Raw genomic sequence first — 72,089 nt, forward strand, 5'->3', positions numbered from 1 at the left:
TACAACATGTACAGGCGTGTACATGCAGGGCGGTTTCATCATTAGGAGAAGGGAGGCGACTGCCGGAGGGAACAGAAGACAAGACTGTTAGGTGTTTGGGAGGAGCTTCTCTAGAAGAGCCGGACTCTGTGTGTGCGTTTGTTTGTGTGTAACGCATTTTGCCATGCGCATTGCTTAGGTGAATTACGGTCTGCACTGTTCAGGCTGCAGAGCCCCAGAGCCATGTATAAGGGATATACTGTGCGCTCGTACACCAGGCAGTACGGTAGAAGTCAAACAAGCATCAACCAGCTGGAGGCTGCTGGCTGAACATCCACACACCAGGAAGCAGCTGCTGATGCTCTAGCATGATATTGCCACTTGACTTTAACCTTATTTTCTTGCCACTGCACCAGTTGCTACAGGATAAGTACAAAATAAATAAAGCAAAAGCTCCCCAAGTGGGGCAAACAAACAAAAAAAGAGAGAGGAAAATAAAAGTTTTGTTGACTACTTGTTTCATAAAAGAATCAACTGCTGCTAGTGTTAGCAGTTTTACCGCTGCTTCCAAACTCTAGTGAAGCTAACGTTCGCTCCACTGCCGGAACCAACAGCAACAATGATGCTGAGTGAGCTGCTGAGCCAACTGATGCTCAGAGCCAAGAGCAAGTATATTAGAAATAGTGATAATAATGATGAAGATGAGGAGGATGATGACCAGCATCAAGTCATGTCATCGAGATCACTGCACTTCCTGTCCAAGGAATGACTGTGTTTCTCACAGTAATTCTCTGCCAAGCTTTCTGCACAGCGCTGATGGAAAAATTAGACGATTCTATCCATCAATCAATCACATTGAGCCACAGACAGCAGGGAATGAGAAATGTCTTCTAAAAGTTATAATCATGAAAAATTTGTAGGTCGAACAGTTAGTAATGGACAAACTTATTCTAATAGATTCTGCAGTTTCTTTTAAATTGAAATGACATTAGCTAAGGTATCTTGATCGATCTATGATCTCAATGATACTGCATGTAACTCACAACACTGGAATAGATTTATTCAACAATACAGGGCGGCATAATAATACATCTACAAAGTCTCTCCTGATACTGAATCATTCTATTTAATCCTTGCTTCTGGAAACAAACTGTTTAGAGAAGTTGCAAATAACAGTGACTCAATATACTCAATTTATCATGGAGCTACAATGGCTTTAAGTTTTTTTTAACACTACAAGAGAGCGTGTAATATCTGACCCAGCTTAGTGCGTATGGTGTTGGGCAGCCATGTTAAACATGCTTACAAGACCTCTTTGAGAGGATGAATGCACGTGTGCCATGCCACACCACCCATGCAGCTATGCGAGTAATGCAGCAGTTAATGACCGGGTCTGGCTGGGTCGGACATGGCTCTTTATCAGCTGTTTTCCAGCTCCGCTCAGAGAGAAGAGAGTCTGTTCTGTGCTCCATAAGGAAACAGTGTTCTGTCAGCAACACCCTGAACTTCATTCAGTTCATTTCCACGTACAAAAGTAAACATGCACAGACACACAGACATGCATTCAAGCATATCATTGTCAAGTGATTTTCATGTTTTAACTTAAATTGCATACATGCTTCTCTATGGGTTGAGACAATTCTATGACCGTTGGCTTATAGGAAACCTTTCAAAACTCACTGGATAAGCTGAAAACTGCATGGTGGTCAAGATAAAAACAAGGCCCCTAGTTCCTGAAAAGTTCACATTTTGGAGATACAAGATTTTCACCCAACAACAGTATGCATGTTGTTGTGGTAGTGCTACTTAACTGCATACATTGCCCATACATAGATCACATACTTTCCTGTTATAACACCTATGTTACCTTGCCTCTTACAGTTTTCCCTAAACTGATTTGCAACTTGTGGTTGCCTATTCTAAATGAGAAATTCTGTAGCTTGATTATTGCATAAAGTGTGCTTCATGTTCCTGTAAAACATGCCTTTCCACTTTCCAGCATGTTCCTATAAATACAGGTGAGACAAGACCAACTCTATGCAACTATTTATTTTTCCTCTTAACCCTTATCCTGTTAAATCCAAGACTCCTCCATGCTAACAACACTCTCCTCTCCAAAATAAACACCATGCAGTAAGTTAACAGCCATTTCGACCCGTTTTATTTTTAGACTCGACATGTTGCAGACAGGTCTAAAGACTTGGTGCACAACAGGAATCAGGAGCTCATTCTTGATCTCCAGTACAAGTTGAAGCAGCAGAGTGCAGTCTGCTGGCTCTGCAGGTACAGAGAGCTGCACACACAGCCGCCATTCATCTGCACCAGGCAAGAAAAAATAAATAGTCTCTGCTCTACACAAAAGTTCTCCTGAATGCTTTCTGACAAAATGCTTTCAGCGCTGGAGAGCCGGCTTCCTGACTTCAGGGCCGATCACAGTTCTCAGAGCTAGAAGGCCGTCAACCTGCAGAGCGGAAACCCTGCAGAGCAGAATGAACACTGACAACACTTTCTGTGTCCAGTAAAAGGGAGATTTCTTTTGAGTTTTGTCATTGAATGAGTGCATGAGTATGAGAGTGTCTCTGACTCTTACTCCCTTAATCTCATTATTAAGTTAAGTTAATACAGATAAAACACAGATAAAGAAAGAAGAGAGAGAGAGAGAGAGAGAGAGACTGAGAAGTTGCATACACATAGTCTAATGGAGCTGAATACGCAGCAACCCTGCTCCACTGAAGGATACTGATACACGCACGCACGCACGCACACATGCACGCACGCACACACACACACACACACACACACATCTCTCATATCTCACAATCTATTTTTACTTAAATTCCATCATATTCAACATGGTAATGGCAATACTGTTTGTGTAACATTCATGCCAGTAAAGCACAATGAATTGAATTGAATTGAATTGAATTGAATTGAATTGAATTGAATTGAACTGAATTGGATTGGATTGGATTGGATAGAGACAAACAACCATGACAAACATGTTTACCACAAGGTTACCATGTTTATATTAGCTTTACATCATTCAAGACTGACTGGTAATATACAACACTGTAAATGACATATGATATATTTTATTGTTTTGTTGTTAATCTTTTTGCATTTTAATCATATATCATATGTAGGCCTACATACTGGTACAATGTATGAAATGACATATTATATGATTAATCCATACTGCTTTGGCAACATTGCATCCTAACAGTCATACCAATAAAGCAGATTCGAATTTGAATTTTGAGAGAGAAAGAAAAAAAAAAGACAGAGTGAAGGAGAGAGAGAGAGGGAGAGAAAGGGAGAGAGTTAGATAAAGAGAGAGAGAGGGAGAGTGTGTGTGTGTTTGAGAGAGAGAGAGAGAGAAAGAGAGAAAGAAAAAGAGAGAAAAAGAGAAAGAGAGACCAGTCTTCGCTCCTGCTCTCCATGTCTTGCAGCTCTCAGACAGCAGCCTGTTCAGAAAGTGGCCTTTGTTGTGAAAGGAGCTTATGAATAAAGTTAAATGTCTGCTGATCCCCGGAGGATTCATCTGAAACTGTGTCATCTACACCAGCATGTCAATCACTCCGCTCCACCCTGCTGCACCACCCAGGCCCACTGTGAGCAGAGCCGGACAGCAACTAACTTGAGTAACTACACTTACTCAAGCACTGTACTTAAGTACAGTTTTGAAGTACTGGCACTTTACTTGAATATTTCCATTTTGTGAGACTTTCTACTTTTTATTTCAATGGGAAATATTGTACATTTTCCTCCACTACATTTACCGGAATAAGGTTTTACATGCAAAACATACTATAAGCTCATAAAATATGTTGAATTGTTAGAGTTTTTGATCCTTAAGTACATTTTACTGCTAATACTTCTACATCTTTACTTAAGTAAACTTTTGAATGTGAGTATTTTTCCATTTTCCATCATGGTATTGCTATTTTTTACTTAAGTAAAGGATTTGAATGCTTTTTCCACCACTGCCTGTGTGGATCAACACTGTCACACCTTCAGATAGCAAGCTGGCTGTTTTGACTGTCAGTATAATCTGCCTCTAACAGTCAGAGGCATGAATTATATAGTTTAACATTATGCTCCATACTTACATTATGTCATACATTGCAGTGCAAAACAGTTTGTTTTGTTGACAGGTTATAAATACAGTCCTGAGGAGAGAATTTGCTTCCCTCAGTTCAGTTAGTCTAACAATCTTGTCACTTTGTCCCACCCTGCACCCAGTATAAATAGTCTCTGTACACCCTGTCCCAAATATTCTAAAAGTGGAATAAAATAAACAGCCTGCAGGAAATATGGGACAATTGGTGACACGATTTTTGCCATACAGGAATACTGTGCACAGCCAGTGTTCCCTTTGTAGTTTGGTCCAGGTAGTTGAGTTACACTATTCAGATTTAAATTCAATGAGGCCGACTGAGCGAAACAGTCCAACCCCAAACCTCTCAAATTTATCATTCTCCCCATTCCTGAATCCCTTCCCCCCTCATTAGAGCGGATCATATGGAGATGGAGAGGAGAACAGGAGCGCAGCATTCACACACAAGTCATGAACATAATAATAGAATAAATAAATACTTTTATATCATGTTTTAGACATGGCATGCAGCTCAAAGTGCTGTACAAAACATAAAATAGGCATTAAAAGGATATCAAAATGCAAGATATTTAAAAAAATGTTACATAAACTGAAAAATAATAAAAACAAAAACAACTTAAAAACAAGGAAATAAAACAGCAAAAATAAACTGCAATGAACGATGAAGATAAACATAATAAAAATAATTTTAAAAAAATAGAGAAGTAAAGCCTTCACTCTGTGGACCATTAGAGTCAGTTAAAATATGAAAAATCATATGAAAGCTCTCTGAATGGTTATTCATATTTCGCCAAAAAGGTATGAACAAAGAAACAGAAAGTGACTGAATTTTGTAACATCATACTACAAATACCTGCAATATCTACTGCTTTTGGAAATGGGGTCTACTGAGTGTTATGAATCTATTATGCATCTATTGTGTCCCACTTAAACTCAATCTAGACATCCATTATCAGTGAAGTGGGGCTCTTTTCACCTACAACTTTTTTATGTGTGTAAATTTAGTGTAATTGCTCATGTTGCTGTTTCCTGCTTGGTGGCTCCTGGCTGAAAGAGCAGCTTTGTCTCTGCTCCCTCCTGTTTGGGGTTTTCTTCTCCTCTTTAATCACTGGAGGGCAAGCTGCCGGGGGGGGGGGGGGGGGGTTAAAGGGGCGAGGCATGATACTCTCACATGGTTTTATCATCATGGAGCCCAAAAGTGACAGCAGGACAGGAGTGCAGAGAATCACATGTTGATTGAAATCAATTGATTGATTACTTCATGGAAACAAATCATTTATTCAACGTAAATCTTGTCAAGTGAAAGACTCAGTTACGTCCTTGTAGAAAAAGGCACAGGTGACAGGTGATAAAGGATAATAAAACTCATAAAAACAATAAGGTCTTTATATAGGAATACTTTTTGAAAATACAGCATGTTTTATTTATACTACAAAACACGATATGAGACCAAAAAAAAATCACAAAAACAACACAAAACCGTACCATATAGCAACAGTAAAATAAGGTTGTTATAAGATCACTACTGAGTGCCACACACACTTACAGGAATACTGTAGTCATTTTTTGTCAGGGAACCTGGAAGCTGGAATTGACCAGCCTGACTTACTGTATTACAAATACTGTGTTGATGGAGTCCCCCGCCTCTTAGGGGCATTACCTCATTATTGGCATATTCCAGAGGGTGGGATGAACAACACCCCCTCCTCCCCTCTCTCTCCCCAAACATACCCAGTCCCTCCCTCCTTTATTTCCCTAAGGTGAGTCAAGCCTGCCAGGTACAGCCAGAATAATACTGGAAGGGCACTCGGAGAGCGCAGACCTCCGCCAAGGTTCGTGCTATTATTGCTTGTTCGTGAGTCGGATCCGCTCCAAAATTTAATGGGTTCTTCCTTGGCCCATGCTACACCTTTCCACGAAGTTTCATGAAAATCGGGCCAGTAGTTTTTCCGTAATCCTGCTAACAGACAAACAGACAAACAAACAAACACACAAATGTAACGGGTTGTGTCTTTCTGTGGACTTATGGTGGATGTGTCCCCTTATGTTTATGGTGCAGGAAGGACGGCTCTCACTCTGGTTCTCTCTTTATTCTGGTACAAAAATCAGCAACACACACAATCGTCATCAACAGTGTGTTATGCAACTGCAAGCATTCAGATCTCCAGCTTGGAAGTATTTTTCTTTGCTACAAAAGACTAATATAAAATAAATTTTTCTATACATTCTAGTATAAAACAAACATGTGATCGTATAGTGGTAATATTATGTATGATTTTCTATAGAGCACCTAAACAATAAGAGCTATTTTCTTTTACATTCACAATAAAAATCCTAAAACATTCTAAATAAACATTTTGTCCATAGACAATAAATGGAACACCATTTTGAGTCCTATATAGTGCAACATGTTATTGCTGTTGTACAAAAACCTCGTATCAACATTTTAGGAATCAAGAAAAATAAGTTTACTTTTATACTGTTGACCATATACTTCTAAAATTCTACAATGGGCTATAAATGGGATATGAAACACTATTAGCCCATGAAAGACAACAAAAGCCTTCATTTCACACAAAACACGGTAAATCACAAAGCTGGAATTAGAGGTTTTCATGCAAGGACAACATGTGAAACCCACATTTAACAAAGCCTACCTGGTACAAAAATCAGCAACACACAATCGTCATCAACAGTGTGTTATGCAACTGCAAGCATTCAGATCTGTGTAACAAAGAGTAGAAAAATTACTATCTAAAATAATTACTAAACATTATGCTGGGAGCTGGCCAGCACGTGCATGGCTAGCTAACTAGCATTAGCTCAACATGCAACCAAAAGTGCTACTCGTGGATAAAGTTACCATTCTTGCACATAAATGTCTGTAACTTTCCGATTACATGCTAGTAGTGCTTACAGTCAAAATACATGCTACTGAAGGTTGCAAAAACAATTTTAAAGCATTAAACATAGAAATATTGGTTGCAACATTGCTCACATGTACCCACCTCCAGCTTGGCAGTATTTTTCTTTGCTGAGGCAGGTACGGTGCGCGAGAAGGAACCCTATCTATGCAGTTGCGCTTTTAACCCACCAGGTGGCTCTAAAACTATACATACGGTATGTAAGACAAGCATATCAATTTTGTAGAACTTCATAATAGAGGTTATTTCTAACTCTGTTACACAAACAAACAAACAAACGGCACCGAAAACATAACCTCCTTGGCGGAGGTAATTACACAATATTTCCTTCAAAATAAAAGCACAAAGTTTGTCACTTGAAATACAAAAAGTACTGGTATGTAGAGAACACAAAAATAAAAAAAACCCAAATAAATATGAAATATAAGTGCCATTTAAATCTGTAAATCGGTCAGGGTACTGGAGCTGCATTTTATAACTTTTAAGAACAACTGTGCCACAGCTCTGGGTTAAAATGACCCTTTATTAGACAGTACACATCCTTCCAGCTGGTCTGATGTGCTTTGTGAGTGTATTTTTGGCAGCCTTTTATATATGGCATCTCACAGCCTCTATGGCTATGAATATATGCAGTGAAATTGCAAATGCAATTGCATTGCATTTCATTTACTACAGATTCCTCCTTGGATATGTTCTTATTTTCACTCACATATTCTGTATTATTCAAAAGCAAACAACCAAAAAACACTGTTGGTACGTACAGTAGGCTATATGGCCTTCTGCAGACCTGTTAACATGAATATGAGCACATGTACTTCATGGATAAATGCTGTAATTTCACATATTGCTTTTCTTCATATTTTCCTTTTAAGATAAGATCCCCTTGGGGAAATTCAGGATTTTCCTCTCATTTGTTATATAAATACAGGAAATACAGTGAGTGCACTGCATACATATCCTACTGTAGTATAATCATGAATATAAATAGACAAAAATATACAGGTATTTACAGTAACCTAGACATGACTGTACTGCTCAGAAATAAGGTGTATTGAGGGAGTGGGACATAAACACATTCATTTGCAAAGAGATGAGTGCCTGGGGAAATATGAGAGCCTGAGTCCAATTTGTGTTTCATTTTTAGCACCGTTGATCTTGGCTGTAGACCTCAATAGGCTAGGCCTCAATAGATGTCATAAAATAACAGCATCAATCAAATTATTTCTAGAGCAGCTCTGCCTCAGAGAAAGGTTTGTAGTACTAAAACTGCAATCTGCTTTTATTTTGAAAGTTATGACCGGAACTTCTTGTAGATTATTGTGTGTAGCTTGACCCTGCAGCGCCGCTCTGAAGTTTGACAGCTACAGTTGGTCCCAGCTGAACGGAGTCTCTTTCTCTCCATCCAGCGGAGCATCCTGAGCCTGAGCCTCTGCTGGGATTTACACTCACCACTGACAAAAATACACCACCGAAGAAGAGACTGGTTCATTTTCTTCAACAGGTGTGGAGGAATTTCTGCAACAGGTGAGTGATATACCATATATATTAGCCTATATTATACTATATGATATAGGCTTAATCATACTGAAGTTATTATGTAGACTATCAAATGATGTCAGTGATGTGGTTGTAAATATAAAGGAGGATAAGCAGTGGATGATCATCACAAGGAAAACAACCACCAATATCAAAAAAATCTGTTATATCTTCTTAAAAGCGTAATAAATGCTTAAAATACTCTATCCTCGTGTAACTCACATCCGTTTCATATTACTTACCATAATGTAGGCTATATTATGCATGTTTGTCATAAAGATTTTTGTCCGACTAAAAAGCTGGTAAACTGAGCTTTAGGTGATTCTACCTGTTGATTCATACAGCCTCGTGTCTCTTGCTGTCATCATTTTAAGTTTATTTTCTGAAGGTGGGGGAAGTTTTGAATATAGAATATAGCTGAATAGCCCTAAAAAAAAAAACGATACTAACCCTATCATAACTTTTTTTTTTTTTTTATCATAACTGCACATAATATCCTAGGAATATTATAGTCATGCCATAGGAGATAAAATAATATCAAGTAGATATCACTAACTCACCATTGAGTATGCTACCACACACACACTATAGTCAAGTCAAAGTCAATAAATGCATAGAATCACACTAAACAGAACATCAACTACCAGATTAAAAACACACATACTATACATCCCGAGTATTATTTGAATATTGTAGTGATTTTTCATCGGGGAGGTGTGTCTGGCATTTTTGGATTATGGATTATATTTGGAGAGTTGAAGTTTTAAAACCTGAAGTGTGATTCATATAGAAAACAAACAAAAAAAATGCATCAGACACGCACTCTGATGATGTGATGATGAAATGGACGGCTCTTTATCTGTGGATCAAAGCCGGTCCGCCACTCCCCCTCCCTTCACGTCTCGCTGTCTCCACCTCTCCTGGCTGAATGTGCGCAGTGTTGCGGCCCGATGGGAAGGGCCTCCCGCGGAATACACCGGGCTGTTTACATAGGCCCGAGTGTCGTCACGGCTCCCATAATGCCAGCTTCAGGCCGAACAGATCTGGTCTTATGGGCCGCGGCCTCTGTGGGAATAGACCCCACCGCACCGGCTGAATGAGCGCAGTGTCGCGCGGCCGCTCGCCCTGCTCACACATAACCCGGCTGCTAATGAACTGTCACTGAGTCAAAACACCACAGTCCGGTCCATGTTAGCCCCGACAGCCACTCCCTCCAGCCCCCAACCACTGCTGAAGGGATTTATTTGGAGGTATGTGGAGGTTAAAAGCCCTCTGCTGTTTAATCTTCCTGTACATTTAGTGGAATAATGCCGGATTGTAATTTGAATAGTGTAGAGTGTAATAAAAAAGTAGTGAAGTAGGTTGACCTCCAGTCGGTGATCATCATAAAGCAAACATTCACCACTATAAAGAACAATCAATTATATTTTCACCTTCTATTTTTTCAGTTAGGCTACTTCGGCGGTGGCCTATAGCCTATTCAGAAAAGTATTAACCTATTGTGTTTTTTTTTTTTTTTTAAAGACCTCATCTTTACATGACTTACACCATGTAGCTATAGATTTACAGTATCTCAAACGACTTTTTTCATTTTTATTTTCACAGAAGCATCACTCTTTTTCCTTAAGAGTCGGTTTTTACATACTGTAATTTACCTCAGTTTGATGCTCCTTAGTATGTATGTAGGCCTATGTGTTCTGTGAATTTACAAGAATCAAAAAAACCTTTATCCCTCTATCATAAACACTTCCAAGTTGTTGTTTTGAGACGTCAGGTCGCTCCGAAGAATATTCCCGCATCACGTGAACGCAGCACACAGCCCCATTCACCAAGACAGGCGGAGTCAGGGAGAAAGAGAGAAATATTCTGGAGTTTGACAGTTGAGATGCTGTGCTGGTTGTATGTTGAATTCCTCAACTGACACACCCAAGGAAACCCCTTCAGTTCTTTTCACCACTACCATAGGTGCAGCATGAAAGTCTTTTCTGTTGCTTCTGTGAATTTTCCTCATAAAGATTAAAATCAGCCTAAGAAATTAGATAAAGACTCCATAAGCTACTCGCGATAACTCAGTAGCCTATTATCGTTTATCGTCTTTCAGTGGAATCATATCATGATGTTAATAAAGGTGCCGAAAATGGTTTTTCAGATTGAAGACACAGAAGAACCATTTCTGGTTCCACAAAGAACCAAGGTTCTTTAAAGAACCATTTCTGCACTCCTTTGCTTAGACACCTGCGTTGTGTTTCTGTTTATCTGCCCTTGTAGCCTATAGCCTCATATGCAATTGCACAATATACGCCATGGAGGGGTTTGGTTATTTTCCACATCACCCACTATCCAATAACTAAGAATTAAGAACCTTTTTTTTTGGGGGGGGGGGGGGGGGATATTAAAAGGTTCTTGAAAGGTTCTTGTGGAACTAGAAATGGTTCTATGGCATCACTCCACCTTAATTTTTCTGTGTGTATGGTGATTTTGTGATATGGTGACACACAATTCTGCTGTCTAAATTGATGATGACAAGCAAATTTTATTTAAAAACTCTGACAAAATGAGGCATGAAACATTTTAAGGAATATTAATTGGAAATTTCAGTTTTGTTTGACATCACACATTACTATTCGGTTCAGTGGGATGAACATGAATTTGAGTATTTAAAGTGATTTTGCATACGTGAGCTATATCGTGATATATATTGATACCGAAAAAAAATACTTAGGATTATCGTGATATTGATTTCAACCACATCGCCCAGCCCTATCTGCAAGGACAACACTGGATTCATCTGAGTTCAGGTGGGTTTACCCTGGCCTGCACTGCATCCCTGCTAATAAACAAGCAGTTTGTTCAGGTTGTAGAAAGTGTGTTTTATTTCCAAAGGTCTGAGCGGTTTGCAGGAACTTGTAGAATCTGCAGTGAGAGCCAGAGCGGCCTGATGGATGCTCCCCCTCCTGACAGGTCATCTCAGGACAGGGTCCAGCAGCAGGGTTTCTGTGCCACTCGCTGGAATCCTCAGTGCTTTTGAGGTTGTTGTCCAACTGTATAGTAAACCGCTGTGCTCACTTTCATCCTTTACTTTTCAATTCTCTACACCTTTGCATTCTATCACAGTCAGCATCACACAGCAGTCCAGAAGTTTCACAAGATGTTGTTGCTAAATGAGTAATATGGTGCGGTAGGGCGTTGTAGTTGAAATCAATATCACTATCATCATAAGGATTTTTTTTTTTATATCGATATATATCACGATATGACTTGATATGCTCATCCCATTGAACCGAATGGTAATGTTAGGTGTAATGTCAAAGCTGAACCTTTTAAATAACATTCCTTAAAATGGTTCATACCTCTTTCTGTCAGAGTTTTAAATAAAATTTGCTTGTCATCATCAATTTAGACAGCAGAGTTGTGTGTCACGATATCCCAAAATCACCATATCATCACCATATCATTCCACTGAAAGACGATAAATTATAATATTGATTTATCGTTCAGTGCTATGGTGCTGTCGTCATTCACTTTACATTCCACATCTAACACGTCTATGATTTGTGGACTTGATATTTGCACGTTGTGTTAATGTGTGTTCACAGCAACTGCATGCATTATGAACATGCCCCCTCTACTGCACATGCACACACACATGGACAAGGGGAAAAAACACACACACACAAACACAAACACACACACACACACACACACACACACACACACACATTCAGTTTGGGAAAAGTCCCAGCCTCCACTTTAAAGCGAGGGAGGAGCAGGAACTGTTACTCAGACTTCTAACCGTAATAACAGCAAACATTTACTTTTGAAATAACTGGAGCTCTTTGTTCGCCTGTGAGAAAATAAGAGGCGGCTGTGAGCGGATGAGTAATCACAGAGCAGGACGCATGAATATTATCCAGCCGTTTGGTCATTTGTGCCGCTTCATTTATTCCTCTCAAGAAATGCAGTTGCTATGTAACTTTCCAAAACGTTAAAGTCTTACACAAACATTTCAACATAAAAAAAAGTCAATGAATACACAATCATTCTGCAGTGAACAGTTTATGGGTCCATAGCTGTTACATTCCAGTCATTTCGCTCTCAGGTAGAAACTTCCAGTAGCATCTCATCTCCAAAGAATATTTTCATAACAGTTCACTGCTCATATCCTCCACTGATTCTGCTGTGATGCAACAGGAAAGAAGCTGCCGGGTGGCTGATTTCTCAGTAACAGGCAATAGTCTGTCTTTTTATCTATGTCTTTATTTTTATGTCTTTATTTTTATTTTTTTTATGTAAAACACTTTGAATTGCCGTTGTGTATGAAATGTGCTATATATATAAACTTGCCTTGCCTTGCCTTGCCTATAGGGGTTGTGTGTTCAGTGCAGTAGTTGCACAGTATGATGTGATGGGTTGCTTTGCATTCTTTTTATTGTCATGTAGGAATATGTATGTTAAATTGTATGTTGTTGTTTTTTTGTATGACGATGTACAGTATGTATGTATGGTTGTATGTATGATGTGAAGGATGCTGTGTATGGAACTGATGTTTTTTATTAAGTGACAGCAATGCAGAGTCCAAGATAAATTTCCCCACAGGGACAATACAAGTATATCTTATCTTATCTTATCTTATCTTATCTTATCTTATCACACTTGGCTAAAGGGCTAAAATAAAATAAAATGTACATCTTTATAGGGATAAATAGAATATTCAACACTCCATACAACCTAATGAGGTTACATCAAATTTGATTCATGGTTGTATAACTTATGTATAGTTAGTATAGTTATACATATGGTAGATATACGTACTTATAGTATTTGTATTATCATTATAGTATATACTCATAGGTATAATTGTACTTAGTGTAGTTATACTTATATATAAGTATATTTGATCATTCACGAGTCAAAGGTGTAAAATTCAAAACAAAATTGCAGTTGTTGCTGTTGTAAATTGCATCTTTATAGGGATAAATATACAGGCACACGTGTTGAGGTTACATAGAATTTGATTCATAATGGTTGTTTTCTTACTTTTTGCTTTTTTTTAATTCCAGGTAAAATATGAGCAGGTGGATTGTATTGCTGTCTGTGTGTCTGAATGTCGTCTCAGCATCATTTGACTACATGTATGACGAGCATGAATTTCTGGGTAAGAGAGATCACACTACACCACTCACCTTTTTAAGTGCATTTTAAAATAGCATGAATATGAATTAGGGCTGCATTACTGAAATATGTCTACTTCTCTCTCAACAGAGTTTTAGAATATTTTCAGTTCAAGTCTAGTGAGCAGTTTATTGATCATGGGTCCTGGGATTACATGGTATTCATGTTTCGTTGTCTTAGTTTATTTTTGTTTATTTGTGTCCCTCTCAGACCCGGAGGATGTCCTGAGTGTGAGTATTCCTCTGGAGGAGCCACAGCGCCCTCTACTGGGAGCAACACTGGTACTGCCATGCTACTTCCAGGTAAGTCTACCTGCTGTTGATCAGTATGCAGTTTGTATTCAATGGGCACTATGCTTTCCACAGTATATTCAATACAGTATGTTCAGAAATGAGTCCAAGCGAGAGAGAAAAGAGAAAAAAGTAGGAGTTGCTGAGGAGTTCAACCTTAAATGGGAAGGATTAAAACTTACTTTTAGCACAGTCCATGAAGGGTTATGTTCTCTGAAACTTGGTAGAATAAAAATTATATTAGAATACAAATACAAAATACAAATCTGAGTTTCTCTAGTTTTTTGGTTTAAGGCATCACGTCTGTTAACCATGAAGTGTGAGTGGGAGGCTGCAGGTTCTTCCAGTTTAGGAGGATTAGTCTGTGTGCTAATGAAGTAACAAAGGTTGTAAAGTGTTTACTGACCTAGTAAAAGTTCTGATACCTTGAATCTTTGTCAGAGTGTTGTGATGATATTTAGTTGCAGGAATTGATTGAACACTGTTGTTCCCCATGCAGGACCACACTGTCCCTGACCCGGGAGCGCCCACCATCGCCCCCCTTTCTCATCGCATCAAATGGAGCCGCGTCACTAAAGAAAAGGTCACCAACATCCTGGTGGCCTTGGAAGGACGGGTGCGTATCGCAGACAGCTACCTGGACAGGGTCCATATGGTGGGATACCCCATGACCCCCACAGACGCCAGCATCAAGATAACTGAGCTGCGCTCCAACGACACAGGAGTGTACCGCTGCGAGGTCCAGCACGGCATCGAGGACGACCACGACACCGTCCATGTGCAGGTTCAAGGTACGTCTGAGTGTTACAGATACACTGGGAGTGAGCGGAAAGCTCAGAGAGGATTTAGTGTCACATTAGTGTCAAATGAAATGAGTGAGTAGACAGTGGTGACAATAAAGACCTGCATACATAATATTCATAGATGGCTGCTAAATCAAATGGCAGTGATTAAACACAATGTCTAATCGAACGTGGTCCACTACTTGTAGTATGAGGACAAAAGTGCCAGTTGAAAATCACTGCCTGCTGTTAACAGGGCATCAAGTAATTTATGACTTTTATCGATCTCTACTGGCAAGGCAAGGCATTGCAACAAAATGGACAGCTCTCTGGCACAGTGTACAGTGGCCTGTAATGGACATAAACAATAAAATCACACTTTCATAATAGGACGAGCTAGCTAATTAGAGCAGAGATCCAATAGAAATCTCTAGTGAAGAGGTGATATATCACCATGCTTAATAGTAGTAACAGTAAAAACCTTACTTAAAGGAATAGTTCACCCAAAAATGAAAATTCTGTCATCATCTACTCACCCTCATGCCAAATGAAACACAGGTGAAATTTGTTAGTCCATATAACACACAGGGAGGTTGCCAGCACAACTTGGTAGCAGCCTTCTCCAAAACAACTGAAGTCAATGGGGACCTGTTCTTTAGAGTTCCAAAACAAAAACAGCCAAACAATCAAACTGAATAGAAAGACCTATACACCATTATTTGTTGCGAATCAATCAGCTGTAGTTAAAGGATAAGGCCGGTGTTTTCTAATGCATTGTTTACCGTCAACAAATCCTATGAAAATAACAAAATCAGCAATGATTTTGTTTTGCCAACAAGTCTCGTCTATGTAGCCGGTGCCCAATGCAGCCTCATGTCCCAGCAGCCATAGAACTCCATTGTATTAAAAAAACAATTAAAAACACGTCAAAGAGCCATGCCGTTGTTCTGGGCAGCATATTTCATCATCACGATGCACCGGGCCAGCCGACTTTTTCCTCAAACAACTTAATAAGCCGGCTGTAAACACTTTGCGATCTCAGGAAAGTAGTTCCGTAGCACCGAAAATAGTCCCCAGCGTAATGAAGAATTTGTTCCCATTTGAATTTGATTTGGTAATAACTACAACAGCCTGACTTTTCGTGGTAACAGTTAGCGATTTTTAAAATTGAAACTATGTCTTTGTGAGCTGTATTTCAAGGTTTTTAGCTTACAATTGGAGCCAATGACTTCCGGGTTGACGGCTAAAAACGGTACATGGGAAGTCAGAAAGTAACGGGAGTAGAGCAAACGCATTGTTGATTTTGTTATTTTCATAGGATTTGTTGACGGTAAGCAATGCATTAAAAAACACCGGCCTTATCCTTTAAGATTTGCACTAAATTATGGTGTAAATATAGGTCTTTTTGGAACTCTGAAGAACTGGTCCCCACTGACTTCAGTTGTTTTGGAGAAGGCTGCTATGGAGTTGTGCTGGCAACCTCCCTGTGTGTTATATGGATTTCAACTGGCATGAGGGTGAGTAGATGATGACAGAATTTTCATTTTTGGGTGAACTATTCCTTTAATGCACCTTTAAATTAAAGTGCTTGTTTTTCTCTCCAGGTATTGTGTTCCACTACCGGGCCATCACCGACCGCTACAGTTTAACTTTTGAAAAGGCCAAGGCAGCTTGTATCCAGAACAGTGCGGTCATCGCTTCGCCTGAGCAGCTCCAAGCTGCTTATGATGATGGATTCCACCAGTGTGATGCAGGCTGGCTGTCTGATCAAACAGTCAGGTCAGTTTGTAGCTGAGGTCTGGTCCTGTGCAGCTCAGTGGGTAGAGCACTTTAAAAAACACTTCCAGGGTCATGGCTTGACACTGGAGCCAAATGTAAAAAACCATGTGCTAATGATAATCTAAGACACCTTGCAAGTGTCCAACAAACGGCGTAGTATAATATTATCTAGCCAAACCTACAGTACATTTGCCATTTGACTAGATATATATAATGTATTCACAGCTCAGCTCAAGCTCATATCCATTTTCTGGGGGTTGTTGAAAGGTATTCTGGGAAATGTAGGAAATCATTAACTGAAGTAGATGCAGACAAGGCAGGTTGAGGGAAAGTGGTAAAAAGTAAAAAACACAACAAAATAACTCCTATAATGCATTGAACATCACAGATTGATGATATATCGCCTCACAGTGTGTCTGAGGGTGGGTTTTTCCTTTAAATTGCATCTTGAACTTTGATATAAAGATATTAAAGCTTCATTTTAATAAATCCAAGGTACCCAATCCACGATCCTCGTGAGAACTGCTACGGTGACAAAGATGAATTCCCTGGAGTCAGGACCTACGGAGTGAGAGATGTCAATGAAACATACGATGTCTACTGTTTTGCTGAACAGATGACAGGTACTTAAAGCGAAAATGTCATGTAATGTCTCTTTATTTGTGATTTCTCATTCATTGTTGTAGGATTTTGCTTCCATTTTCAAATTTTTCAAATTATTTTATGCTCCTCTTTTTTATTATTTCTCTTTTTAATTTCCTCATCTTATACAGGCAGGGTTTTCTACACTGGTTCTGTGAATAAGTTCACCTATGCTGAGGCAGTGGAAACGTGTTCTGAGCAGGGAGCCCAGTTGGCCACGACCGGCCAGCTGTACCTAGCCTGGCAGGGCGGTATGGATGTCTGCAATGCAGGCTGGCTGGGGGACAAGAGCGTCCGCTACCCCATCAATATCCGTAGGCCGCAGTGTGGAGGGGGTCTGCTGGGCGTGCGCACTGTTTACCTCCACACCAACCAGACAGGATACCCTCTTCTTGAGTCCCGCTATGATGCCTTCTGCTATACAGGTAGGCTGTCAGCCATTTAGACCAAGGATGGAGATACTGAGAGTGCAATGGAAGGGTTTCATTCCAAAATGCTATATATCCATTTAGGAAAAATATTGCTACCTGAAATTCATCACAATTGAAAAACATAAATGACTCTGTCCTTAACTATCAGTGCTAGCAGTCAATATGGGAGAGTGGATGTCTTTTTTTTTTTTTTAAATAGTAGATATCTGATTTTGGAACAAATTACCAGCTTACCATGGGAACATGTGTGCCTACTGGTGAATGAACCACTAAAAATACAGCAGTTTTCTAGGAAGTAATGAGATTTTTATATAAATATGAGAAAATAAAAAAAAACAATTCTTATGGCATTTATTCTTAAATATATGTACATAATGATATGGAGAATTAGTTATCAAGGTGAAAATGTCATTTTTCATTTCATTGTGACTTTAAATGTGCATTTAAACAGCCTTTTCTAAGATATGAGCCATGTATCCAGAATACTGTGTGTATGTAAACGACCATCGATATAACATCTAAGCATGTCCTTACTAATCCAGATTCCCCTGATGAGGAGGGCTCAGGCTTGGACTCCACAGAAGCTGGAAGTGGCGTGCTGAGTGTTGCCACGGTGACGCAGAGCCCAGAGGTCTTCTTCAGGAGGACGACAACAGAGAGCGAGGCGGTTGGAGAGCTGTTCACTCAGCGACCCACCGCTGTGGACTTCACCTACACTGGGAGCCCCACTGAGCTGCCCCTGCCCCAGCCGCCCAGCATCACAGAGCTCATCACAGAGGAGGTGGAGGCAGCCACCGCCCGGCCAGATGTCGGCAGGGAGCCCAGCAAACGCTTCATGATGCCTCCGACTGGTCAGTGATGGAAGTTCTTGTGCATATTATGATAATTGCTAACATACAGAATCAATTTACTGTATGTATTGTAACTTTACGTCGAAAGTCCAGTGATTGTCCCTGCTCTCGGGAGGAGAAAAATGGCTTTACCAACAGAAACTGGAGAATCGTTCTTGTGTCGTGTTTTGTTGAGAATGCAATTGAAGGGGTTTCTTTCCAAAATGCTATATATCCATTTTTGAAAATTGTTGCTACTTGAACTTCATTGGGCAATATTTGAAAAACATAGATGATTCTGTCCTCAAAAATGAACAATTTTATAAGCAAATGTCTTAAGATGACTCTTAACTTCAGTACTAACCCATAATGTGCTTAACGTTCAGTGCCAGCAGTCAATATGGGAGGGTTGGTGCCATTTGGTGGATATCACCATTTGGTATCACCATATCACATTTTGGAACAAAACTCTTCAATTCTGCTTATTATCATTCCTGAAGACATTCGCTATGTTTACATGTGCAACAATATTCTCTTAACATTCAGGATACTCAAATATTCCATTTATGAGCTGGAACATGTAAACACCAGACACCATTAACCCCGATAAGCTCTTAGAGCTATGAGAAACCTGGTTAAGGTACCTGAGATATTCTGATATTATGCGGGATACTGACGCATGTGAACATCTTATCCCATTTATCGTTGGTTTTTTACTTACTTACTTAGAAAGTTCAGTCAGTGTCCCAACTCTTGGGATGAGAAAATTGGCTTTACCAAAGGAAACCAGAGAATATTTCTTGTGTCCATCTGTAGGTGTAGTGTTCCATTACCGCTCAGGCTCTGGCCGCTATGCGTTCACCTTCATTGAGGCCCAGCTGGCCTGCCAGAGTGTCGGAGCCTCCATCGCCACCCCAGAACAGCTGCAGGCTGCGTATGAGGCCGGCTATCACCAGTGTGATGCAGGCTGGTTACTGGACCAGACTGTCAGGTAAATCTGATGTCCTACTCTATATTTTCAGATACCTGCCCTGTGCAAATGCAAATAATACCTAAAAGTAATGTTAAATAAATAATGTTGTTTACCCTTTTCCAGGTATCCTATTGTTTCTCCTCGAGATAAGTGTGCTGGAGACCTGGAAGATCGACCTGGAGTCAGGTCCTATGGCTTGAGGCCAGCAGATGAGCACTATGATGTTTACTGCTATGTTGATGGGCTCAAAGGTGAGAAAAATACTATTTAGTTTTACAAAATATCACATTGCTCTTACATAATACTCTGGAGATAGTACGCAGCTTTATTTGATCCACACAATTGTTATGTTTTGATATTTTTTTCAATTTTATTGTAGAAACTTGAATGAACTTTTCCACCAATCCTGACATCTCTCCTCCATCTGCTCCTTAGGTGAGGTTTTCCATCTGGGCTCCAGTGAAGGTTTCACCTATGACGAGGCTCTTTCCCAGTGTCAAGAGCAGAATGCCACCCTGGCCTCCACCGGAGAGCTCTACGCAGCCTGGAAACTGGGCTTCGACAAGTGCCGTGCCGGCTGGCTCATGGATCATAGCGTCCGTTATCCCATCAACAACCCCCGCCCGCAATGTGGAGCGGGGAAGTCAGGAGTGCGTACCGTATATGCCCACTCCAACCAGACAGGCTACCCCGACCTTTACGCCAGATTTGATGCCTACTGTTTCAGAGGTAAGCACTCAACTGCTATTATTTACTGGGCTCACACTGAATTCTTACCATTTTCACCCATGTGATGTTACTGTCAATTATAAATAACCGTGTATTAATTCCTGCAGCGGATATTCTACTTATTGCCAATGAAACTGGATTGAACATCACGGAAATCCAGGAGGCTCTGTTTAACCTAACATCAATAACTGAATTGTTGAGGACTGGTAAGCTATATTCCTCTCATGATAAAAGATCATATTTATATACATCAAGATCACAAAAAGTTATTATCATTGTCCACTGAAATCTCTCATCTTGTTTTTTTTGTTGTTGTTCCTCCCCACTACCCCTTTTTTCACTGTTTCTCTATAGCTTTTCCCTCCATTGTCCCTCCCATCGCTGTGGAGTCCTCAGGCTTTGGTTCAGGCTTTGAGTCTGGGTCTGGGGTCAGTAGCGCCTCTGGTGGTCACTCTGGGGACCTGTCTGGTTCTGGAGACCTGTCTATCTCTGGGGATCTCTCTGGTTCTGGGGATTCATCTGGTTCTGGGGATTCGTCTGCTTCTGGGGATCTGTCTATCTCTGGGGATCTGTCTGGTTCTGGGGATCCATCTGGTTCTGGAGACCTTGCTATCTCTGGGGATCTGTCTAGTTCTGGGGATCTGTCTGGGTCTGGGGATCTGTCTGGTTCCGGGGATCTGTCTGGTTCCGGGGATCTGTCTGGTTCTGGAGACCTTGCTATCACTGGGGATCTGTCGGGATCTGGAGACTTGTCTGCCTCTGGAGACTTGTCTGGCAGTGGAAGTGCTGAGCTTCCCAGTGGATCATCAGGCCTTAGCAGTGGGGATGTGTCTGGATTAGGTTTCAGCGGAGAAGGATCTGGGTTCACAGTCATTTTCTCAGGCAGCGGCATTGTTCTCTCTGGAGAGGCCTCTGCTTCTGGAGGACTCCAAGAAGCTGGAGAAGGAAGCGCAGAGATCCTCATCTTCCCCTCTGAAACTAGCTCTGGGATGTTCAGTGGCAGTGGGGACATGTCGGGATCTGGCAGCGGGTCTGGTTTCAGCTCTGCGGAGAGTGGCTCCTCCTCAGACGGCTCCAGCAGCTCTGGGGCAAGTGGTCTTTTCTCCGGCATGTCGTCCGGTTCCGGCTTCAGTCAGGAGTTTTCTGGGTTCAGTGGGTTCCCGTCAGGATTCTACCCCTCAGGAAGTGGTAGCGGGATGTCAGGAGAGGAGTCCGGCAGTGGAGATGCTCAGATCCTACTAATAGATGGTGAACTGGTTGATGTGTCCACCTCACTCACCCACAAAGAGCGGGAGCTGGGCGGAGGCCTGCTGGAGTTCAGCGGCTCTGGAGACATTTCAGGATCAGGCCTTGCCAGTGGTGATCTCAACGGCTCGGCCTCTGGGAGCAGCTCAGGGTTCTTCTCAGGCGTGACCTTTGTTGGGTCAGGGTTCACTGACCTTACACTGTCATCCTCTGGAGAACAGGAGGCCTCTGGGTTTCTACTCTTCAGTTCTGGACAAGGAAGTGGTGGACATTTATCTGGATTTGGAGCCTCAGGTTTCCCGTCTGGGTCTGGGTCTGGGTTTGGGTCTGGGTCTGGATCGGGAATCTCTGGGTCTGAGTCCTCTACCAGCGGAGTAGAAGGCAGTGTTACATTCTTGACTGGAGATTTTATGACAGAGGTATCAACAGCAACCACCGTCTCTATGGAGCTTGGGCGGGGGCCAGTGGAGTACAGTGGCGAGGGAAGCACCAGCAGTGACTTCTACTCCGGCAGTGGAGATGCACGCTCCCAGACAGCCAGCGGCGTCTCTTCAGGGAGTGCCTCTGGAGATCTGCCGCTGGTGGTGCTTTCCACTCCATCCAGTGAGTGGGAACAGACAGTGAGCCCTCCAGGGCCAGAGGAGGCTCTGACCGGGGCTGAACTGGTTGGGACCACTGGTGACTTCTATGGGACCTCGGGTCCTGCACTCGCCCCTGCAGGATTAGCTGCTGCTACCACCACAGCTGCAGCCGTCTCTCTGCCGACACCAGGCGTCATGGAAGAACCCGATTTAGTGGAAGGTAAGTCAACCAATCTATGTGACAATATTGTATTTTCTATTATCAATGGCAAGGTAGTACAATGTGTTGCCACTTCATTGTCCCCATGCTATGAAATCAGGTGATTGGTGGACTATGGATCTGTCCATCCGCCAAACTCAGGTGATATCTCAGGTGATATCTCAGACATTATTGATGAAACTTGCAGGGATAATGCATTTTCACACTGTGTTCCAGTGTTTAAAAAAATACACTGATAAGCCTAATGGGGGCGCTATAAAGATGAACATTTTTAACTCAAATGTGACATCTAAGACACCACTGGTGTGATTTTGACAAAACTTGGAGGGATGATGCATCTTGGCACTGTGTTCTGGCGGTTAAACAAATTACACTAATTGCCCTGATAGGGTCACTATAGTTAAAGGTAAACATTTCAAACTTTGAAAGGCCACAACTGCTACACCACTGGTCCGATTTTGATGAAACTTGAATGGATGGTGCATCCCTGTACTGACTGGCCTGCATCATTCAAGGACGACAACATGTTTCACTTGTTTCTCACCTGTTCCTATCCATAGGTGGCTCGAACCCATGTGAACCCAACCCATGTGGTGCTGGTTCGTGCACGGTAGAGGACGGGGTCGGTCTGTGCCATTGCCCCCCTGGATTAAGAGGAGAGGCATGCCAGTATGGTGAGTCCCAAGACTGTGGAAAGTTTACAATACACTATTACTCTGACAATGATAATTACTGATTTTTTACTCTTCTCATCTCCTTCTCCAATAGACACTGAATTCAATACTGTGTGATAAATGTTCAGTCTAACAGATCTTCTCCAGTAACATTTCTCTGTATTTCTCTGTAACTGTTGAACAGTTCGCATGTTTCATGTTGTTGGTCTGCATTCTATTAGGTTAATCAGCCTGTTCTCTGAAGTTATATTTTCAGACATATACCTAACTGTTATATTATTATATTTATGGTTTATGACATGGAATTACTAGACTTACTAACGCTAATTATATTTTTGTCTCCTTTCTGTTCTGTCCTGATGTGTTTTGTATCATATTTTTGTTATGTGTTGTGTTGCTTCGTGTCATTTTTTCATTCTGTCTGCATCTGGCTCTGGGTTTCTTTGTTTTTGTGTGTCAGACTGAATGTCAGGGTGTTTGTCAGATACGTATTGGCCTTGCTCTGAAGGATCTCTGTGTCATGTGTTTATCACAACTGTCTTCAGCCTATGTTGTTTTTGGTCTGCTGTGCCAGTACGCCACCATCATTCTGCTGTATGCATGCTAACCCCTGAGCACATATGCTTTCTGGCAACATATGGGTGCTCTCTTCCTTCTGGAATTTGAATACTGATCTTCTGCTGCAACTAGCCTCTGATTCAAACATAAACTTATTGCAATAATTACAATTCTGCTTTTGCCTTTACCAAGACTGCCAAGATAAAACAAATATTCTGTTTAGTAGCAGATTAACCTGGCCCACCTCAAAGGAACATGGATGATTATTTCAGTTTGCCACAATGATGCAGTATTGATGCAGTCAATTTAATCTGGATCAAAAGTTGCAGCAGCTCTGATCACTAATTCCTAATCCTGAGGTGTGCTATCACAGCTCCACCACCTCGCCTCGCTGGCCCATCCCCCGCTGAGACAATAGTCTCACCCCACCCCTTTTTTGCAGAGCTAGATGTGTGCCATTCCAACCCTTGTGCCAATGGAGCCACCTGTGTGGAAAGTGCGGACTCTTACAAATGCTTATGCCTGCCCAGCTACGGAGGGGAACGCTGTGAGATCGGTACGAGATCGGCTTCAGCTAATAAATACTAACAACAGCCTCTCAAAAACAACTGAAAGAGATGCTAAACATCACAAGCAGATAGCATCATTATTCGCTGTGGCTTTGTGAAAATACTGGGTCAGCCATTTTGTAAAAAAAAAAAATAATAATTAAGTCACTTAGGTGGGGCAAGAGAATGAATGAAGCCTTTGAATGTTACAGTAGAAGGAAAAAAGTGGAAATTCACAAGGTTTACTATTCACCACATTTAAAATCATCACATTACTGTTGGAAGGACCCTCCAAACTAAGGTGAAGTATTATGTAAAATTTTCCATTTTGTCTTGGGAAATTTGTTGTGTACTTTAGAATGGAAATATTGTCCATCTTCAGATTTGTGCTGGATGCCAGTCTGACTGAGAACATTGCAGTAGGAAAATTTGTTCCTCATTGACTCGCTGAGTACGCTAAGGTAAAAAACATAAACCTACACTGAAACACTACATGGGTTGTGAACGATATGAAGCACTGTATCAGCTGCTACTACACTAATACCCCACAGATAGCAGAAAGAATGAGAAGAAGGCAGAAAGACTTCTCATCAAGCAGATACTGTGCTTTGGTCATCCAACCCATCTGTAGTTGTGGATGAAAAAGGGTTTTTGAAATTCTGTGAAAAACAATGACTTATAAAAGTTACGGAAGCCATGATGAAGGAAGATAGGAGTTTTAGGTGATTAGGTGTGTTAAAATGATCGATGAAACTCTGCTTTGACAATATTTTTGCACTTATTGGTTTTTCTTGTGTGAGATCAAGCTGAATGCGGTGACCTCTCTCACAATGTTCCCTGCTTGGTGTTGCGGCTGCAGATGAGCAGCAGTGTGAGGAGGGTTGGACTAAGTTTCAGGGGAACTGTTACCTGCACTTCACTGAGAGGGAGACCTGGCTGGATGCAGAGCAGCGCTGCAGGGACCTGAACGCTCATCTGGTCAGCATCATCACTCCAGAGGAGCAGCACTTTGTCAACTGTGAGTGACGACCTGAGGGCTGTGCTGGTGGTGTGTGTGTGAGGAAGAGAGAAAGAGAGGAGAGAGAGAGAGAGAGAGAATGAAAGAGAAAGTCCCTTCACCACTTTTTCTCCCCACAGCTAACGCACAGGACTACCAGTGGATCGGGCTGAACGACAAGACAGTAGAGAACGACTTCCGCTGGACAGATGGCACTCCAAGGGTGAGTGAGACCATTGCACTGGTTTGTTACTCAAGTTACAGCAAAGATAGTACAACACAGTACAGTATAGTATAGTATTGTGTCATATCGTATTGTATTGTAACATATCATGTAGCATAGTGTAGTATAGTATTGCATAATACAGTATAGCATAGCATAGTATAGTATACTATAGTATTGCATACTATAGTATAGTACAGTATAATATTGCATAGTATAGTATAGTGTAGTATAGTGTAGTATAGTATAGTATATAGTGTAGTGTAGTATAGTGTATAGTGTAGTATAGTAATGAATGGTGAATAGTAAAATAAATGAAAAACTAAAGCTGTGAGGTCCCACTTGTTTCTTCTCTGAGTTTAGATTTATCTTGTGGAAAAGTAACTTGTCGTTTCTCCTTCTCCCTCCTCAGCAATTTGAGAACTGGAGGCCGAACCAGCCAGATAATTACTTCAACTCTGAAGAAGACTGTGTGGTGATGATCTGGCACGAGAACGGCCAGTGGAACGACGTGCCCTGCAACTACCACCTGCCCTTCACCTGCAAGAAAGGCCCAGGTACAACGGCTCAGTGTGTGGTGCTGCTGGGATACACAGCAGAGACTTTAAATACTGCAACACCAATCCACTGCTAGTTTCACTGGATATGGCTATAATACTCAAAGTATTTTTTTGTGTAATTGGACCATATTTTGAAATGATTCCATCTCAACTCTGTCTCTGTCCTCAGTCTCATGTGGCGCCCCGCCGGAGGTGCAGAATGCCAGCATGTATGGCAACAGGAAGGAGCAGTATCCAGTCAACTCCATCATCCGGTATCAGTGTAACCCCGGTTTTACACAGCGCCACCCGCCGGTGGTGCGCTGTAAAGCAGATGGACAGTGGGAGAAGCCTCAGGTGGAATGTACTGACTGTGAGTATACACACTGCAGAGCCATATTACCCATCTTAGGGCTTGTAGAGAAGCCTCACTTTCATGAGTTTCAGCTGCACCACAATTTATTTAACATCTACAATAGGGATGGGACGATATGCTTATCTCACGATACGATTCAATACGCGATATGGGGTTCATAAGCATGATGCAATGTTATAAATAAAAGTTCAGTGACAACAAAGTCTGACTGTTCAGAATTATTATTATTTATTTCTGAGTAATTTCTAGTAATGGCACTGGCTTGTTAGAATGTAAACAACAATTTAAAAATGTCATTACAAAGTGCAAATAATACAATTTCAATGGAGATTGTGAAATTGTGATGGTCAAGCTGTCTTATTTGTGATTACTACAGCAGAATAAAATGGAGCTAATATTGCAATTCATTTTTCTGCCCCACGATACATATTGTTACATGTTTGTATTGCGATATACTGAATTCCGATATATCGTCCCTATAATGCAACATAATAATTTGTGCTATATTTCCCCCATGAAGTATTAATTTAAAGGTGAGGTCCAGTGTGTTATTTTGAACTTGAATTCACCCTTGTTGTGTCTTTCCCTCGCTGCAGTGAGATCCAGCAGAAGAATACAGCGGAGGAGCAGCAGGAGTCCAGCAGAGCCGGCCAGCAGCAAGCTTCACTAAGAAGGGAAAGGAGAAGTTAGTTATTTTAAAAGAACATTTACAGCACACACAATCCATTTTCCATTTTAGTGAAGAGGACTGAAGGATTAAAAGATTGAAAGACCCACATCATGGGTGCTGCATCATGGTAATGTGTTTGTTTTTATTTTCTTCCCTGTCCCTTATAAAATATTTTAATTATATATATAATAATTTTATTGCCGGGAGTTTATTTTCATCATGTGTATTGTAATGTAATGTGTTTTGGTGAAGTCATTGCTGGGATACTTTGTTCTATGTGAGTTATGGAGCCACAGACAGCAGCATCTGCCTGGTTCACTCCAGTCTGCTGTAGATCCAAACAAGACAGATCCAGAGGGAAACAGGCTGCATTTAGATGGAAATGGCAGTATAGTATGAGCCATCAGTACAACTGGTTTAGTCAGTAAGGTACTGGACAGTCAAATCATCATATGTCATGTGTCCTCATAGCATAACTCACTGTTTGTCATTTCTATGGAAGAAGAAAAATGGCAGGAGGACGGAATAAAGGGATTCTCATTTGGCTAAATATAAAGGATAATGCCGTTTTTTTTTTGTTTTTTTTAAGTTAGTGCCAATAGTCCAGTTTCCCTCTCCTTTCCATTCTTCGTGCTGGTGTCTGCACGGTCAGCATAGTTGCAGATATCAGCACTCGTTTTTCCTCCCTTCAGAAGAAGCCATTTGCTGCCATTCATTCTTGTCCAGTATGAAAAACAACTTCCACAGAGCGAGAGAATCCATCACAGGAAACATGAAGCCAAACTTTCTGTTTTCATTGAGCTGAGTTGAGTGTTTTCATCTCAGCGCTGCGTTATGTTCCGCTCTGCTTCCTGTCAGTCAGCTGACACCACAGGAAGAAATGGAAGTCCCCTCCAGGAAATAATCCCCCAAAAACATGTCGCCTCTAAAACTTTGTTGTCACATCCATGTCTTATAAGTCATGTAATTCCATGCACTGCATGTCCAGCAAGCATTTATGAGTTACCAATAACTTATCCCCAAACAACATGTAGATATTAAAGGGACTGTTGGATGTTTTCAGGTCTCTAAAGTGGCTCTTTAGATGTGGAAACATCAAACTGGTTGTGAGAAAAAGATTTTAATAAGATAAAGAGATGTTATTAATTTAATCTAAACTAAGCCATAGAGAGAAAGCAAGCAACAAACCAACAAACTGTATAGTCTGCTGTAGCGTCTGCTATAAATCAGAGGTTAAAAGCAGAGCGCTTTGCTCAATGTGAATACACAACCATTTATTTATTGATTCCACACAGTGACAGAGATCCCTGCTGGACACACTGAGGCATCGCCTGCACTGTGCTGAGCCAACCGGTCATACAGGTAGAGCAGAGGGTGAGGAGGGATACTAACACAACCAGGCTGATCATTCATTGTGAATTTCAGACAGTTCGTCATGTCGGTTGGTTTGAGTCTTTTGTTGTCCTTGTGTTCAGTAGAGTTGCATCATCTTCCACACAGCTGTGCAGTGCATAGTGTTTCTGTGGAACAAGTGTCAATAAAATGAAAACCTGTTATCTATTTCATGTATGTAACCTCAGAGGAAATAATCTCTCCTAGATCGTCATTGTAACCGTTGCAGTGTGAATCGCTTGATGTTGCTTTTCCAACTTTGACTGCTTTAATTTGTGCATTTGTTTTGCATCATTGTTGCTGTATATGGGAGGCTGTGCCTCCCACACAACACACACTGCTCACCTGCTGCAGGATAAACCAAAGTCCAGTCCAGAATTCACTCGCTACATGTTTCTACTGTTGGCACTCATTCCAAGTTTGTCAGTTCAAATCACAAGTATCACATATCTATTTCAAAATCACCACAGTTAGCTCTTGTTGGACAAAGCAGTTGTGTATAAATGTAGCTACAGCAATACAACACTGATTGTTCTCATGCATGGGGCAGATCCACAGTCACAGATAGAAACAGTTATATTTGTCCCATCTTCACATATCGTCTTTCTATTTTGACTTGTTTTATGTCTTCTGTTGTATTTTATAACACCAGTCTGGTGTGTGATGAAGCTCTGCAGAATGTTCCCACATGTGCCTCATGTCTGAATGTTTGTATTCTGAAAACATATCAAGGAATGCCAAATAAAAATACTTTGATTGTTTCTCTGTATTCAGCTTACTGAGCCGACATGTCAGTAGAATCACAGCACTATTCATACAGCATGGCCCCATGAATCTGTTGCTCTTACAAGTGAGAAAAGCTTACATAATTAATAAACTGTGAAGATCAATCAGCCCTCTCTCATTCCAGGAGCGTCGCCACCCAAATATTCCAGGTAAAGACAACAACAGCTTCTTTCACCTTCCGCCGGCTCTCAGTGAGCTCAGTGTTTCTGTGGTGTAAATAGGATAGAGCTGTGAGTCATAGGAATAATAAAATTACGGTAAATTTCTATTTGCCCAGCAGGGCGGGTTGTGCATGGCGTCAGTTTTGCCCTGTGACTGAAAGGAGTCTTTTTCAGGATCCTCTGCACCCCGCCCCAACTCACTCAGACTGACCATTTCCCTGTTCACACCGGTTCACCTCTCTCACCCGGGCCTCCGGGACAAGTCATCTCTCTCTGGGTCTTGGGACATTTTGCAATTGTTAAATGAGTGGAAAAAAGTCAATGTTTGTCACAAAATACATTCTTTCATCCTCATACATATGCATAGTTTGTTTCATTCATGAATTGAAGCTTGATAGATTAGTCTTATATAAAAAGTAGTTGGTGACTGACTATATCTGTTCTTTCTCTATGAACTGTCACCATGAAAGGTCTGGAAACACCTTGCATGTCATATCATGCATCCTCCTCCCTCCAAGTTGAAAAGGACTCATTAATATTATCATATTAAGACCAACCACAATAACAACCACTATACATTCGCATGGGTACTTTAACACCAACTCCAACTTTCTTTCACAGATATCTGTCAGTCTCTGCAAGTCTTAATTCACTCTTCATACACTGTGGCATTTCACTGACTTCCCTGGAACTTTTCAGAATGGTCAGAAACACAGAACTTTTCTTTTGGTACACCCATAGGGTACCTAATGGCTTCCATAGACGTTTGCTAGTACATCCTAGCAACCACCTATTACCCCCGGCAACCACCTATTACCCCCTAGTAACCACTTAAAAACATCCTAACAACCATCCCTAGTCACTATTTAAATGTTAGATGTTTTTGTACTTCCAGCTGCCCACATCTAGCCCATTTTCTAGTTTTGTTTGGTACAAATAACATGGCTTCTATAGAATTTTGATAATGTTGTCATGTAAATGAACATTGTTTCATGTGTGCACAGAACATGAGACTCAGAAAGTTACAAAGCCGTTGCCATGGTAACACATCAGCTTTCTGAGTCTCGTGCACCAAATCAACACTGATTTCCATTACATTATCAAACATTATATGGCAGCCATTGTAACTGAACCAGCCAAAAGCCCATTCAAGAGTGTAACCTAGATTTGAATGGGAATGACCGTTCTATCAATTCAAATTCTATGTACTGAAGTAATGGTGTGGTCTGGAGCAGGACCAAAAATACCACAACTCGTTTTCCCACCGGACTGTAAACGACGACGACTTCCGCTGGTGTGATTTCTCGCTGGAGAACGATGGCTTTCCCAGAGTTTGTAGCGGAATAAATACTTGATTTAGGCTATAAACAAAACTGCCCAAGACACTGAGTACATCCCAAGTTAGTACACAGTTACTTTCATTAACAAAAGTGTTTTACGGATAGGATTAGCTATATGACTCATAGAAACCTGCTAACGTTAGCTAGTTAGCTAACCAATGCTCGTATCAGGAGGATATCAACATTCACTGCTACCGTTAGCTTTAGCAGGTCAAAAATGCAACGGACAGTTGTGTTGCACTTCAGCTAACGGTACATGTTACTTTGTGAGGCGTTAGCTGGCGTCTTATATCTCCAGTTCAACACATTTGCTGTCCTCTAGTGTGAAACATCCTTGTGTGAAACCTGGAGCTAGACAGCGGAGTAGTTTATAGATGCAGCCGGCTGTGATGATTGTTGGCCAGAAGTGCGTTTGCCCTGCGTTAGAAGGCAGTCAGGCTGCAGATAGTTTTATCACTAGTCTCTGTTACAGCCGGGTCTCGCCATACACCACAGCACACTGGTTAATGACAGTAAGTGTTGTATGACAAGCAGCTAGCACAGTTTTGTGAGGACAGCTGGTATGGACACTTTTAAGCTGCTCACTTTATCTGTCAAAAAAACATCATGAACTGAAGTGTCTGTCCGCTAGATAGAGATGTGAAATAGTGGAAAGGTTTACAGTTGTGCTGCTGTATTGCCCAAACTGTCATTGTTTACTGTACTGTAACTTTGCTGGAGACCACTTGATCCTCTCCGTGCATTCCACGTTTCTTTTCTACAGTATAACGGAGCTTCTTCTCTCCCCGTCTCCCCCCGTCTCCCCTTTTTTCTAAATCCCTCCCATTCCACCTGTTAAAATAAACCTCCTCTGCTGTAATCTTGTCTCATATAATATAATCTGTTCAGGCCTCTTCCAGCAGCCAGAGTCTCATCTAATCCGACTTCAGCTGTTTTCTGTGTTTCCTCCACTTCACTCTGTCTGTCCTCCCCTGTCTGCTCCTTCTCTATGCACACCTTGTCTACCAGGGTAAGAAATTCAGTTTTTTGCCCTCTTGATCGTAATTTAGGGGCGTTTTTGTCCTTTTCGGACTATGAAATTACATATTGGCAATTACATATGCATTACATATTGGCAATTAAACACTCAATTTGTACCACTAAGATTTGTCTTATTTTAAATCATAATATACATCACATAAAGTAACAATCACAGACGTTTTCTACTGCTTCAGGCTGCGTTGGCTGTTTTGTGATCAAAAAACGCTCCATTTTTGTCTCCCAGAATGCACTGGAATGACTTGTCCTGTCATATGTTCCCATGGATTTTCTACAGTGGCCCACGAGGGACATTAGTCACAGTCATGCATGAATGTATTTGGGTGAAATGCAAAAAAGGGTACTCCTAATTATCAGGGGCATTTTTTGCCCCTTCATTTTTAGTTTTATTTTATGAATTTTATGAACTTGGACGGGGATTTTTGCCCTCAGCGCCTGTTGATTTCTGTCCCTGCTGCCTCACCCATCATAACCTATTGGATATAACCTCACCGCCTCAGCCTGTCTCCTTCTCTCTCCATATTCTCTCCGAATACGTCAGTCCTTAACCTCGAAGACATTAAAAGCAGCTTTAAAATCAACTCTAAACCTCTCAACTGTTACTAAACGTACTAAAGCACGATAGAATCACAACCCCTCCTCTCCAGTAGCTGCATCTGTAAAAAATAACTTTTATGTAATCTTGTCTATTGTAATGTGATGTGATCTGTTTCTTGTGTTTCCATACAGAGTGATGGCCAGTCTCCCGCCCCCCGGCCCGTCTCCTCCCGTCTCCCTGCTCTCCTCCCTGATCCCCCGGGGTTTCGCTGTGGGACCGTCCCGGCTCTGCGAGGGCCGTCTGGGGCTGTGGTGGGTCGGCCGCTCGCTGGGGGCCGGGTCCCTGCTGGGGAGGGGGGGAGACACTGAGTGGGCCTGGATGAACCACGCTGACCCTGACTGTCACCCTGCCATGATGACCTCTGACCCCAAGTCCAACAAAGGTCAGACCGACAGCAGGGAGACAGAAAAGGTAAAGATTATAATTTTTAAATCACTTTGATTTTATTAATTTTTATTTAACCAGTGTAGTCCCATTGGTAGTCCCATCTAGATTAAAGAGAGACCTTGGCACAAACGCAGCATCACAATAAAAATAACAGTAACAAACAACATGCAACAATGTACATACGCAAAGATAGAACTAAAATCACATAATAGGTAAATGCAAAGAGAAAACTCACTGTATGAGTGTTCAGAAGGATCAGAAGGCCAGCAGGATCAAGTCCCAAACCTCCGTACATCTTGGCTGAATAAAGTACAGACAGCACTTTGTAGAGTCGGCCTTGAGATCCTTCATAATAATTTTAAATTCACCAAGAGCGAGCAAATTCTTGTAATCAGTTCCAGACATAGGGAGCAGACTGCATGCAAGCCTCTCTGCCTCGTTAAGTTCAGACCCGAGGGACGGATAACAAAAACACTTGGTAAGACTGTAGACGGTGATTTCCACCAACCTTTCTACAGACAGAAGAGCAGAAGGAGGCAGACTCTGATTAGCCTTATACATAAAAATGTACCAATGAATAAATCTACAAGGCCACAGCAATCAAAGGACAACTTTACCTATCAGCCTATTTTAACTTTTTACTAAATGTCAGACATGGATGATAATTATCTAATATCAATAAACCTCTATATATTGTATTCAGGGACTGGTGTTTTCAGTAATCACCTTGTCCTCCACCCCAGTGTGGGAAATCCTTTTTACCATCTGCAGTTAGATACTGCAGTGATTCGGTGCCTTTGGAGATGTGGTTATTTAGGCAGCGTTAAGAGCGACGCTGTAATGTAAAGTTATGTGTTGTGTTGTGTTGTGTAGGCAATGATGGAGATAGCAGCAGATAAGGAGGCTCTGCTGGACAAAGCCTTCTGGATCAGGTGGGTTCACATGGTTTACTGCTCACACAGTTCACACACTGCTTCACACCGGGGGAAGAAATTCACTTTTTTTTTCACAGGGCATTTTCTGATTTGTAGGGGCATGCTTGTCCTTTTTGGGGACAATTTTATTGAACTATGAAATAATACATTTTCATTGCATATTGGCAAATAAACTCTCAGTCTGTACCAGTAAGATTTGTTTTATTTTAAATCATAATATACCGCATGTCCCAGCTTCTTTCCCAATGCTGGAAACTGATGGCAGGCCTTCAGAGGATGGGTTGAGTTTTGAGTTTTCTCACATTGATTGTTTTATGTTTTGTTGAAGCTGTGGTTTATGTGGGGTCGGCATTTTCTTCTACTGCTGGCTGTGTGGTGCCAACATTTTCTACTGCTTCAGGCTGTGCACTCTGTTGTGTTCTGATCAAAAACCACACAGTTGTTCTCGCCTGGAGCGCACAGTGAAGTGTCGCCCGGCCATAGGCTCCCATGAAACAGCTACGGCGGCCCACGGGGGACAATAGTTGCATTAACGAAACTTAAAAAGTGAAATGTGCATAGGTTGAAATGCAAAAAAGCTCCTCCTAATTACAGTATCAGGGGCATTTTTTTGTCCCCACATATATAATTTCACAGGTATTTTTTGAATTTCTAAGGCATTTTTTCCCTGAACCTCCGTTATGTTTTGCTCTGCTTCACACTCATGCATTTGCACAGACAAATTGGTGCTATGTAGCTATCTCTGTCTTCAATTGGCCTACTGAATCAGGCTCTGTAAACAATAACCTGGCAAACCCAGCAGGACTGAAGACAGGGATGAAACCCCATGAAACCCCATGTTTTGCTCTCCATGTTATCGCCTTTAGATTACATTCAGATTGCTGCTAGTACTCTGAAGTTGATAAATGTTTACTAGCCAGATGCAAGTCACATTTTCACCACATTTTCATTCAATGTGTCTTTGTGTGTGTGTTTCCTCCAGCTTTGCCTGCCAGGCTCGGGGCAGAGCGCAGCAGAATGTGGCGGTGCAGTGTGTGTGTGGGGAGAAGTGCATGTGTGTGTGTGTGGATGTGTGTCTGCGTGTGTGTCGGGACATCCAGTCAGGGACGGAGCTGCTGGTGTACGGCGAACCTGTGGGAAAAACACCCGACACACAGGACGAGTCTGCTGGACAACACAGAGGTAACTGCAGAGAGTCTATATATACACCAGAGGGAAAGTAATAGGTTCTAATAGGTTTCAAAGTATTTCTAGAAAGTTGCACTTAAAAAACATGTTTATTAGGGTTATATCGCAGTGAAATTTTCTTTTCTTTGCACATTTTATTCATTCATATAATTCAGTGAGGTTTTTTGTGAATTAAATCTTCATTTAAAAGCCAAATGTATCCCAGAGTTTCCCTACTATTGAATAGGTGTGGAAGATTAGACTGGGTTTCAGTGGAGAGTTTTAGTGTCCCATAATGGTCTAAATGCTGTTTCAGAGGCTTTTCCATCCAGACAAGATTAAAATTTGGGGGGGAAACACTGAATCCCTGTAATTTTTGGTATGAAAATGATCAAATTTAAACATATGGAATATCCGCACAAAATATCTGCTATCAGCAACTTGTTATTAGTATCGGTTGAACTCTAATGATTATACTTTGTCTCTTTCAAGGCAAGTAGCCTCTTCTTTCAAAATTGACCAGGTCAGATTAACTGAGTTATCTGCAGCTGATAGATCTGCTCACTCAGGTTATATTCAGTCATAAAGTCCACCAGGTGGAGCCAGAGAGACATTAGACATCTGGAGTTCAATAGACTCAGTTTTGGCACATTTCCAATAACACATTCCCTCAGAAAACCTTGTTTACCACCACATGTTACTATTACAGTTGTAGTTATAATTAAATAAATGGCCAATATGTAAACAGAGGGGACTTGGTAGTGCAGGCTGGACGGCCCCACTGAGCTGCACAGTGATAAAAGCAGAATTTTGACATAAACATCATTTAACATCACGTACATCAGTTAGTTTAGAGCTATGTGAGCTATGTAACACTGTCAATGTCTGAAGAAGAGCATACGCTGGAAACGTCACATGTGGTGGTAATAAACGCCATTGGAGCCATTTCTACTGTGTGGACTCTATCTTATAAGTATCAGCTGAAACACTCACAGTGAGGCTGAAAGCTGGAGATGAATCATTACAGCTCAGCACAAAACACATCCGCTGTTATAAAGTTTGTTGACGTGCATGTTCGACTGTTATCTTATTAAACGCTTGTTATTATAGATAACAGATTTAAACAAATGAAGCCAATGAATCATAAATGCATCTTGAAAAAAATCATGAATACTAAATGAAAGCTAATAAGATAAGATGAAACTATTGATCCCCGTGGGGAAATTAGGTCGGTGCAGTAGCAAAATGACTTGGATTCAGAAGGGGAAAAGAAAACTGTAATGTAAGCATGACGTAGGCATTTAAAAACAGTGTAAAAAATGTGTGTAAACATATTTGCTGTATATATTTGTATAAATATAGGTATGCAAAATATAAAAAATGTCAATATGAATACAATATGAAATAGTGAAACCCTTTAAATTGTCATTAGTATTTGCAGAATACAAATATAACAGTTTGTGAAAGCTGAAGATGCAGGTATGTGGATGTACAGTTATACACATCATGTGTAAATGTGCATCATATTCACATGAAACAAGTCTGCAGAAGCCACACACATGTACAGAGCGTGTTGTGGCGTCATGTTAATGAGTAAATAGGTATGAGATGTTTATTTTTCACCAAATGATATTTCTCTCTCTGACAGATCACAAGGCCAAATGTCCAAAACACAAGAAAGACTCAGAGAGCAACATGAGAACCAAGCAGGGAGAGGAAGAGGAGATGGAGGAGGAAGAGAAGGAGAGAACACAGGAGGAAGAGGAGGAGGACGAAGAGGAGGACTGGATCCCCCGCAGAGGCATCAAGAGGAGTCAGCCGGCCTCATGCAGGAGGAAGAGGAGAGCCGCGAAAATCTCATTTGACTCAGGCAGACGAGCGGAGTCACAGCCGAGTCAAAACACACACCCACAGCCAGGCAGGACTCCTGACACACACACACAGCAGCACACCAGGGACACGACCAGAGACACCAAGAGGGACACAACTAGAGACACAACCAGGGACACAACTAGAGACACAACTAGAGACACAACCAGGGACACAACTAGAGACACAACTAGAGACACAACCAGGGACACAACTAGAGACACAACCAGAGACACGACCAGGGACACAACCAGGGACACAACCAGGGACACAACTAGAGACACAACTAGAGACACAACCAGAGACACGACCAGGGACACAACCAGGGACACAACCAGGGACACAACTAGAGACACAACTAGAGACACAACCAGAGACACGACCAGGGACACAACCAGGGACACAACTAGAGACTCGACCAGAGACACAACCAGGGACACAACCAGGGACACAACTAGAGACTCGACCAGAGACACAACCAGGGACACAACCAGGGACACAACTAGAGACACAACCAGAGACACAACCAGAGACACAAAGAGGGACACGACCAGAGACACGGCCAGCGACCCATCAGGTGTAAGGACTGACACAGTAATGACTGACAGAGCAGCAGCAGTGCAGCCTGGTAGAGCTACAGACACTACAGACAGCGGTCCACAGCAGCAGGGGAGGGAGGCGGAGCTTGTGGCTGTAGTCAGACAGTCTGACAGTAACCCTACAGGCGGAGAGAGAGCCCCCCTCCCCCCGCCCGCCCCCCCTCCCGTCAGGTGCAGCTCCCGCCTGGCCGCCAAACCTCGTCGACTTCACTGTTCCATCGGACGCACCAAGCAGCGGGAGGCGCTGCCGCCGCCCCCTCCCCCACCCGCTTGCCCCCGCCCGCTCCGACAGAGCCCCAGTGAGGGCGCCCGGCCCGCCACCGGGGAGACGGTTTCCACGGAGACGGTTTCCACGGAGACAGCTGGTGCCGATGCGCCGGGGTGTGTTGCTGGGGAGACTCTAGCTAGGCAACCGGAGGCGTTCGAGGTGGTTGCTAGGGAAAGGCGGTACAAGTGTTCCAGCTGCGGGAAAAGTTTCTACCAGCTGTGTCACCTGAAGAAACACCAGTTCACTCACACAGACAGGAAGCCCTTCAGCTGCCAGGACTGTGGCAAGAACTACAGCTCCGCAGAGAACTACAAGGCCCATCAGGTGGGAGAGTGACTGAGTGACAACTGAGAGACTGGTTCTTTCTTTCTTTCTCTCTTTCTTTCTCTCTTTCTCTCTTTCTTTCTCTCTTTCTCTCTTTCTTTCAATTGCTTTTGATGCTACAATCCTCGCTATTTTTCCTTTTATTTTTATTATGTATATGTGCTGGGTATGTGCAGAAAAAATCCCCCCTATTACACTGATATCATCAATCTGTGATGTTCAACACATTCCAGGAGTTATTTTGTGATGAATTTTCTTTTTTGATGAACCCACTTTCCCTCAACCTTGTCTAATTCTGCTTTAGTTCACTTTGATTGCCTACAATTCCCAGAATGCCTTTCTATAACACCCAGAGAACGGGAACTCCTTGGTTTCAGCTGAGGGTTTTACATGTAGGTGAAGAGAGCGGTAGCGATACCATAGTAAGAGCAAGAAAGCGAGAGTTTTTCCAGTCGAGAAAAAGTGACAGTCACCCCTTACTGAAAAAAGCAACATGGCTGCATTGCATTCTGGTCTATCTCCTGCTCCTGTGGGTGGAGAAATTGGTCTCTCTCCTATGATGGATTTCTCCCTGTATGTTGAACGGCTCTAGAAAGAAGCCCTCGCTCTTTGATTCTGAGGGACTGACACCAAAGCCTGATGTTTACCGCTGCTGTTTTAGATTGTTGTCTCATTTGGCCAATTACCCATGAGAATAAGAAAAATGCCCCACTAACAAAATGGGCCCAAAATTGCAAGGTGCATCACCAATAGCTGTTTTTATCAGCGTGTTGCAGGGTGAATTCTTCCTTTAAAGGTTTCCCCTGACGGAAACCAGCTTAGTCATAATGGAGAGTGGCAATTTTCCTGTCCCACTGAATAAAAATAATAGTGATAATGATAAAAAAATACCAAGTACTGCAAATAATAATAATAATAATTTCCAGCTGAGTCATCGCGGGGAACGTCCGTTCTCCTGCCCCCACTGTGAGAAGAGCTACGGGCTGAAGCGGGACCTCAGGGAGCACATGGTGCTGCACACCGGAGAAAAACCGTACGTCTGCGACCTGTGTGGCAAGGCGTTCGCCCGCCGCCCCTCCCTGCGCATCCACCGCCTCAACCACTGCAGCAGGGAGTCACACACACAGCCTCCCAAGGTACAGAGGGGGCATTATTCTGCACAGTGAAGCGCTTCTTCAATCATCTGTAATGACATTTTAAAATTGTAATGTGTCACTTGGAGATGACTCATCACCTGTTAAACAAGGAGGATTTGTGGGTAGCTAAATTGATAATTTTCTTCACGTTTTCTCCTAAAATCTGTAGTTACCGAGGTGGAATATATTTAATTTGATCCTGCTGCTTCACCTTGCCCCTAGCTTTTCCTGACTTAAAAAAAAAACTAAATGGTAATGGGTCGTATTTTCTCTCCCTGCGCTGCCGAGCCACTTCACGTCACATCTTTAAATTGGCATGCTCCTCATGTGTTTTCTCTTCACGCAGCAGTCTGACACGCTGTATTTGTTATTCTCCTCTAGTTACAGTGTACAGTGTGCTCCAAGCTGCTGGCCAACTCAGGCTCTTTGAGGAACCACATGAAGCTCCACACCGGGGAGAAACCCCACATCTGTCAGCACTGTGGGAAGGCCTTCAGACAGAGAGGTAATGTCAATACTCTGATCAGCAGGCTGATTAACAGGCAGGTGTGCTCAATTAGAAAATGACATAGTGGCCAAATATTTCTCTGACAACAGCAGATCCTTTGAAAGGCCAGGAGGCCGGACTCATTTCCTAATTTAGATGAGTAGCCATGCCTCCCAGGAACTGTGTGATATGACTGATGGTAAAAATTAATCACAGAAAACAACATTCATGCTCAACATACACTACCAGTCAAAAGTTTGGACACACCTGATTGAATGTACTGTGTTTTTCATTCTCTTGAAGCCATTTTGATCTAAAAGCTTATGCTTAAATGCTAGAAATGTGTTTCTTAGACAAATATAAATAGTGAAGTTAATCCTATGTATGAATTTCTTTCCAAAGCCTTTGCCTTTCCATCAAGGCAAAGGGCGGCTACTTTAAAGAATCTAAAATATAAGATAGTTTTGATTTGTTTAACACTTTCTTGGTCACTGCATAATTCCATTTGTGTTATTTCATAGTTTTGATGTCTTAAGTGTTATTCTGAAATGTGGAAAATAGTAAAAATATAGAGAAATGTGGTGTGTCCAAACTTTTGACTGGATCCACATCCACGTTTGGCCTCAATGAACATATTCTGAATAAACATGCTCAAAAAGAATTCATCCACCCTTGACTTTTTGCACATTTTGCTGTGTTTAATTGTGTATTTTTTTTATTTATTTTTTTTATTTTAGATTTAGCACCAAAGTGTTTGACTCTATTGAACTAGAGAGGATATTCTAGTAATTTCAAATAACATAAATCCAGTTTATAAAAGTGTTTGCCCCTTTTCATTTTGTGCAAAATGTTCTTGCTGGCCAAAATCATCTTAGGTATTATTTTTTCTCTTGAGGTATTTAAAATGCAATCTTTTATTATTAGTAGTAGTAGTCACCTGCATATTTCTAAACACATTTCTAAACACAAGCTCATGTCCCACATTTCTTTGGTAGTGAAAGAGAGAGAAAACTTTGTTTCTGTTATTGTGTTGGAACGCTGACATGACGCGTTATTGTTCAAGAAGACAGTTAGAAAGTTGTGTGATGAAATGTAATGAAATGTCTCTAGCTGTGATTAAGCTCCAATTTATGTTGCTGTTTCTCAAAGCGATTGCATCAGTTTTGACAGAACTTCACACATTACTACTTAGCTTACTAGGCCGCCTGCATGTTCACGCTACCTGCCCCCGCTGTGATCAGAGTTTCCCCCGTCAACAAACATCGTCTCTGTCTGACGCTCTGTTTCCAGTCTGAATATGTGTGTGTGTGTGTGTGTGTGTCTCAGGAAACCTCCAGGGCCACCTGCGGATCCACAGCGGAGAGAAGCCGTACCCTTGCTCCCAGTGTGAGCAGAGTTTCTCCCAGAAGCCGGAGCTGCGCCGCCACCTGCTCTCCCACACCGGAGAGGTTTTCCTCTGCAGCTTCTGTGGGAAAGCGCTGAGGGACCCGCACACCCTGAGGGCCCACGAGAGGCTGCACAGCGGAGAGAGGCCGCACTGCTGCCACATCTGTGGAAAAGGTTAGAACATTACTGAAATTTAAAAGTCAATTAAAATTGATGAAAAATTAAAGGCTGCACAGTAGAGACAGTTACTGCCATTGCCTGGAACCAATCTCCCCGATCTGCATTATGCCAGCTTTGGAAAAGGTTAAGAACTTCATTCTAAAAAAAAAAAAAGTGAAAATTATTATTTCCTGGTTTGTCCTGATAATCCTGAGTGCTTGTTGGTTTGGTTGATGGGTTTCAATGGAGAGTTTTAGTGTCCCATGATGGTCTAAATGCTTTCAGAGGCTTTCCCACCCTGACAAGAATGTAATTCTGGGGGAAACACAGAATTTTGTGCTATTAAAATGATCAAATATAAAGAAATTGAATATCAGTGCAAAATGTTACCAGTCTTCAGAAGCCCATATCAGTCAAACCCTAGTTTGTAGTTGTGTTTCTAGTTGAGTAGAGTACAAATGCGCTACATTTCTTAACAAATATTTATGATTTTTCCCATTTTTGGTGCATATTAATGATCATTTTCTTTTAGTTTGATTTAGTTGTAGCTGCAGTCATCAGTATTTAAAAAAAATCCCCTCGGTATCTTGTGTCATTACAGGAACCTAATCTCAGTGTGAGCTTTCCACCCAACCTTGAATCTTGAACCTTGAACCTTGTATTGAGACTTGTAATCATATTTTTCTTCCAACACGTCTTCCTATTGGATGAGACAATTCCACTTGTTTTCCTTGAAACATGAAACAAGGGAGATTACTCCATTTGTTTCAAGGTGATGTCACTCAATCTGAGAAAAGTCTTGCAATAAGTGATGCAGTATTAGATGAAAGCTGTATTTTCTCACCTCTCTAGCAGTTTTTTTTTTTTAAATTTTATTTGAGATTTTCAGATGTAAGATTACATATCTTTAAGATAGACATTTTTGAAGGTTAAGAACAATGACTGTGAGGGGGGTGTGAGGAGAAAGCAGGCTTGGATAGTTCCATAAACTAAAACCTAGAACCCTGACTAGATCCCTGCTTGTGCTGTATTAAAATCTCATGTGTACATCGCTTTGGATAAAAGCGTCTGCCAAATGGGAAATTGTAATTGTAAATTGTTTGAGAATTTCATGGGCTGAAACTTGTACAAATAGACAAAAACCTGTTAGTGGCCAGATTGTAGCTGACAAATTGGTACTAGATAGATAGCAGTCATATTGATTTTTTTTTCAAGTAAATTTAAACTGAATATTGTGAAACTGAATTTTAAACAAGTAAATTCTGGGATTTCTGGCTTTACTTTGGTTGGAACTCTGTTAGTGAAAATAGTCAACAGCAGCCGTGCATTACATAAAATAGCTTTGTTTCTAATTTCTAGTCACAGACACGTGATTTAGTAAGCAAACACACAAAACACACAGAGGCATGAAGAAAGTCATTTTAAGAATCTGTGTATGTGTGTTTTAATATGTGAAATTTTTACACTCACTTGACACACGTTTAACATTCAGTTTTTAAAGGAGAAAATGGGGAAGGAGGAGCAGGAGTCAAGCTGTCTGCAAAACGGCAGATATTAAGAATGAATTACTAAAAAAGTATTTTCTGCTATTCTTCTTTTTTTTTAAAGGTGCTTTTAAACATCAATAACTCATTACCACATTAATTTTGAGACAATTTTGTTTTAAATAAACAAATGAGACCAGCAACAGCAACATCCACTTTGTGATAGGAAGCAGTGGGGTTTATGGGAAATGTGATCTTCATTTTGAGGAGCACAAAATGTTACTCATTCAGTGACTCACACTCTCTGACGAAGGCATGCGGCCGAAATGCATCAGAGTTGTTTTTAATGTTCAATAGAAGCATGCCATATTAATAAAGACATTTTTAATCACAGGGAAAGAGAGCCTTGGTTGATAACCACCAAACAGCCCCTTGCTAACGTTGATTTTTAACCATGTGTGTCCCAGCAGCACTCCCCATTCTTCTCTTTTTCCTACTGAATGCTACACCTTTAATCTTTTTTTTTTTTGTAATTATCATGTTTGCATTGCTTTCCCCAGCGCTTTTAATTGCAAGGCTATTTACAGTTATGGGATTCATGAATGTTCATTTACTCCACTCTTGCAGTCATTCTGGATAACATCATTAGTGAAATACTTAAATTGTAATCAAGCCAAAGATTTAAAAATGTTAGCCAATTCTAATTAAGATGAAAGGACAAAGTCAGAAGCTGCGCGCTGTTTCCAAAATGTTGTCAAGAAATATTGAATTTAGCGGCTATAGTTTTCATGGCTGAGCTATGATGAGATGAAAGCCTTGTGTTTTGTTATTTTGTAAAAGAATTAGAAGGGACGTTTATGGTAAAACAAATTCTGTGTGTGGGACAAAACAGTGGAAAATGAGTCAATGAAAAAACACGCCAGGGGCAAGAATCACATACTGGTGAGGGACAGTGTGACGGCCCAGCGTTCCCCCAACAAACCTTTCATCATCTCAGGATTATCACAGTGGTTTGCACTGCTGATGAGTTTTCAGGGAGAAACGAAAGAAATGAAAACTAAGTTCAGCGCTGCCTGCATGACTGGAAAGACAAACTGTTACAAGGTTATCCACAGACACTTTTGATGAAATAAAGGCTTAGACAACAAAAACTTGTGCTGAATTCAATGGTTGCATTATTGATGAAGTCAAAGGAAACTTATTTGAGACAGAATACCAGATAAATATCCCTCATCACTGACTAGCGCTGATATACAGCAGGGACGACATGCTTTTTGGTGAAATATAATTGCAGGAGTGAATATTGATATTTCTGGACTTTAATAATTTACAGTTATAACCTACAGTTACAAGAATATGAGATGTTGCGACAGGAGACTGCAGGCAAAGAAAAGTAAGCTCAGTGTTCATTGTTTTATTTTTTATTAATAAGGCCAACAGAAATTCTGGCCCCTAAAAATCTAAGTTACCAACAGGCCCCTCGGTCGAAATGAATCCTTCGTGTAGCATGTTTTCTCTGGATACACGTGTTCATGTCTATGAAATGTATTGAAAACTAATTTGATGATGATAAAATGATGAAAAACTACTCTTACAAAATGATTGATGGGATGAAAGTGAACCACGTCAAAGATAAATATTTTGGTTCATAACTGTTTGGACCCACAGACAATACTGTCTCCAGAGTCAGCTGTCGGTTGAAACAGCGAGCTCCGTTGCGTCTTGCTGCTAAAAATTAGTCCAAACTGTTTGTTAAAATATCTAAAAAAAAAAGCCATTTGTGGCTCCACAGGGGAGTTGAGAGTAAACGGAAAAGTTGTGAAATACATAAATGAAAATTAGCTCTGATTTCATGACTCAGTTCCTCCATTAATCAGGAAATCACAGAACTATACTGAACAAAAATGTAAACTCAACATGCAACTATTTTACTTGGAAAATTTTACTTAGTTACAGTTCAGATAAGAAAATTATTCTTGGTAGAAGGAGAAATGCTAAATAACAGGGATGTAAACAGATTTGTGCACAAGATTTGAGAGAAATAAGCTTTTTGTGTAAATAAATATGGTATATTTTATTTTAGCTCATGAAACATGGGACCAAAACTTTACGTGTTGCATTTATATATCTGTTCTTGTACATTTGTATATTTTTCTCTGCAGCACAGACTGCTGTGGGGTGAAAGGTGGTTCCTGGCAGAGTGATCTAGTTCTGGACGGTCAGGTCAGATTGTAAACAGTAGAGTTCGGTAGAAGATGATCCACTGAGTGGAAACGGTGCGGTGCCGCTGCTTTCCGGGCCGTGGAGAGAAATATGTCGGTCGGTGTCCGTATCGTTTTCACAGAATAGCTTTTTTGGAGATATTTTGACAAACCCCATTTGGACTCATTGTTAGCAGCATACTACAGGTATGTAAGAGACAAATTATATATAGGTCCAAAATCGCCAAACTTAACCTTTAATGGAGCAACCAGGTCTTCTCCCTTGATTAGAGTCTTGGTTTTCTAATTTATGATTTTGGCAGTGAACTGAACTACTGATTGATCATAGAAATAACAAAATATCGATTCTTTTGGAGGGTGGATTTTATTAGTTTTTTTTGCTTCAAATGTGTCTGTCTGTGTTTTCTTAGGCTACATCCTGGCCACCAAGCTGAGGAGACACATGAAGTCGTCTCACCTGATGGAGAAACCGTTCAGCTGCCACTGTGGAGCGTCCTACACTCTGAGACAGAGTCTGCTGAGGCACCAAGCTCAGCACAGGAGAGAGGGAGGGAGGGAGGAGGAGGAGGAGGAGGAGGAGGGAGGGAGGGACGACGAGGAGAAGGAGGAAGAGGAGGAGGAGGAGGAGGGGGGGCAGGGAGACGGGAAGAGGAGGCGGGAGGTTTTGGAGGCGTTGGCGGCTTTAGAGTCCAGTCACCCGAGGCCGGTTAGAGGCCGACCCAGGAAGAACCCACTGCCTCGACTGACGGGAGAGAAGGAGGTGGGGAGAGGGGGAGGAGAGAAGGAGAGGAGAGGGGGACGAGGAGAAGGGGAGGAAACGGGAGGGGAAGGAGAGAAGGAGGTGGAGAAGACAGGAGGGAGGTCTCTAGTGGAAGAGGAGCATGAGAACGAAAGAGCGAGGAGAAGAGGAGGAGGCGAAGGGGAAGTCCCGGGTCGAGTCGAACACACCGTGGTCTACGTCCAAACTGTGGGCAACCAATCGGAAAGCCTGACCGCATCGAGCTCCGCCCCTCTGCTCCTCGCCTCGGAGACCCCTCTCCCGCAAGGGGCGGGGCAGGACCTGGTGGAAGTGGTGATATCGGAGGGCGGAGAGCAGTGCATTGTGGTCCGTGGACAGCAGACGGTGGGAGAGCTGGTGATCTTACAGGAGGAGGGCGGACTCTGTTCTGTGGCTCAGACTGTTGAGATAGAGACCGGGTAGTCAGGTCTAAAACCTGGTTTCTCTGGTGTTCCCAACATGTCAGATGTTTCAGTCCAAAGGTGAGAAACCAGGACTGGAAAAGCAGAAGAACCCTTAAAGGAAAAATCCATCCTCTTACACATATCATCAATCTGTGATGTTCAATGCATTCCAGTTACTTTGTGATGAAGTGTTGTAATTATCTTTTTTGGTGAACCCACTTTCCCTCAACCTACCTCATCTACTTCTACTTCAGTTAGTGATTTCCTACGTTTCCCAGAATGCCTTTTGGCAACCCCCAGAGAAGGGGCGTGAACTTGTTGCAAAATGGCGGCTCTAGAAAGAAGCCCTCGCTCATTGATTCTGAGGGACTGACGCCAAAACCTGACGTTTATGTTTTAGATGTTTTAGATCCTGAAACATTTTCTGATGTCAAACTCCATTGCAGCTGCTGGAAATATCTGGAGGTGACATCACATCTACTTTTAGCCAAACTACAAAATGGGACCAGAAATGCGAGGTTCATCACCAATAGTTGTTTTTTTAACAGTGTTATCCGGCATTGGTTTCATTTGTTCTGCCTCCCATAGCATCGCCATATGGAAATAAATAAAACTTGTAAACGTCAGGGAGGAGCAGAATTGTGAAGCCAGCATAACTGTCACTGAAATGTTCAATGTCTGACTGTCTGTTGCTCTGATGGAGATATTGCAAATGGCTTAGTCACGTTGTTGAAAATGGAGAAAAACGCACATTAGTATTGTGTGTGCCGCAGGCTGATGGTAATCAGTATCTGTAAAAAGCTCTACAGAGACCTGACAAGCAGGTTACAAAAGCCGCTGGACAACTGACACACACAGGGAATTAGTGAGGCATAGAAAAGCAATAGACAACATGTCCATCCATGTGTTTGTATTATTTAAATTCTTCAGAGCGCTCCTTAAAGGAAAAATCAACCCTTGGATACTCTTACACCAAATATCATCAATTTATGACATTTAACAACCAGGAGTTATTTTGTGATGAAATGTTGTATTTTATCCACTTTCCCCCAACCGGCCTCTGCCTACTTCCACTTCAGTTGAAACATTATCTGATATCAAACTCCATTGCAGCTTGCGGCAGAAAAAAAATACACCAAACAACAAAATAGTCCCAGAGATGTAGGAACATTGCCAATAGTTGATTTTTTTTTTTACAGTATTAAAGTGTTTAAGGGTGGATTTTTCCTTTCAGGTTTTCATTTAGTTTTCAGGATCACATGCACCAAAGAAAAGAGTCACTGTCGATCCCTGTCTGTCCGGACCTTTCGCCTGTATTCGTGGATTGGAGCCAGTGATCTGTATGCAACATCAAAGACAAACCCACTTATGAACCTCATGTTGTTGACACCTCCAGCTTCCTCTGGGACTCCCGACCCAACGGTTGTCAGTTTCTGTCACTCACTGCTAAGACTGTTAACGCTGTCAGGAGGCAACTGACCCGCAAGATGCAGCTTTCTCTTTGTAACAGTGTTCTGGATGATTTGTAGCATCCCTCCTTTTTCTGGGCAGTTCTGAATTAAACAAACGTCGTTGAAGACGACCTGCATTTGTTCCTCATTTGTAGTTGCTATTCTAAGATTGTGCTTCTTAATTAGTTAATATTCTAAGATTGTATTCCTGAAGTGCTTTAATTAGCTTTGTTCCCTTGGCAGCAGCAGTTTACCCATTTGAAAGAAAAAAAAAAAGCCCTTCTCTGAGATTATACCCATTTAATAAGTTGATAGCCGGAGAGAAACTGTGTTGGCTCATAGTCAGCTGTGTTTCTGTCTCTCTCTCTCTCTGTCTGTCTGTCTGTCTGTCTATATGTTTGTGTTTATCTCCTTTCCTCCATCTGTCTCCCTCTCTTTCCATTAACCTGTCTGCCTGCCTGGGTTTCTCTTTGTGTCTCTGTTAGAGCCGGAGATATATGACTCATCCAGAGGGTCCGCAGACGTCACACACCTCTCTACGCTTTCTAGGCTATTAAGTGAAAAAAAAAAAAAAAAGAATATGGAGAGTGTGTGTGTGTGTGTTTTTTCCCCCCCAGTGGTTTCTGAGCTCCATTTTTAAGTAGTTGCTGCAGAGCTGTCAAGCAGGATTCAGGCTGTTTTCCCAAACTGTCGCTGCAGCAGTTCAGTGGAACTCAGTGGAGCGATTTAGCGGTGCAGCGGCTATGGGCTTCCAGTGTAATGCATTGTGACTGAGTGGGATTTCTTCATTTGAAACATTTTTGAATTTAACCGAATGCTTATCAGGAGAGGTGCAGAGTGGCTCCTATTTCATTCTTGCCTTGAAAGAAGTTAATGCCTCAATCCGTTCTGTGGCTTTTCCCATTACTGAGACGCTTTGGTAGCAGTTAAAGGACAATATCATTGTTTTTGACAGGTGGCTCCTATGTCATCCGTATCTCTTTCAATTATTAGGGTATATTTAGAGGACAAATTGTGCATCGGAACATAAAATATAATATCCACATAAAAAGGCAGTGGAAAAATCGGTTCCCAATGGGTCAGAAAACATAAAATAGAAAAGATGGGAAACTGTATACACAAAACAAATAGTTTATTTGCTGCTGCTTTGAAGTGCTTGTACTTGGTAGCACTATTTATAGCAAACAAAATACTTGTTTTGTGCATTATACAGTTTCCCATCTTTCCGATTTCATAAAATAGACAGGCCTACATACATTGGCTATATGGATGTCAATGGGGAAATCAACCTGTTTTCTCTGGGAGAGGTAAACAAGGAACGTTTTCTTTTTGCCTCCCTCAACAACTGAGGTTGATGTGCTGTTGAGCAAGGCCTCACCAGTAGAAGATTGCTGTCCAGTGCCCCCCCCCCCCCCCCCCACACACACACACAGACTAAACTTGCCCTGAAAGATGACTTTATTGTCTACAAGGACTAATCAAACACAATGTCCCTCTGTAACTCCAACTCCCCAAGAGCATATGTGAATATAGCCAAACCTGGACACATAAATGGCTAATTGTACCTCTAATGTGGTAGCTGCCAACTAAAATGACATGGGTTATGTTCATTTCTGCCAACAGGTATGCTGGCACCATCAGCAGCTGCCTGGCCTAACCTGACAGCCTGCATCACCGCCCACACACAGGCTAATGTTAGCTGCAGTGGATCTCCTGGCCAAAACTCTTTATGGATCCTACAAATAAAATATTCATGTTTTCTGATAGATAACAGGCACAGGCCTGTTAATCTAAACAGCCTTTTATACTCTGCACAATGAATTCCATAGACACACGTTTCAGAAAGAAAAGTTGGTGCTCCTTAAGTTTGGTGGGAATAATTTAGTCAGGTCCACCGACAACTAAGATGTGATCACACCTACATTTTGTTTTCTTTGGTCTGAGTGGAAAAGTTGACTGTTCAATTTTTTGTATTTTGTTCGTTTAGGTTCACACTGTGCAATTCCTAGCGAAGCAGAGCTTGTAAACAAAAGTCACATGACTCACAAGCAGCTCATTTATTGGACAAAGTTTTGGTAAGGTGTCATCCTGCCAGGTTAGAGACTTTGGCGGTGGGTTGAGTCAAAACAAATCTGACTCCAGTCTCTGTAACTTTAGCAAAGCATGATGGACTTGTCTGCACTCTGCTTCTTTGGTGTTCATACCAGTGAAGAACACATGAAGAAATAGCTGAATATGAGCATCAGTCCAGACTTCATTTTGTTCTGCTAGGTTTTCCAAGCATGAGGAACTGCTGGCTATCAGATGTCACAGCTTTCTCCTTATACCCATAATCCCTTGCATTTTGGGGTCGTTTCATATAGTTAGTTGGATTACATTCTCACTCCTAACGAACGTCACCACAGTTCTCTCGTTAGAGGACCGAGACTCGCATTTTCAGGCGTCTCGGTGCCAGAGTACCAGAGTTCAAATGGCATCTCACCTGGATGAGCAAACAGAACCAAAGCAGTAAACGCTCCAGAGTTCAACTAAAGCACATCAAACATGCCTGGTGTGAACAACAAGCCTTAAGTAAAGCTTGTTGACGATTGCGCAACTTGGCAGAACTGGCTAGTGTCATTAGTAGGAAGATCTACTGCATATCCTTCATCCCTGATTTGTTGTTAAGTCTGCCCATGGGCTCCGGCATCAGAAGATTACTTTCCCGCCTGGATTCATCTCAAGTGGGTATTTGTGACGTCCGACTTTAGTGGTAGGAAGCTGATCTAAAATCTGTCTCACAGGCAGATCAGTGTCTTGGTAAGCTGTATTCACAACCAGAAGAAGTCTAACCACACTGCAGACAGACTCTGCCAGGCCGGTCTGTGCTCGTCTGCGTACGAATCATCATTCAGTACAAACTTTGCCCATGTGCCCTTGCCTCCCCTTTCCACTACTCCGGCACAGCAGGCTGTTCAATTAAGAGCATCAGCGAGCGGTTAAATAAGGGTTTTTCACTTTCTCATCTCATCTCAGAATAAATGGGAATTGATTGATGACCACTCAAAGCTGATGTGCATTACAGCTCTCTCTTCTCTCTCTTTCCCTCTAACAGCTTCCTCCTCGTCTTTCTAATTCCCTCTCCTCTCCTCTCTGTTGTAATACCCTCCTCTTCTCTCTCGCTCTCTCACTCCTAACACCCTCCTCTTCCCCGTATCGCTTTCTCTTTTCCTTTCTTTTTCTCCCGCTCTCTTTTGTAGTGCCCTCCTCTCCTCTCCTCTCCTAATACCATCCTCTCATCTTTCATTAACACCCTCCTCTTCTCCCCTTCTCCTTTCTCTCTCTCTCTCCTCTACTCTCTCAACTCCCACTTCTCCACTTTTCCTCATACCATCCACTCCTCTCTCCCTCTCCTCTCCACTCACTCTTTCTTTTCATCTCTCTCTCGCCCTGCTCTCTACTCTATTACTCTCTCTCTCTTTATTCCAGCAGTAGAGAATCAGTGAGCAGCAGCAGCAGCGGCAGCAGCAGTGTCACTCAGCCACGGAGCGACTCACATGAAAGTGAGGACCTCTTTTCTTGTCTTTTGTTTTCTTACATTGCCTCCCTTTCTTCTCTCCTCTCCTTTCCTTTTCTCCCCTCGTCTCATCTCTTCCTCCTCTTCTTCCCCTTCGCTCTCCCCGCAATTCTCCTCTTTGATTCTTCTCATTTCTTTCTCTACTTTTCTCCATTTCCATCCTTTTTTTCTGCCACACTGGTCCTTTTTCGGAGAGCGGCATTCAGCAGTATGAGGATACCATGCATTCCAAATAGGTTTTCTTGCCTTGCTCCGACCAGAGCATACAGCTGTACGTTTTTTTTTTTGTTTTTTTTTTCTTAGGAGAACAAGCTAATTGCATCACATTGGAAACAAGTATCTAGTGCTTTCCGGGTTCAGATATGTATGTGAATGGATTGTTTAACAGGTATGATTTTTTAATCCCAGCATAAACCAAGCAAATCTTTGCTTTCATAACGGAGTGTCTTGTGGCTTGCACACTGAGCTGAAACATTATGTACTTGTGGATATGTAATATGAAATATTCACCATGGGAGTAGCGCTGTGAGGATTTGAAATGTCCGTAGCAGACGTGTAATTATTATTCTGACAGAGACTTAATGTGTTTTTATAGTTTGCTCAGATAGCGTGCCTTTATTTTGTTGGGGGGAAAAAAAATAATTGATGATTTCTCGGTGGTGAGGGAAATATTTAATGGTTTTCTTGGAGAGTAACCAAAGAAAGACCCTTTTTGAATTTTTTGGTCATTTCTTTCATTCTGTCGACCTTTCGTGTCTTTTCTCTTGTTAATTTTGTCATTTATTCTTGTCATGTTTTTGGTATTTTTTTCTGGTGGTTTTTCACTGCTCTGCGTAAAGAGACTCCCTCTGCTTTGAATGAGCGGGAGGTGAAAAATGGGGATCATAACGTCAATCATTTAACCAGGATGGACTTAACGGAGGTCTTAACGCCTTTAATGACCACGATGCCGGCCACTTTACCGCCCAACTCTTCATTGGAGAGCGTCAACCAAACGTCCTCGTCGAGATCCCCTCCTGGGCTTCCTCACTCACAGGTGGCGTCGGTGTTCATTGTGCTCGTGGTCACGGTCATCATCCTGGGGACTGTGGTGGGGAACGTGTTGGTTGTGGTGGCGGTGTTCACCAGCCGCGCGCTGCGGGCGCCGCAAAACCTCTTCCTGGTGTCCCTGGCATCGGCCGACATCCTGGTGGCTACACTGGTCATCCCCTTCTCCCTGGCTAATGAGGTGAGGAAATCGTTTTTTAGATCTATGTGACGTACATGACGATATACGTGACGTTGTGGTGGAGGGCTTCCAGTATTGGTAGGAGTTTGACTGATTTAAAGCTGCACTGGGCGACTTGGCACTTTGGCGGCACCAAGTGGCAGTGGGAGTTTGAATTTGTGAGAGTTTGAAGGACTTCATTACCCAGAAATTATATAATGTGAATGTGAATGATACAAACTGGGCATTTCTCAAACCTAAATTTCTACTTCTTAGTGGCTGGTGCGGTTGGAGGAAAAAAAAATCTTTTGGGAGCAAGTTCAACCAGCTTTCTCTCGACAGAGCAGAGAACTTGCTCGTCTTGCAGGTTTTGTATTTCGCTCTTAAGAATTGATTCATCACTTGTGGCCCGACATTTCCTATCCAGTGACCGACAACAGAAATTAAATTGGGCAAATGGTGTGAATCTACGCCGTCTCAGTTAGTCTCAGTCTTTGATGTAGTCCCAATTTGTGATTAAGACTAATAAGACAGGAGTATTTTAAAAAAAAAAAAAATTTGCCTATAGCGCAGCTTTAAAGAGGTTAGTAGTAGAATCGTTTTCCAGCCATTTAATGATTCTTCTCCCCTACAGGTGAAGGGTGACTGGCATATTATCATGTCTGTTATTCTTTCTCCTCTACTTTACATGAAGGTCCACTGGTATGGTTTTCTTTTTCCTCTGTAGAGCTGCTGGTACTTTGGATCCTCCTGGTCCTCCTCCTGTCTGGCTCTGGGCGTTCTGCTCATCTTACCTGTACTTGAACTGGTGCTTATCATGTCCTTTCTGCTTCTTCTCTCTTCCAGGTGATGGACTGCTGCTATTTTGATTCCACCTAGCACAACAAATCAGCTCATATTTTGCATTTATGTTGTCATTACATCAAAAGCTCTGACAAAATAAATAGATGAAATAGCTGAGACTTTTACCCGGGGAAGATTAATCGAGCAGGCTTGCAGTGACACACTCACATGACAACCAGTCTTCTACTGTTAGTTACTGCACACCTTCAGCTGGAGCAGTTGGGGGTTAAAGGAATAATTCACCCTAAAATGAAAATTCAGTCAATATCTACTCACCCCCATGTCAGTTGAAACTCCAGTGAGTCAGCCTTCGTAGCTCCATCTCAGTCTTTGATGAGTTCATCTTTTTACAGCTCCAGAAAAGTATTAAATGTCCATCAAATTTCTCCACAGCTCATGCAGCATAAACCAAGTATTCTGGAAATTTACTGTGGGTCCAATATTTACCTCTTTATCTCCTGTCAGTTAGGAAAATCTAGGAGATAAAGAGGTAAATATTGGACTTTTGGACCCACGGTGCAATTTGCTTCTACAGAATACTTGAATTATGCTGCATGAGCTGTTTGGAGAAAGGACATTTTATGCTTTTTTTTTTTGAGCTGTAAAAAGATGGCTTCAGCAACTTCAATAGTTTGGGAGAAGGAGATGGAGCTACGGGGGCAAACTCGCTCGGTCCTACAAACTTCAAAGGGGTTTTGGCTGATATGGGGATGAGTAGATAATGACTGAATTTTCATTTTGAGCTGAACTATTCCTTATTTGGGAATTATAGACATAGACATATATATTGTCAGGGTGGCCTTGCTCAAGGCCACCCTGACAATAGTTGTTTAAGGTAAAGACAGCATTATTCCTTTACTGACCCAGACCTAGAGCTAGTCCTAGACCAGAATTCAAACCTCTGTAACCTTTGGGCTACCAAAGACCAAATGGTTTTATCCTCTCTTTTCTCCAGATGACGGGCTACTGGGTTTCATACAGTTAGAGACAAAGAATAAGGTGATTGGTACTCTAATGGTTTGTCTTCTCTTCTGTAGGTTGTGGGCTGCTGCTGCCTAAACTAGTAATTAACACGTCTTAAATGGTTTCTCCTCTGTCCAGGTCATGGGCTACTGGTACTTTGGTCCCACCTGGTGCTCCTTCTACCTGGCTCTGGACGTTCTCTTTTGCACTTCTTCCATCGTCCACCTATGTGCCATCAGCCTCGACCGCTACTGGTCTGTCACTAAAGCTGTCAGCTACAACCGCAAGCGGACACCAAAACGGATTAAAGCCATGATCAGCATTGTGTGGCTGATATCTATCGTCATCTCCTCCCCGCCGCTCCTCATGACACAGAAAGAGGAGGCTCGGGCCTTTGAGACGAGGCAGCAGGAGGAAGACGCCCCGAGGCAGGAGTGTCTTCTCAACAATCAGACCTGGTACATTCTCTCCTCCTGCCTGGTGTCTTTCTTCGCCCCAGGAATCATCATGATACTTGTTTACTGTAAGATCTACCGCGTTGCCAAGCAGCGAGCCTCCACTGTGTTCGTGGCGAAGAATGTGATGGAGCGGCAGCCATCGCAGTCGGAGACGTGCTTCGTGGGCACCGCCGGGACCTGCCAGAGGATGGGACCGGGCCGCGGGAAATCCCGGTACGAGCCGGGCAGCCCGCGCCCCGCGTACCAACACTGCTCGTCCATCGTCGACAGCAACAGCAGCAGCCACAAACGAGGAGAGCTGGATGATATTGACTTAGAAGAGAGGTGCTGCCAATCCAAATTGAAAACCTCCTCCTCCTCTTTTTCCTCTTCCCTCCGCTTCCCCAGGAGAGCCGGGGGGAAGGTGAAGGTGGAGGAGGGGATGGGCGCCGAGGGAACAGCAGCCAGGTTGAAGCCTCCTGCTCCTCCTCCCTCCTGTGCCTCCATATCCTGGGCTTCGTCCGACCACTGCTCCCACCACCTCCTCCTCCCGTCTCCTCTGCCTCTCCGAAACAGGCAGATGTCTCTGTCCAAAACTAAAGTGGCGCAAATGAGGGAGAAGCGCTTCACGTTCGTTTTGGCGGTGGTGATGGGGGTTTTCGTTCTCTGTTGGTTCCCGTTTTTCTTCACCTACAGTCTCCACGCTGTTTGCAGGGAGAACTGTACGATCCCAGACACACTCTTCAACCTTTTTTTCTGGATCGGATACTGCAACAGCTCCCTGAATCCCATCATATACACTATATTCAACAGAGACTTCAGGAGGGCCTTCAAGAAGATATTATTCCAGCCTCATAAATGCACATAAGGTTTTAGGTGTGAATGAATGTATGTCTGTCTATGTGTGAGTGTTCAGTTATGTGTGTGTGTGCCTTCCATTCACACACACACACGCACACATGCACACACACACCCCGTCTCAATCGCTTGTACACCTACACTCAAACATACACAGACACAGGCACTCACACAGACACACATGTACACACACACACACACACACACACACACACACACACACACACACAGTTTTAATCCTGTTTTCCACTGTGCTGTCATATAGACATTAAAGGGCTTGTCATACAGCCTGCGTATTGATTAATTATTCAACAACCCACTCAATAATGTATTAATTAATAATTGTCTATTCTTGTGTAAATACACTAAAGGAAGGTTTTAAGACACATTAACACTATTAGGGCAGGTGGTTCCAAACCCTGTTTCCTGTATGTGATAACAGTTTAGCACAAACTTCCATGTTAATTAGAGGAAAATGGCCGCAGGGTGATCAACTGTATTCCCATGGTGCTGTGAAGAGACGCTGGTGCAGCGTGGAGCGAGGCAGAAAACCTTGCATCACCAACTAGTTGATTTATAAGGAACTGAGAAAAACTGACTGTCTTTTTTTTCCCATTGATGCCCAGGCACTTTTGAAAATATAAAATGGGTTATAAATGGGTGTTTTTCTGGCCTTAGAGTAATTAAACACAGTCAGCACATAAAGTTTAAACTTTAAGTTCAAGTGAAAACATGAAGAAGACATAAATGAAAGTTACCAGGGTTTCACACAGCAGCCATGTTCTGCTGTTCTGTTGACACTGCGCAGCCTGAGGGCAAAGACATTAAAAATTCATGTGCAGCGAGCAGATGGGCTGAGCTCCTGTAAACACAATGAGAGAGGACAAAGAGACAGAAAGGGAGAGGGAAGAAAAGAGAGAGAGAGAGACAGAGTGCTTCACTATTCCCTCGCTTCTGAATAAATATAATCAACCCCGGGCTCGTATAAAGATGGATAATTATCCTCTGAAGTTCAGGATAGAATAGCTGTGCCTCGTCTCCACTGGCCGGGGTTTAGCTGCCTCACAGCTCACGTCTCTATTGTCTTTCGAAAACAGTCAAACCTGGCTGGACCACAGCTGGGCACAAGCCTCCACATGAAGGCTCAACTGTCACTGATTCAAACAACTCCTGTCTTTTATATTGTGGAATAGTTTGCACCAGAAAATTTGGTAGCCCTTTACATTACGGCACACAAGTTACTGGGTAATTACTGTGTAATTACATAGAAATGATCAGAAAGTAACTGGTAATTTCGAGTAATAACGAGTATTTGTAATTACAATGTATAATTTCTCAGTTAAATGCCAGTAATTTCTGATGATAAGTAATTATTAGCATCATAACAGTACTACATTTATGTAGTAAGTTGTGCAATCATTGCTGAATAATTACTATGTAATACTTTCGAAACATTTGCTTACCGGCCTTTCCAATACCTATTATGAAAGTACTAGATGACACCATGGGAAACTGCCAAGTAAAGTCAGGCTTGATACCTGATGTGTTTGGGAGTAGAATAAGGCCATGATCAGATACAATGCTTTTTTTCTCTTCCTCAGTTTGACAAAAACTAGCAAGCTGTATAATTACTGTGTCAACAATAAAAATGGACAAGAGAAAATTAGTGATTGGCTGGAGGCACGTGAAGCCTGAGTTTTATCATCAGAGTTTTATCATCAGAGTTTTATCTGCTCGTCCAAGAGTTCCATCTAGATAGCTCCTGTTTCAATTCCTGTTCTCACACTTGTGTTGAGTGAGAGTTTGGACATCTTGAACTTGGAGCGCCCGCGGCAGCTCCCAAACCGGGAGACGCTTGGTTTGGAGGAGATGTTCACCTGCCGCGACCGCACCGCTGAAAATAACTGAAAAAGATGCGGGGCACGTTAAAAAAGCGTCCCATGTGATCTTGGCCTGACAATGAAACTGGAAATTGTCGGCCTTTTGTTTGACTGTGTGCAAGAGGTGCTCGTTATTTTTAAATCCTGCTGTTCTTTGGCAAGCTGGTTTGGGGAGACAAACCAAACCATAGCAGACAATGGTTCGCTCCTGCCAGGCCGAACAGGGATGAGGGAGACGAGGCATTGGACGGAGTTCACAGGTTCATATTGTGTCCTGCTGAAGCATCGCATGCCTCCAGAATGCACAAACCAAGCAAACAAGCAAAATCATTGATTGTATGGGTGCCAGTGGGAATGCCAATGGGCAGCCGCAAGAGAAAGGAACAATAGTTTAATTTCACTGTTCCTTGAAAAAAAACTGAAAAGCTGAGAGAGCATTGTATTGAGTGATGAAGTAAAAAAAAAAAAGGCACATTTACATAGTTACGTACACTGGAAGTCTACAATTCTACACATTTCTGTAGTAGGCAATCAAGTTTAAGTCTGACTGCAGTATAATCTCATATTCTGAGTATGCTTGATATCCCATGTGATGTAAAATTGGGATGGATTTGAATGAAATTTGAAAAAGCTCCTCCATTCTTATTTTTTCAATAAAAATAAACCTGCATAAAATCTGCCAAACTATAGGACAATGTGAAAGTTGAATGGGAGTTGTAGTATAAAGCATATAGGAATAGATGGCACACCAGTAAATGAGCACTGTCTTCAGTACATTTTTTAGCAGAATATACATTTAAAATGTGATCAAAATGAAAACTGAGCAAAAATGAAAACATGTCCCGAGGAATCTGCTCAGTTTGAAGTTGGAATTGAGTTTGTAGAGTTTGTAAAAATCCATCTTCAGATCCTCTTACACCGTTCTGAATCATCAATCTGTGATGTTCAAGGCATTCCAGCAGTTATTTTGTGATGAAGTGTTCAACTTGTAATTTACTTTTTTGATGAACCCGCTTTCCCTCAACCTGCCTCGTCTACTTCAACTGTAGTTTGTGATTTCTTACATGTCCCACAGTGACTTTCAACCACATTGGGAACATTGGGCCGTGTCTATGATCGAGGCTTGTGCCCCTTTCTCAAAACACAACCTGTCTCGTGGCTGCATTGCATTCTGGTCTCTCTCCTGCTCCTGTGGGTGGAGAAATTGGTCTCTCTCCTCTTCTACGATGGATTTCTCCCTGTATGATTGTTGAACGTCTCTTGGTGCAAAATGGCGGCTCTAGAAAGAAGCCCTCGCTCTTTGATTCTGAGGGACTGACACCAAAACCTGACGTTTACCGCTGATGTTTTACATCCTGAAACATTTTCTCATATCAAACTCCATTGTAGCGGCTGGAAATATCTGGATATAACTTGGCCAGTTATCCACACAAATAAGAAACATCTACCTCCAAACAACAACATGGGCCCAGAAATGTAAGGTACATCACCAGTAGCTGTTTTTAAGTGGGTTAAAGTATTTTAGGATGGATGTTTCCTTCAAGTATGAAGAACTAGTTAGATGACTAAGTTTGGAGAAGAAGAAGAAGAAGAAGAAGAAGAAGTAGTCGGCGCATGAAGAAGAAAGAAGTGTGCTGCGTCCCAAGCATACTAATAAGTAGCAGAAGTGAGGAAGAAGATTGTTGCTCAACAGAACAAAAGCAACATAGAAGAAAACATGAACATCCAGCAACGTCTGTCTGCACTTCCACTTCACAAAGACCAGCTCTCTCTGTCCCCGTCTCTCTCTCTCTCTCTCTCTCTCTCTCTCTGAAAAAAGACTAGGGAAATGTTTGCAGAGAGAGAATAGGCTGAAGCTGTGAATTGAAAGAAAAAAAAAACACACCAGATAACTCATGGACAGGGTCGAGCAGAGGGCACAGAGAATATTAATTGCTATGTGGATAGAAAGCTTTTGTGATCGCAGCACAATGGACCAATATAGAAAAAAATTGAATAGAGAGATAAAAATGCAAAAGTACAACAGTCCTCCATAACTAGCGATTGTGAAAATAGCAAAAGCAAACACTTTGTTTTAGCGTAACAGTGTAAATGTGCATATTAAGTTGTACCAGGAACTGAGGTCAAGATATCTGCTGCGTCTGTTAGCTGCAGCAACTGCTGCTTCTTTGACATTTAAGAAAAGATATGAGGAGTTTTATTCCAAATTGAGACAGTCACCATTTGAAAATAATTTATATTATTACACAATGACTGGAAGCATGGCAGCAAAGCACATTGTGAGCTATTTCAGCTATGAAATGACTTGCATTTTAAGGGGGAAAAAAACAGCAGTGTTTTCGAAATACTGACTGAATTACAGGCAGAAACCTTTTCACAAAATGTATTTTGGAAAAAAAGAGGTGACACTCTGTAGTCTGCAGAGTAAAGAAAGAACCAATTTCACAACTGTCTCAACCAATACTTTTGCAACTTTTGATACAGCAAACTGCAGGTTTCCTACACAGAGCTGTAAGGTTTTGAAATCACAATGATATATCATAATAAATATTATATATGAAAAGATCATTCATTGTAACCATCAAATTATACAATTTCCAGGCCTTAATTTTTATTTTTTTAATTGAACACAAATTCTGGAAAACTGAAACAAATAGAGAAAAAAAAACTGTTGCTCAGTCTCAGCACACAGCCTCCACATTTCATGCTTTGATGCAAGATTTGTGTCGCTGGCTTACGATGGAGAAACCAACATTATAGACAGCAGATTTCCAGGCGCTATAGACATTCTTCTAAGAATAGACAAGAGAAGCTCGCACTCACAAACAGGAAGAAAAAACTCCTCAAACCGAGTTAATTTACCTGATGATTTACCTCATCATCAGTGTAGAAGACTGATTAAAAAAGACAGTCACATGATCTCCACTGTGGCAGACAGGTGTGACCAAGGGATGAAGTCACAAAAGTCAAATGGCATCCCCCGACTTTTTTTTCTTCTTTTTTTTCCATTTTGAATTGTTTGACTTGAAAGTGAATCAGAAGGGACTTGACCCCCAGCTCAGGCAGACAGGTTTTATAGAAACAGCAGGACAGCGTGGGCAGTGAGTGAGGAGGAGGACGACGACCGGAGGCTTCATCACTCTGCCTGCCAGCTGATCAGGTCAAACCGGGACAACATGACTCCGTCATACACACTATCAGCCTAAGAGAGGGAGATAATAGTGGCATAATACCTGATGTCTGAGAGAGGGAAAGTGAGAAGGAGAGTTAGTCCATTAGTCTCGCTGAATCATTCAACCTATTCAAACTCAAAACTGAAAGAACCCAAACAGCGAAATATGTGATTGTTGTATTGCAGATATACCTGGATGAGGTCACTCGCTGTTTTGAAGCAAGGATCTTTCACAGAGTCTATAAACTTCAGTGTTAACTGATGACACACACACACACACACACACACACACACACACACACACACACACACACACACAGGAAGAGAGACAGTTCTGTAGCAGCAGAGCGGCCACTAATAAGCCCTTTCTTTGTATTTGCATTGCTAAACTGACTGACTGCTAATTAGTAATTAGTAATCCTGCATACTGGCAAAACATCAATCTGGCTTAAGGCCCATTCACATCTAATAATAATAATGATAATAATAATAATGAATGTTACAGCACACTGTAAAATACAACAAAATGTCAAGGTGCTTCACATGAGATAAGAGAGAATAAATGTACAATCATAGTAAAACATTAAAACTGGTCAATAAAACAACAATCATGCAATTATAAGCTTAAACTAAAGTAAAAGTTGAAATAAGTTGAATAGAATTAGAGTTGAGACCCCTAGAACGATAACTATAAAGATAACTATAAACTCTAACTCTGCATGTTTGCTGCAGCATCACACTGCAGCGATAGCTGTGATCAGTTCCTCAGCAAAGGAAGCATCATCCCCCTTTTTTCTTTAATTTGATTGGTTGAATCAGTTTTATCGTTGTCTCTGCATCCAAAAAATATAGTTATAGTTATGATTTTTTTATGTTTTTATAGTTAGCGTTGTAGTGGGAACACAGATACTCTATTTACTGAGAACAATTTCAATCTTTTTACAGTTATAGTTATCTTTATAGTTATTGCTATAGATATGAATGGGCCTTTAGACAGAGTCACACAGAGATACAGTGAAATATGCAACAGACACGCACTAAGACAGAGAGATGAACAAACAAACTCAGAGAAACACAAAAACTAAAACAATTTGGTTAAGGTTAGGGTTAAGTTTTGGGCCAAATAAGAGAATCTTTCACTGAAAATGAAAACTTCACTCAGCAGAAAACGTCCTGTCCTGAGTTGGGAACTGAACCCGGGTTCGTCGGAGTTGAAGGTAAATGTGTCCGACCTCCACACACCTTTACTTTCCACCGTGCTGTTTCATTGTCAAACTACTTCCTGTTTCTAGTCGTGTCTCCACCTAATCCTGTCATGGTGGGGAAACAGATTTCGCTCCCTGCATTGTGTATTGGGAGAATTAATTTGTGACATTTTATAAGATAATTTCAGTGGATCGGCTCAGTCCCGGGGCCATGAGACATTTTCATACATATTGAGCTGTCAAAGAAATTAAAAGACAGGAAATTGGAAATGAATGTCTCTGCAGGGCAGCAGTCTGATATTAAAACTGACTCTCCTCACAACAACAGCATACAAAGATATCAAGGGATGTCAAAGTCTGTGCTATGTTAAAGTTCTGTAAGGATTACGGTGTACACTGTGCTCATGACACTTTGAAATCTGGTTCACATCTTACTTTGCTTGTCACATCCGTTATCTTTGTTCTCGCTCCCACAGTATATCATCTGAGTGAGCAGAAATATCTTGATGATAATCTTAAACAGTAGGATGTCCTGTGAAAAGGTCCACACTATCAATAAAACAAATCTGATTGGGTGAATTGGCAGATTAAATCCCTCCTCGCTACATTTCACTTTAAAGAGACGTGTGATCTCATTATATCTTTTCTAGAATACATTAGTAAGAATTTAAATAGGAAGAACACACAGCGAGGTGCACACATAGCTAGATAGATAGATATAGATCATTTCTATTTGTGTCACACCTCAACATACAGATCACACAGAGTAAAGTGCATTTACAGTAAACACATTACCCCATTAATGACTAATTAATGGGGTAATGTGAGCTAATAACCCATTAATGATTAATTAATTGAAGAACACTCACTCAGAGTTATGGGGCTTTAGTCAAAACTCCACTCTAGCAGTAGAGTATAATAGAATACAGTAGGAGTCCTCCAGCTTGCATATTTGCTGCATTAGAGTGCTGCAGCAGCCACTGGACACAAATCCTTCTCCAGTGTCTTCTCAGGAATGAAAAGCCTTTAACGGAGAGTCAGAGAGATTTTGTTTCTCATTTCAACGAGATGAGGTTTTGAAGACACATGAAAGGATGAGACATGAAAGGAAATGAGCAACTGCATTATGAAGAGTGGGCGAGTTGTATTGAATTCTCAAACAAGACAAAAATGAAAGAGATCATTGCAAGAAAGAAGAAGGCAGGCACACGGACAGATAGGGCGCCCGTTTGCTCCACCGCTCACAAAGAAGTTTCCAAGAATGTGTTCACATATTTTTTTGGATAAAGCTTCTTGTTTGCCATCGTTTTCACATATAACATGGCACAGCGTTCATGAAAACTGGAGCACACTGCCCTCCCTGGAAATTCCCTGCAAGTAACATTTAAGTACGTGATTGCTGTTTTTTTTTGTGCTCATTTTGTGTTTGCTGGCACCCAAAATGTCGAGCTATCTTAACCCTACAAAGGCCAATAGATTTTGGGGCCTGAGAGAAGGCCAACAGTCAGTTTGAGGAGGTGAATATACAATAATTATAACTACTGATTCCTTGCATGATTTTAAGAACCTAACATCACTGGTTTATATATAAAGTGGGTCTGGGGAAAGTCATGGAGGAACATTTGAAAACTGAGATACTGACTTTCAATTCTAAAATTAAAAATGACCATCAATCAACTGCAAACTGGTTTCTCTAGTGTAAAGATGGATTGGTGGATTTCATTTTCGTCTTTTAGGGGAATATGCTGCTGCTATAGCAAGAGACACAGCACCGGCTTCAGCTTCCTCCAGCTTGTGGTGTTGCTGACATTTCTGTAATATTTCCTCTGACAGTTCAAACTCAGCACATATAGTAATACAACAGTCATTGTAGCCCGCTACACTAGCTCTGCCTGACAGCTCTGGGCGGCTGAGTGACCCCAGAGGGACACGAGGAAGGAAAGTCATCATGTTGCCTTCTGGTGATTTGTCCTCAGCTCAGTGAGAAAAGGCTTGACATCTCCACATTAATTTTGTTGAATTTTAGTAGCTTCGATTTAAACCTGACAGTGAGTGAGTTTCCATTTAAGTGTCACTGTCACTGGGCACTTTAGACCTGGCCATTCGATGAAATCCTCCCAGGAAATAATCGCCTCCAAATCGTGCACAGACCACCATGTCACATATATCAGACTACAGCTAGCTCATGTTCCCAAATAACACTCACAACCAGTTATATCTGCCCATCTAACTGCCAAACAAGAGAAAGAACGAATACAATAAGTTGAAAATGTCTGTAAGTTCAACTGAATTTTTATTTGTGAATAACTGAAACTAAACTTGATGTATCACTCAAGGTTAACATGATACATAATCTGAAACATAATTTTTACTGTTGATTGATCGAAGATCAAGCATTGATCTAAACTGTATAATGTATACAAAAGTGTTACACTATGAAAGTAAAATAACAAAAAAGGAAAAAGAAAAGTAAAAGTGTTCACCCTTTTTAAAGATATTGTGTCATGGCCTAAACTGCCTAGGTTTCTTAATTGTGTTGTAGTTTGGGGTTTTGAAAAATAGCGTCTTTCTTGCTAACAAAGCCAAGACCCTTCAACACATCAACACACAAGATTTCAGAGTGCTGGGAGAATTCTCAAGCACAGAATGAAATGTGTCCTTTACTTATTGACAGAAAATCTTAAGTTAGTTACCCTTTTCAGCCAGTTAATACCTCAAAATCACTATTTGACTGCCATGAATTAGGCTACTGGCCAAATGTTCATGACAGGAAAACCAATCAACCAACCGGAACAACAACTACAATACTCCAACGTTATCTTCATACAAATCATGAAAGATAGACATACTACAGGTAAAAGATTAAAACAGGACCCCCTCCCCCCCTGCATTAGCCAGTCTGACTGACTTTGTGTCTTGAAACTGGATTCACTTCGGATTTCAATTTATATGGGGAGGAAGGACATTTGTATGTAAAGCAAGATGTCATCTGCATACAAGCTGATAATATGTTGAGTTGATCCTATTGTGATGCTTGTATTTGTGTCAGTTTGCTGGATAGATAAAGATAGCAGTTCGTCAAAAAACAAGGAGGGAGAAAGGGGGCAACCTTGTCTTGTTCCATGGCAAAATATAAATGGCTGGATATTTTGCCATTGGTGATTACTGACAAGAAGGATCCAAAACTCATTCCACTGTGAGTCTGAGAGAAGAAGTGCTAGTGACTTCCAGTGACTGTCAAAGGCCTTCTAACCGTGAGGTGAGTTCAGTTCGAAGGCAGTCGTTTGGAAAGGTAGATCAGATTCCTAAGATTCATTGTCAGAAGCTTTGAGGAGGCCATTTTGATCAGGGTGGATTTTAGTCTAATCTGTCAGCAAAAACAAATAATTTTCCAAATAATTTTAAATACATGCAGAGCAGACTCAACAACCACTAACTTGAGCAGGATAAAGGGTTCTTTCTCAAGATTAGATCTGTGTTGAGGGAGTTTTGTTTTTTGTGGCAATTTATAATATCAAATGCAACCAGAAATAAGACAACCTTGTAAAATTCAGCTGGGTGGCCATCCATCCCAGCTCTTTTTCCATTTGCCTGTCCTGTTCTTAATAGAATTAATTGGAGTCTTTTTGAGAAAGTTGGAAGCTGAATATTGCATAGTGTTAGGGTTAGTGCTTTGGTATTATTAATTTCATTATATTGAAGCTAGAAATGTAACTGTCTGAAATAGTTATTTTCATCTTGTTTGTAAAGGCAGAGGTTCCATTTCTTTTGTCTACTGTCTACACAGACAAGGATACTTTTTTTTTTTCATCAACAAATCAAATTTGTCATTTTCCATTTAAAGTAGAAATAGCAAAAAATGTGTTGCAGTCAAAATATTTTTGGAGCTCACAGTATGTTGTTAAAGTTGGAATGCTCTTTTGACTCAGTCTTGATAAATAAACACTAGTTGTCTTTGGCTTTGATGGAGCGTCCTGGTGGCTCAGTGGGAGAAGAAAAATGATGTGAACATTTCTCTGCTTAGTAACAACATACTCACTTTGCCACTGACAGTCCCATGATAATAATTAAAACTGAAAGCAGTATATATAATTTCCTGTTTACTGGATGTTTCTATTTAGATGTTTGGATGTTTTTTTTTTTGTTTTTTTTTTGTAGATATTTTACCTTCAAATTCATCTTTTGATGTAAGATATGGATTAGATGATACAACATCAAAAAAGAAAAATGAGCCCTAGTTTCTACAGCTGTTCTAATACTTGCTTTTATCTGTGTACATATTGGCCTACAGTAATACCAAACCCCTTGCTTAAAGGATAATTCCTTTTTTTTCAAAGTGATATTCAGACGGTTCTTTTGCCTTCAGGTTTTCTCAGCTAAATGCATGGTGTCTTTCTGTGGGTTGCCACTTGAACATTAGTATTTTTTATTTTTTTTGGCACACCATCCTGATTTCACCTTAAATTGATCTGATTCCAATGAGAATTATGTGACTTAAGTGTCTGCTTTTTGGTCACTGTTGTAATAATTCAGCTTGTCTTCCATCCATCATTCTGACATTATCTGTTATCATTCTGACATATCCCAGTACTTAATGTTTTGACTGTATTTTTCCTATCATGCTAGCACAGACCTGCTGAAAGTGAGACCAGCAGTTATTACAGCTGCATTTCACAAGGCCAGAAAACCTGAATTTATAAAACACTTTGCACAACAGGCCCTTGCTTTCTTATTACTGGCTCATCACGAAAATCTGATTCCATGTGGTGTCTTGACTTTTTCAACGGTTTTGAGATGACAGCTCCGAGGGTTTGTGCCACAGGCGGTCAGAAATTCAGCGGCTTGTGTTTGTGTCAATCCAGCCACTGATGTCTGGCGAGTCCTCTGTCTGACTGGCAGGGGAAAAAACAAGATGAAAAGGAGAAAGAGAGGCAGACACACAAAGGAGAGAGGATATCTAAGACCACACAGAAATGACAGAAACTATCTGTGATAGCGGCTGCCACTTCTCCCTGCCTGCCTTTTGGCTGACTGCTCTTCTTCTTCATCTTATTCATTTTTTTTTCTTTCCACCTTTGATCCTTCGGTCTTTCTTCCTATCTTCTTTTCTTCATTCCTTCCTATTCTCTCTTCATTCCTTCGTCTTTATTGCTTCAATCCTTTCTTTCTTTCTTTCTTTCTTTCTTTCTTTCTTTCTTTCTTTCTTTCTTTGTGGCTAATGGAAAGGGACCAAAGGAATTGGAGTTGACTTTTAGGACTGGACAGAAATGACAAATACACATTCTCACACTCACTCACTCACAAACGCATGCACACATGCACGCACGCACGGACACACACACACACACACACACACACACAGACACACATACACACACACAGATTAAGAGAGATCTAAAACCACAGATAAATGATAAACTTCATGCGCATCCTTAGCCTTTCTCTCTCTCAACACAAGTGAGGACACACACACACACACACACACGGATAAAGGATAATCTATTAAGTGGCGGGAGAAAATCCATATGTGAACTGACAAATATATGCATAAATAAATAAATAATGCTCCTCACTTTCCCTTTCTCTTAATTTCTGTTGCTGTTCCCTCGCTCTCTCTCTCTCGCGCTCTCTCTCATTCCCCTCGGTCTCTCACTTCCCCATAATCACTGGTGTTTTTTTTTTTCTCTTCTGTGGCCTTCAGAAACCTTGGATATCCAAATGAAAAAAAAAAAAAAAAAAATACATTTTGGGAATGAATAAGAAGTGGTTGGGTTTTTCTTCCAATTTTGCCCATGCAAATTTGGCATAATGCATAGTCAATGATTTAGTTTGATCCCAAGGTCACTTACTCTATATTGTGAGACAGTGACAGATGGTGATTACTGCCACAATTGGAGATACAAGTAGAAGGCTGACTACTTGTGAAATTGTATAACGCAGATTATCAAAGGAGTCATCGTCCCAGTTTCCTGCCGGAGCCTTTGTGTGAACCGCTGTGAGGCTGAAACTTTGAAAACTGAAAGAGGAAATGTTCACAAATGCGGTTTGTAGAGAAAGTGAAGGACTTCAAGCGTTTCACCTCATCCTCACCTTGTGGATAAGAGTCGGTTCCAATCACAGCAGATGTCGATGTTAGGTGTGTTGATGTTGTTTCAGTGACAACAGGGAAACATACATTCACAAGGATAGTGCAAATAATCAGTAAACCAAGAAGGGTTTCGGGCCGCTGCGACTACAACTTCTTCCCCCACAGGAACAAGCTCCAAGCTTTCATTCTCACACTGAGCTGAGGAGGAACAGGAGCCGCTTCATGCATAAATCAGCTCAGAAGAATTGTAAACTCAGAAAGACTGGGAATGATTCTGGATGGACATGGTGATGTAAGGAGAGTATGTGTTTATGTAATGTGTTGTACACCAATTCTAAAATTGGATTTACAAAGTTTTCACGTGACAACAGCGATTCCCTTCTCTCTTTACTCTTTACTGTGCACTGCATATAATTAAAATAAAACTCATCAACGAATCTTAGATTAAGCCCTAAACTCTGCTTAGTTTAATTATTGCAAAGATACATAAATTCAAGGGAAACAGGCATGTGGTGTGTAGTCTGACACCTCCCTCACAGTTGGTCAGAATATCAGACGAGTGGAGTGATGATCGCAACATGGAGGTCCGTCAATATTTCATTACTGCAGCGTTTCAGCAATGCAAGCAGAATCGGAGCGGGGCTGTTATTTATGTTGTTGGCAAAACATGAACAAAATGCATTTTAAAGGGAAGTTATATTACTTGTTAAAGCAAAGGAATAGACTTTCATACACAGGTGACCAACTACATAACGTTATCATTGTCACTCAAATGATAAAATGGTTAATCTAGAGTGAAATATTATGTTTTCTGCTGTGCGATATTTTATGGTATTAAAGGGTAACTTTGGTATTTTTCAACCTGGACCCTATTTTCCCATCTTTTTGTGTCTAAGTGACTAAAGGGGACAACAATTTTTGAAACTGGTCCAGTATTGAGCGAGATCGCTTCAGCCGGCAGCCGCGAAATGAGCTGTAATGTAATCCGACGGGGCAAATCACACCGTCAATGTGCGTCCACTAAAAGTTCTTGTTTTTGCCACTGACAGGCTCAGATTGTTATTATAAGTGTCTGACAACACAGAGAAATGAAATGTTTTTCTTTACCTTTCACTTGATCCGGTCTGTGTGTAACCAAGTCTCGCTCAAGTCTCGCGAGAGTTGAGTTGTTGCAGGAAGTTACACACAGACCGGATCAAGCGAAAGGTAAAGAAAAACGTTTCATTTCTCTGTAGGGTCCTTTCCATAATGTTGTCAGACACTTATAATAACAATCTGAGAAGAAAAAATGGAATATAGCCCACAAATCCAGTCAAGAATACAACTTAGTTAACGGAGTCAAGACGGACTGGAGACGATGCAAAAGTTGGATTTTTCCCAATGTATCTGATCCGCTGCCAACGAAGCCGTTATCCACCAGGGGGCGTTGCCTTGTCGCTTAAATTGTCTCCCATAGGAATGAATGGATTTCCAACATACTGTAAAAAGTATTGAGGTCGTTACTGGAAAAAAGTAATAAACTACAAATTCGTTTCACCACTCATTACATTACTTTTGCGCTACACCCTAAAATGATTGGGCTAGGCTTACTTAAGTTAATTCGCCTAATAAATATTGTTGACCTAAAGCCACATTACACATGACACAAAATGTAGCCTAATCTTTAATAAAGCCAGAGCCTAAAGCATTAAATTCTGACTTTCCGAGTCGTATTTACCACTTTGTTGTCTCGTTCATGTCGCTCTGCTGTAATTCTGATATTTCTGACAAGACATGAAGACAGGATGAGAAATGTTTTAATAGATGTAAGAAGTTAAAGAGGCTGACGAATGTAACACAAGTAATAACCGATCTGTTAGTAACTGTAATGTGATTACTGAACCTGGAACAGTAACGCCTTACTTTAGTACGCTAAAGGAAAACATAATGCGTTACTGTAATCACATTACTTTGTAACGCGTTACCCCCAACTGACTGTAACATAGCATCATTTGTTAAAGATAAGATAATTAATATAAGATAAGATGATTGAGTTTCTATCATGTTTTGTTTAAAATCTGTTTCCTTTTGCTTGTTGATTTCATTTGTCTGTATAGTCTTTCTCTGTGGGAATTATTCCGGTGGCTCAATAAAAAGTATTTTTAAATTCTAAATTTCTCTCTCAGCAGCAGTGGATGCTTTAATAATGAGCTGATAATGAGAAGAGATAATGAGCCGGTTCTTCTGTATATTGGACGGAGGGGGGAACAGTGCAGCTCATATCTAACAGGACCGCTCCTGGGAGAGGGGTGAACTTAGATATTTTAATGAGCTGAAGCATTAGAGATTCCTCTCTCCCTTTCTGTTTTATATCTCTTTCTTCCCCTCCCCTCCGCTCCCCATTGATTTCTCAGTATCTAACCTTCCCATTCCCTCTTGCTCTGTCTTCCCCTCCCCTGCCCTCAGCTCTCCATCCCCCATCTCTCCACTGTTCTCCCCCGATTTCTCTTTCTTTCCACCTCTCGCTCCCGTTCGTTGTTTCTCTTTCACCTTAACTCTCCCCTCTCTTGTTTCCTGGTCTGAGGTGTGAAGACAGATTCTTTTAATTTTCAGTCTGTCCAACAGCAGTGAATCAATTCATTTGATTCACCTTTGTAAAAAATTACAATGTGGTAGCCCACTGCACCCTGTCCTTCCCCCTCAACCCCTCTTTTTGTGGAATGAGAGTATAAAACAATCTGCAGTCAAAAATAATTCAATTGAAAAGAACACAACCAAATAGCTGATAGTCTAAACAGAGCTTAAGTGAAGTTAAATGAATAGCTCACCCAAAAACTAAAATTCTGTCATCTACTCACCCTCATGCCAGTTGAAACTCAGGTGAAGTGTGTTAGTCCATATAACACACAGGGAGGTTGCCAGCACAACTTCTCCAAAACAACTGAAGTCAATGGAGACCAGTTCTTTAGAGTCCTAAGAAGAGCAAAAAATGACCATAAAATGACTCCATACAGCTCGTGTAGCATAATCCAACTCTTCTGAAGTCAAACGATCGCACAGTGAGTGGAAAAGACTGATATTTACACCATTAGTTAGCACAAATCTTCACTATAGCCGTTGTTTTCGAAAACGTTCATGCTTGTGCGCATCCAGATCTCGGGCGTTCACGCTCTTCTCGACGAACGTGCGACATTCCCCACTTCTGTGTTTACACTGCTATGCATAAGTCTACATCACAGAAATAGAGAGAACTCTGCTCAAAGTGACTTATAACGCTAACTGCTTACTTAAGAAAATGTCAGACAAATTCGATATAGAGGAGGAACAACAGATCTTTGCTCAGCCTTATTTATTTGAACCAGAATACACAGACGAGGAACTCGGACAGATGGACGAACCAGCGGCAATAGCAGATCACTAATATATATAGCATAGTGAACTTTTACAAGTTCATTTTCATGTACTTCTCCTGCATCTATAGCATTTGCATTTGAACCACCTAAAATTCTCTCTTGAATGTTATACAAACTGTAAATCTAAACTCTAATGTCTAGGAACCCGTTGCCAAACCATTCCTTCTAACTTCCAACAATTTAAAGTAGAATCTGGAAGTATTTCTTCAAAAGCAACAAAATGGGAAGGAGAGGGGATCGGTCAAGAGAAAGTAGGTCAGAGACCGCAGAATGCAACGCTGGTGGTTGTCAAAGTGAAAGCAACAGAAAATGTCCCCTGAGGATGAAGACTACGTTCTGTTGAAAAATGAACTCCTGCCGAATATCCCAAATCACGATGTCCGTGGTGGAGGCAAGGGAAGTAAGTTAGCAAGGCAAGCACTGCTGTCGACAAGTAATCACATCATGGTGAAGCACATCAGCAGTAAAAACATCACTAACCACAGTAGTCTGCACTATTGGTGCCATGACAGTCAACAAGTGGTGAAAGATGATCATTTCACTCGCAAAAAAGTATCCAACTGGCCATGAAATCCTTTCAGGGAAACAAGGGGAAAAAGATCCAAGAACTTCATCATGGTGTTACACATGGCAAGATTTCAATCTTTCAATCTGAGTAATGCTATTAGAGGTTTTCAAATTAAAAACAAATACATTTTTACGATTAGTTATTCTAAACTCTTGGGGTGCGGGAATTGGAATGTGTTGTTTCCTCATTAACCCAAATTGGTCTCTAGGCCAAACTCTTCCACTGTGGATGTTGAGCAATTCTTCCACTCTGTATTCTGGCATCTAAAGTTATCTCATGCTTTCTCTTAAAACATTTAATTTTACTGCGATACGGTTTGTGAAAATCCTAGTTGTAGCAAGTATCAAAACAATGCTGTTCCTTGCATTTTCTTTCCTCTACTCTTATAGTGATGGACCCGAATAATTGTGTTTGTGGTTTGATATTCATCCATGCATCACTCCAGTTTATGTTAAATTGTTGGCTATAGGGTTAAAGCTACTATAATATAAATTTTTTTTTATGTTTTATGTTTATTCTAAACATTTCTGTATTCTTGTTTGTTTTTTTGGGGAGAAAATTGGGTAAATACTTTGTTATTTTTATTCTCTCATAGTAAATTTGTAGCTGTGGCAGCCAGGAGAAATGCTGGCTCCTGGCCATCCTAAACCTCCACCTCCTCATCTGTCGGCGGGGGGGGGGGGGGGGGCTCTGACTCTCACCCTGCTCGGGAAATGGGGGAGGATGGCCGGGAG

At 41.4% G+C, this 72,089-nt stretch overlaps 3 protein-coding genes across 3 annotated transcripts; all 3 read left to right on the forward strand.

Moving 5' to 3' along the window:
• The first annotated feature begins 13,623 nt into the window (after positions 1-13,623).
• On the forward strand, positions 13,624-27,422 carry LOC139928553 (aggrecan core protein-like). Its single transcript, XM_071921155.2, has 19 exons — positions 13,624-13,711; positions 13,939-14,030; positions 14,518-14,809; positions 16,405-16,579; positions 17,075-17,202; positions 17,353-17,646; positions 18,195-18,503; positions 19,299-19,473; positions 19,579-19,706; positions 19,891-20,184; positions 20,292-20,390; positions 20,539-22,230; positions 22,791-22,904; positions 23,905-24,018; positions 24,870-25,028; positions 25,148-25,230; positions 25,643-25,787; positions 25,960-26,142; positions 26,742-27,422. The coding sequence occupies exons 1-19, from the start codon at positions 13,624-13,626 to the stop codon at positions 26,813-26,815; spliced, it is 4,638 nt and encodes a 1,545-aa protein (XP_071777256.2). The 3' UTR covers positions 26,816-27,422.
• Positions 27,423-30,452: 3,030 nt separating this feature from the next.
• znf408 (zinc finger protein 408) lies at positions 30,453-47,317 on the forward strand. The gene is made up of 11 exons (XM_078283870.1): positions 30,453-30,554; positions 32,262-32,541; positions 33,391-33,449; positions 34,435-34,634; positions 36,268-37,679; positions 38,606-38,815; positions 39,197-39,320; positions 40,629-40,862; positions 44,964-45,150; positions 45,229-45,313; positions 45,434-47,317. The coding sequence occupies exons 2-11, from the start codon at positions 32,266-32,268 to the stop codon at positions 45,752-45,754; spliced, it is 3,108 nt and encodes a 1,035-aa protein (XP_078139996.1). The 5' UTR covers positions 30,453-30,554; positions 32,262-32,265; the 3' UTR covers positions 45,755-47,317.
• A 4,201-nt stretch (positions 47,318-51,518) lies between these two features.
• LOC139928559 (alpha-2Db adrenergic receptor-like) lies at positions 51,519-55,249 on the forward strand. The gene is made up of 2 exons (XM_071921163.2): positions 51,519-51,970; positions 53,894-55,249. Exons 1-2 carry the CDS (start codon positions 51,650-51,652, stop codon positions 55,058-55,060), a joined length of 1,488 nt encoding a protein of 495 aa, XP_071777264.1. The 5' UTR covers positions 51,519-51,649; the 3' UTR covers positions 55,061-55,249.
• Positions 55,250-72,089: the final 16,840 nt, after the last annotated feature.

Source organism: Centroberyx gerrardi, chromosome 1 (assembly GCF_048128805.1).
Source record: "Centroberyx gerrardi isolate f3 chromosome 1, fCenGer3.hap1.cur.20231027, whole genome shotgun sequence".
NCBI classification, from domain to species: Eukaryota; Metazoa; Chordata; class Actinopteri; order Beryciformes; family Berycidae; genus Centroberyx; species Centroberyx gerrardi.

What these genes read in the sequence shown, in the direction of transcription:
- LOC139928553 (XM_071921155.2), top strand. Translation starts at nt 13,624, where the DNA reads ATGAGCAGGTGGATTGTATTGCTGTCTGTGTGTCTGAATGTCGTCTCA. An exon ending in CTGTCTGATCAAACAGTCAG is followed by an intron (nt 16,580 to 17,074) that starts GTCAGTTTGTAG and finishes AATAAATCCAAG; the next exon opens with GTACCCAATCCACGATCCTC. An exon ending in AACTGAATTGTTGAGGACTG is followed by an intron (nt 20,391 to 20,538) that starts GTAAGCTATATT and finishes GTTTCTCTATAG; the next exon opens with CTTTTCCCTCCATTGTCCCT.
- znf408 (XM_078283870.1), top strand. Translation starts at nt 32,266, where the DNA reads ATGGCCAGTCTCCCGCCCCCCGGCCCGTCTCCTCCCGTCTCCCTGCTC. An exon ending in GTCTGCTGGACAACACAGAG is followed by an intron (nt 34,635 to 36,267) that starts GTAACTGCAGAG and finishes TCTCTCTGACAG; the next exon opens with ATCACAAGGCCAAATGTCCA. An exon ending in GAGGGAGGGAGGGACGACGA is followed by an intron (nt 45,151 to 45,228) that starts GGAGAAGGAGGA and finishes TTTGGAGGCGTT; the next exon opens with GGCGGCTTTAGAGTCCAGTC.
- LOC139928559 (XM_071921163.2), top strand. Translation starts at nt 51,650, where the DNA reads ATGGACTTAACGGAGGTCTTAACGCCTTTAATGACCACGATGCCGGCC. An exon ending in CCTTCTCCCTGGCTAATGAG is followed by an intron (nt 51,971 to 53,893) that starts GTGAGGAAATCG and finishes TCCTCTGTCCAG; the next exon opens with GTCATGGGCTACTGGTACTT.